Source organism: Schistocerca cancellata, chromosome 2 (genome assembly GCF_023864275.1).
Source record: "Schistocerca cancellata isolate TAMUIC-IGC-003103 chromosome 2, iqSchCanc2.1, whole genome shotgun sequence".
Taxonomy (NCBI): Eukaryota; Metazoa; Arthropoda; class Insecta; order Orthoptera; family Acrididae; genus Schistocerca; species Schistocerca cancellata.
In genome coordinates this window covers 551109937-551182025 of record NC_064627.1, presented here as the reverse complement: position 1 = coordinate 551182025, position 72089 = coordinate 551109937, and the positions used below count along the sequence as shown (strand labels likewise).

Here is a 72089-nt window from a genome sequence, read left to right as displayed (position 1 = left end):
CACAATGGGGGCTAGTTATCCTTCTTCCCATAATGCCACACCATACATTAACCAGCCAAGGTCGCTGATGTTCCACTTGTCGCAGCCATCGTGGATTTTCCGTTGCCCAATAGTGCATATTATACCGGTTTACGTTACCGCTCCTGCTGAATGACGCTTCGTCGGTAAATACAACGCGTGCAAAAAATCTGCCATCATCGCGTAATTTCTCTTGTGCCCAGTGGCAGAAATGTGCACAACGTTCAAAGTCGTCGCCATGCAATTCCTGGTGCATAGAAATATGGTACGGGTGCAATCGATGTTGATGTAGCGATCTCAACACCGACGTTTTTGAGATTCCCGATTCTCACGCAATTTGGCTGCTACTGATATGGGGATTCGCCGCTACAGCAGCTAAAACACCTACTTGGGAATTATCATTTGTTGCAGGTCGTGATTGACGTTTCACATGTGGCTGAACACTTCCTGTTTTCTTAAATAACGTAACTATCCGGTGAACGGTCCGGACACTTGGATGATGTCGTCCAGGATACCGAGCAGCATAAATAGCACACGCCCGTTGGGCATTTTGATCACAATAGCCATACATCAACACGATATCGACCTTTTCCGCAATTGGTAACGGTCCATTTTAACACGGGTAATGTACCACGAAGCTAATACCGTCCGCACTGTCGGAATGTTACGTGATACCACGTACTTATACGTTTGTGACTATTACAGCGCCATCTATCACAAAGCGAAAAAAGTGGTCCAACTAAAATATTCATATTTCTTTACGTACTACACGGATATGTAATAAAAAATGGGGGTTCCTATTTTTAAAAAAACGCAGTTGATATCCGTTTGACCTACGGCAGCGCCATCTAGCGGGCCAACCATAGCGTCATCTGGTTTCCCCCTTCAAGCTAGACGAGTTTCGTTCTTTGTAGTTTTTTCGTTTGATGCTTATTTCGTGATATGTTTGGCCCTGTCACTATCAATGGTCCACCCTGTATATTTGAATAAAATAATGTGCTGTAAACCGTCGGGCTTGGCGCTATCAAGCGAAGCAACACAATATTTAGTAGCACAACATGGAACTTTAAATTTCTGTGTGGTCACAGGAAAGAATTAAAAGGAGAAGAACAGTAATTTTGGTAAACAAAAGGAAAACATGGTGAATAAATGAGCGTACAGCAACACGGGACAAAGCTGAATCCAATGACTGTCCAGGGAACAAAATAACAGCATTTGGCTTTCGTGCTGTGTCTCAATCACGTTCTTAATTGAAGTACGTCACGTAATCTTCTAAGAAATTGCAGCTACAGGCGATGCTACCAGCCCTGTTGTTGACAACGGCTCCAGGCGTGTCTAATCGAGTAACGACCGACAGAGAGAACAGATAAACAAGCAAGAGCCGGTACTAATGAACGTTCATTCACTGCCAGTCTATGATTGTCGTTGTATTTTCGCAGAGCATATAATATCCTGCGCAGTGTATCTCGAGTTCCCGAATGTGCCAGACCAGAATCAGTCGGAGCGAAAGAGTTGTTTAATGAAGTTTTTTCACCTTCATGTGATTTCAACATCTGAGAGCAAGTTTATTCTTTGTATGAAATTATTGTCGTCTGTAATGGCACTATTTCAGAAGTGAACTGTGGCTGGGAAAACGACCAGTCCCACAAGAACCCCCAACCATTGTAAATGTACTAGTTTCACTTTTCTTACTTTTATTGAGTCACTAGGTGAGTACGCGGCGTTACCAGTTATGCATCTATTCCATTGTTCTATTAGTCCATTTTCTTCTTCCCCCTGTCCCTATCCATTTCCTCTATCACCCCCTCCCTGTCCATCTCTTTCTCCCCTTCTCTCACACCAATCGGAGGCTGGTCGTTTTAATCCCGGCAGTATTTCTTTCCAGATTGCAACTAATACTGTATATGTACCAAATTTGATTGAAACCTTTCCAGGAGTTTAGTCTTAGCATTTTACCTGTGACTTTGCCCGCGTACGCACATTTCAAATACAGTTCACGTTTATGTAACATATTTCACACGTATTGGTACACATATTTACTTGTATCTGTAGCGAATTTCACCGTGCAGTTTCATTTTCATGCAACTCAAAATTTATGATAACTTATCCCCTGAAATATGTGTCATACAATGAAATATTTTTCCAGGTAAATTCAGCGGCATATGTTGACACTGTCTGCGAAATGTGCTGCGAATAGATTTACTAGCTACGAAGTAATAAATTTAAAGGTTTTGTATGATTCAATATTTTTTCACTCATATCAATGTTTATGATGTCACATCTTCTGAACTATGTGTCGTACAGCGACATAATTTTTGTGGTACACTCGATGATATATTTGAATAGTGTCTGTAAAACGTGTCGCGAAAACAGTGAATGGTAAAGAAGTAATAAATTAAAACGTCATATTTCAGGCGGCAGTTTTATTTCATGACCAGCGAAAATGTGTTCTGCGACAAATTTTTCATTTCATCATTTTGTGTGGGTTTTCAGCAAAAATAGTTCTGTAAAGGTTTGAAATTATGTGTAAAGTTTTTTGAAAGTCACTGAGTGCTCTAATTGTGAAATACCGGACGAGTAAAGTGTGGGTAGTTGCTCGTCGAACGCTATACAATGTTTTTTCGCCCCCATTTCCCATACCTTCCTTAAGTAGGTGGTTCTCACTCCAGCGGCCTTTTTTTTTTTTCAGACAGTAACTGATATGTGAACTAAGTCTGGTTCACATCGGTATAGTGGTTTACAGTGGTTTATTTGATGTGGAACATATATTCACTTTTGTAGTATGTATGGATGGATACAGAGGCATTGTGCAAAATCTGTTTACGAGGGCTAGAAATACAGTGTAGCCAAATTGCCTCGAAAATTGAGTTATGGCGTCGGTCCCTCTCTGCTTATTCGGCTTTCCATGCATTTTTTTCCAACGACTGGTCACTTGGCTGGGAACATGATTTTATATGTGTGAATCTGGATTGGTCAGCTGTTCCATCTCAATAGTCACCTCGTCATCATTCTGAAAACTTTGATAGCTGAAAGAAGCAGCATGAGCGATTGTCTCCTTTGCCGAGTGATTAGGGGCCTTGTCCTGTACGAAAATCTTCCTCTTGGAAAAGTTCTTGCCACACTTCACCATGACAGCCTCCCATAACCTCGTCAAGTGATTTCGGTAGTATAGTGCGTTTTATGTAAGTTGCAACTTTTTATCTTTGACTCACCGGAGGGGTAGCGACGACGTTGCCCAGGTAACGCCAGTGACGAGCCGGCTTTCCTACCACGTCGCCTACGGTTCGGCTGGTAAAGCGCCCCGTTGCCACGCAGTGGATAAAATAACGCGTGATGTCACATGTTAAATCCATCGTGAACGTCAGCTCTCTTTGAGAATTGGCAATTTTTAGTGTCGAAGTGTTATGTAGTCATAAGGTGCTGTGAACGAGTGTTTTTTGTTGGGGTAGCATTAATAACAACAGCGCAGCATGTCTGAACAAGAGATTAAAATAAAAGTGGTCGTTCAAGGTCACATTCATCGGCTGCGAAGATATCGAACATTGGAAGGGGAATTCCGCTCCGTGGTCAAGGCTGCGAATTTGTGTGGTTGTCTTGTACACAGTTATTTTGAACCTAAGGGCAATAGTGGAAGTCCGATGATAGATGTTACAAGAGTAGTGAACAGAACTGCTGTGAAATGGGAAGGAAAAGGAAAGAAGGTTATCCACTAGAAACTCCAGGTAAGAAAATAAGTTTCAACAGATGAGCAATCAAGAGGGACGTATTCCAGCACGATGCAATGATCAGACATTTATATCCTTATTATCAATGCAAGGGATCCCTCACTTTCAGTAAACCTCTTTTCAGTCTCTAAGAAGGGGAGCTTTAATAGGAGTAAATCGTCACTACAAAATTATCTTCACATGCTTCGTTTCCGGTACGAAAAATTTTCGTCTCGGACGTTTATCACTGAGAGATGTGACATAGTGGCCCGCAGATGCCATATATACGAGCCGTGACGGCATTTGGTTCAAAGAAATTGTGTAGTTGGACGAGACTGGATTCATGCGTTCACACGTCGACACTTGGATGGACGAAGCGCACAGCAGGAAGGACGGCAAAAGCATCGTTAAACAATGGTGAAATCGAACATGGCACGAATAAGATGGTGTTAAAGTAACGCTGTACAAGACAAAAACTCTGCGCTACCTGGTCTACAAACTGCCTAATGCTAATGGGCACAGTGCAGTCAGGCATCCTCCATGTCACGCTCATCTGAATCCGATTGAGTATATATGGGCCCAGGTAAATGCTAATGAGGCAAGAAACAACAAGAAGTTTACCCCCCAGCGCGGTTGAAAGGATGTTAAAGCAAGGCGCTGCAAATTTTACCCCACACGACTGCTCTCGATTTGTCACCCATACCAAGAATGTACTTTAGAGACATGGATTCATGAAGGACTGCTGAAGTAATGGTCATTTCAGTCAGCTCCCGTAAGCTCCAGTACCAGTCTAGTCCTGAGGAAGATGACTGTCGATTCTTCATTTGGTGTCGCTCCATTTACACTATGATTATGAGTATGTATACAATATTCATTGACGTAATTGCTCTGCTCAGTATTGTCGTCTCCCAAGAATGTTTGCCTGGCGACCTGCTAGCAGCAGCGACCTAAGGTAGGCATGGTGTTATCGCTGCCTGCTGGCCTGCTCCATAAACGCTGGCAACTACACTTCCCTGCACTCTCTCCGTAGTGCACTGCCGAAAGTCGCAACTTAATTTAAACGCACTACAGCCTCGGTTTGTCCCTTACGAGTATACCTTGTTGGCACCACGCGATGGCAATCCAAAAAGAAAAACCACAAGCATCACCTTGCTAGATGACGGCTGGGTCTTTGCCTCCTTCAGTGGTGGTGTACCAACACATTTCCACTGCTTGCCCTTCTCCTTCGTCTTCGTCACGCAGCATTCATCCATGGTGATTAGGCGACTGAAGAAGTCATCTGGATTGGCCTGACGCAGATGCGACATTACCTGTGATACGTCGGTTTGGTGGGCTTTTTGGACGGCTGTGGCTAGTGGCACAACCCAGACAGAGGCAACCTTCGTCATGCCCAAAATGTCATACAGGTTTCCCACTTTCGCCTTGATAGCGGTACGCCAGTCTTCGGGTACCAGGACCTCTACCTGAGATTCCTGGTTCTTCACAGAGTGATCATCTGTCACTTTGTTGTTCGTCATTAAGATGTACTCGTTATATTGTTCATTACATTCGGCATATCATGTAATTCTTTCAATCAGGATAGCAATGTCATCAGCCAATCGTATCATTGGTATCCTTTCACCTTGAATTTTTATTTTGCTCCTGAACCTTTCTTTAATTTCCATCATTGCTTCTTCGATGTACAGATTTAACAGAAGGGGCGAAAGAATATATCACTGTCTTACACCTCTTTTAATCCGAGAACTTCGTTCTTGGTCGTCCACTCTTATTATTCCCTCTTGGCTCTTCTACATATTGTATATTACCCGTCTCTCTCTATACCTTACCCCTATTTTTCTCAGAATTTCTAACATATAGCACCATTTCACATAGTCAGACGCTTTTTCCAGGTCGACATATCCTATGAACATGTCTTGATTTTTTTTAGTCGTGCTTCTATCATCAACTGCTACATCAGATTTGCCTCTCTCTTGCCTTTACCTTTTCTAAAGCCAAACTGATCGTCATCTAGCACATCCTCAGTTATATTTCCCATTCTCCTCGCTATTATTTTTGCGAGCAACTTGGGACCATGAGCTGCTAAACTGGCTCTGTGATAATTCTCGCACTTGTAAGCTCTTACAGTCTTCGGAATTGTGTGAACGATATTTTTCAGAAAGTCAGATGGTATGTCGCCAGACACATACATTCTACACACCAACGTGAATAGTCGATTTGTTGCCACTTCCTCCAGTGAGTTTATAAATTATGATGGAATGTTATCTATCCCTTCTCCTTATTTGGTCTTAAGTCCTCTAAAGCTCTTTTAAATTCTGATTCTAATACTGGATCTCTTCTAATACTGGATCTCTTCTAAATAGACTCCTGTTCCTTCTTCTATCACATCAGACAAGGCCTTCAATGTTCTCTTTCCACCTATCCGTTCTCTCCGCTGCATTTAACAAATGAATTCCTATTGCACTCTTAATGTTACCACCCCTTATTTTAATATCTCCGAAGGTTGTTTTGACTTTCCTGTGCGCTAAGTCTGTCCTTCCGACAATCATTTTTTTTCGGTTTCTTCACATTTTTCATGCAATTATTTCTTCTTAGCTTCCCTGCACTTCCTATTTATGTCATTCCTAGGCGACTTGTGTTTCTGTATATACTGCCCACTGAGCTATCCCTTATTGCTATATCTATAGCCTTAGAGAACTTCAAGCGCATCTCGTCATTCCTAGTACTTCCGTATCCCACTTCTTTGCGTGTTGATTCTTCCTGATTAATCACTCAAACTTCAGCCTACTCTTCATCACCACTACACTGTGATCTGAGTCTATATCTGCACTTGGATATGCCTTACAATCTCTGACTGGCCATGATGTAATCTAACTGAAATCTTCCCGTATCACCCGGCCTTTTCAAAGTTTACCTTCTCCTCTTGTGTTTCGTGAACATAGTATTCGCTATTACTAGCTGAAATTTATTACAGATCTCAACTAGTCTTTCTCCTCTGTCATTTCATGTCCCTAGCCCATATTCTCCTGCAACCTTCTCTTCCACTCCTTCCCCTACGACTACATTCCAGTGCCCTATGACTATTAGATTTTCATCGCTATTTACGTATCGTTACTCTCTCAATATCTTCATACACCAGCTCTTCATCTTCATCTTGAGACGTTGGTTTTCGGTGTTGGTTTTCTGTCGATTCTGAGAACTGTTCACAGTAATACACTCTCTGCCCTACCTTCCTATAAATAACGAATCCTATTCCCGTTATACCATTTTCTGCTGCTGTTTCTGTTACCCTATACTTATCTGATCAGAAATCCTTGTCAGCGAACGTAGCGGTCGCGCGGTTCCAGACTGTAGCGCCGATAACCGCTCGGCCACCACGGCCGGCTGCTGATTATTAATAGCAGCTTTAGCAGTGGAGGGTTTCAAACATGTGACCGAGGACGTTTTGATTACTAATCGTAAACGCTATCCCTACACCTCTCGCAGTAGTTACTGTACGATACCTCGAATTGCCATCAGGCCCCGCGCTGATTTAGGTTGATGTTGACCACCTTATATCTACTACGGCAAATGTCAGGATCAGTCCTTTGAAAGGTCACAGACAACTTCCTACATCATCCTTCCCACAGAGATTCTGCTTCGCCTCTAATCTCGTTTTCGACGAGTTGTACTGTAATCGTCCTTCCTTTCTTTTAATCTTAATATGACTACTGAGGGTAAGTGTCCCACAGAGGATAACTGGTAGTCACACTTGCCAGTTATCGGATACATTGTCGTTGACAATGGTAGTAAACTGCAGAAACGTCCTTCGTCAATGACTGTTTGTTTTCCTGAATGTAGTGGTTCATTTATCTCAAAGCTATCGTACTTGAAACGATACAACTTGACTTTCTCGGTAGCATTCATTGCACATAGGATGCAGATGGTTCGAATTGCCTCTATTTCTTTCACCCTTTTAGTAAACACAGACTGAACACAACGTCACAAATGTTAGACTTTACTCCGTTTCTGCGAACGACCACATTCATAACGTCACAAATGAAAATATTCAAGTTGTCAAGGCACAAGCTACACTACAAAATAAAATAAGTCCATAGTTAAATACACTTACAGCAACTAACCATACAAAACCGCCACGGAACGTGTTAAAACATACTATTATATAATACGCAACGTTACATAATGTCCATTCGCAACTGACTGAAACAGAGTTTGATTATTTTTTACTATCAGGGGCGGAAGTCTATGCTTGCACAAACTCAGTTTCTAGCACTCTTTCTTACACTGGTAATGTTATTTTAGTTAGTTGAAAATATTGGCACTGGAGTGGGATTCCATCTCTGAGTCCAGTTTTTCAGTGGATTTGAACCCTTGGAGATGACGCTATTGCATTATTTCGTTGCTTCCTCACGATGCCAATCTCCTCCAGATCTCTACTCGTATGAATGGCGCGATCCTAACTACTAGTGAAAGGGAATTTGATAGTTGACACCTCTTCGTGTGGGGTCAGCAACGCCAGTAGGGTTGCAGTCCTAGGAGCACAGAACTATTTGTTGCGTTACCTTTAGTCGAACATATGCACATCTCGCTGCTGGTTAAGAAACAACAATTATTTCATACCTATTCGTAGTTATAACACAATATCGAAAGGTGGCGGATTCGAGTCCCTGCCAAGCAAAAATCATTTGTATCATCATTTCACATTCGAATATCACATTATTGTTGAACGTATTTAATATATGACATCTGATTGTGCTCCGTCACCACAACTTTACTTCATGGCGTTTCACACTTACGCATTGTACTTCATTAGATACCTTTCGTAGTTACTTCTCAGGGGAAATGTTAGCTTCATGGGTACCTGGTGCAGTGGTAAACTTATCGTCATTTATTTCCCGGTTCTAATTTTCAGTCTTGTAAGTTGATACTAGTGAACACTTTAATACACTCCTGGAAATGGAAAAAAGAACACATTGACACCGGTGTGTCAGACCCACCATACTTGCTCCGGACACTGCGAGAGGGCTGTACAAGCAATGATCACACGCACGGCACAGCGGACACACCAGGAACCGCTGTGTTGGCCGTCGAATGGCGCTAGCTGCGCAGCATTTGTGCACCGCCGCCGTCAGTGTCAGCCAGTTTGCCGTGGCATACGGAGCTCCATCGCAGTCTTTAACACTGGTAGCATGCCGCGACAGCGTGGACGTGAACCGTATGTGCAGTTGACGGACTTTGAGCGAGGGCGTATAGTGGGCATGCGGGAGGCCGGGTGGACGTACCGCCGAATTGCTCAACACGTGGGGCGTGAGGTCTCCACAGTACATCGATGTTGTCGCCAGTGGTCGGCGGAAGGTGCACGTGCCCGTCGACCTGGGACCGGACCGCAGCGACGCACGGATGCACGCCAAGACCGTAGGATCCTACGCAGTGCCGTAGGGGACCGCACCGCCACTTCCCAGCAAATTAGGGACACTGTTGCTCCTGGGGTATCGGCGAGGACCATTCGCAACCGTCTCCATGAAGCTGGGCTACGGTCCCGCACACCGTTAGGCCGTCTTCCGCTCACGCCCCAACATCGTGCAGCCCGCCTCCAGTGGTGTCGCGACAGGCGTGAATGGAGGGACGAATGGAGACGTGTCGTCTTCAGCGATGAGAGTCGCTTCTGCCTTGGTGCCAATGATGGTCGTATGCGTGTTTGGCGCCGTGCAGGTGAGCGCCACAATCAGGACTGCATACGACCGAGGCACACAGGGCCAACACCCGGCATCATGGTGTGGGGAGCGATCTCCTACACTGGCCGTACACCACTGGTGATCGTCGAGGGGACACTGAATAGTGCACGGTACATCCAAACCGTCATCGAACCCATCGTTCTACCATTCCTAGACCGGCAAGGGAACTTGCTGTTCCAACAGGACAATGCACGTCCGCATGTATCCCGTGCCACCCAACGTGCTCTAGAAGGTGTAAGTCAACTACCCTGGCCAGCAAGATCTCCGGATCTGTCCCCCATTGAGCATGTTTGGGACTGGATGAAGCGTCGTCTCACGCGGTCTGCACGTCCAGCACGAACGCTGGTCCAACTGAGGCGCCAGGTGGAAATGGCATGGCAAGCCGTTCCACAGGACTACATCCAGCATCTCTACGATCGTCTCCATGGGAGAATAGCAGCCTGCATTGCTGCGAAAGGTGGATATACACTGTACTAGTGCCGACATTGTGCATGCTCTGTTGCCTGTGTCTATGTGCCTGTGGTTCTGTCAGTGTGATCATGTGATGTATCTGACCCCAGGAATGTGTCAATAAAGTTTCCCCTTCCTGGGACAATGAATTCACGGTGTTCTTATTTCAATTTCCAGGAGTGTATTTTACGTTTCTTTATCACTAGATGAGTCTCGATCAGACACACAAGCTTCGTTTGCTTAACAGTGGGTTAAAATGCGGATCACAAACAACAACTTGTCATGTCATTTAATGAATGTAATACGACTTACTGTAATGAAGTTTAATTTACAAGTGTTAAGGACTGTCTCATTTCTAATAATGTGTTTTCTAATACTTGTTGCATGACAGTATTCGTTTACAATTGGACTGACTGCGTTAATGAGCTGTACCATTCCGTCAAACTGAAGCGAAAAAAGAACTTGACATATTAAGACAGGTCGCCCTTGCAAATGATTATGACCCAGATATAGTTAACTCCATACATAGCAAAATTAAAAAGAACATAAAGCCCGCATCTCGTGGTCGTGCGGTAGCGTTCTCGCTTCCCACGCCCGGGTTCCCGGGTTCGATTCCCGGCGGGGTCAGGGATTTTCTCTGCCTCGTGATGGCTGGGTGTTGTGTGATGTCCTTAGGTTAGTTAGGTTTAAGTAGTTCTAAGTTCTAGGGGACTGATGACCATAGATGTTAAGTCCCATAGTGCTCAGAGCCAAGAACATAAAAAGGAGCGAGAAACGGTAGGTAAAACCGACATCCGAAAAGGATAAGTACGCCACTATGAAATATATAGGCAAAACATCAGATAAAATCGAACATATATTCCGAAGAAACGGGTTAAAATTGCATTTAGGACTTACGATAATTTAAAAAGACTAGTGCGTCATAACTTGCCACGGAAAAGTAATAAATATAGTAAATCGGGGATCTACAAAATGTCATGTCATGAATGCGAAATAAGCTGTATCGGACAGACAGACAGGTCCTTTGATGTAAGGTTTAAAGAACACACGCTAGTCTTACATATGCAAGAGAAGGGTGGTAATAATGGTAACATCGACGAACAGCTCCAAATTCTACATGAAGTTACAAAAACTAAACGATTGGATATTTTAGAACAACTGGAGATTTATGTTACGAGACGCAGAGAACCTGACAAACTCCTCAATGAACAGAATGAATTTGCAACAGACGCATTCTTCAATATTTACGACGATCTGTTCACTCGAGCGAATCCTGTTTACTACATACGTGCTTCAGCTGAGGATGGAGCCTTCCGGCGGTCGACTATTGCACTGTGTAGTGCGGGCCGCAGCAAATGTCAACGACCTCTGAGGTGGAAGAGCGTGCCAGCCACCTGCAGCAGAGCACTTCACTCGTCGTCCTGCCCGTGTAGTCCCTGCCGTACCTATGGACAACGGCATAAACAGTCAATAGCCGGAAATACAGCGCAATCGGGCGTCAGAAATACACTCTACAAGTGCTACTACTATTTTCATCTACAGTAATGTTTTCTCCTTGTTCTGAAATGTTATTTTACTGATTTAACTATCTATTCTGTAATTTTAAATTTTATGTACATTTAACCTAATATTAATAGTAGATTTGTATATTTTAGGCTTTTGAAAAATTAAGACTATCTTATAGAGGAAGAGCGCATCTAGCGCAAAGAGGGTGAACAAAATCTAACAAAATTTTTATATCTATATACGACCGCTGTTTTACATTTTAAAGCTAGTTTGACAACACATAAACCTGCGTTCAGTGTATGCCGCCTTTAGGTATGAACTATATGTATTTCGCATAAATTCAGTTGGATTACTAATAAGCGTGGTTAAATATTGCACTAATTTTTAGGTTTTAATATAAATTTTCTTTTATATTGTTTTAGAATCTGAAGATGGTCATTGTATGGCCGAAACCGGCATGACTGTGTCATAAACATGTGATTGCGTCTACAAATAAACAAAAAAATTTTTACAAAAGAATCAGTCACGCACTCCATAGACAAAATGTCTCTTTTTCCAAAAACACTCACTGATCTCATGTGTTACGTACTCATACTACTCTGCAAGCAACATTTCTTGCAATAATTATGTGGCATGAATATTATATCATATTCAGTGTTTCGTATTCTCTGTATAGCCCAAGAAGTGAACAGAGATTCCGAAATTTAATGGATTGCTTTGGATATAAGAGACGCATACGGACAATATTAACAGCGCTGCCAACTCGGGGTGGGATGTGCACAAAGATTCTAAGATGTTCAGCATGCGCACAGCATGAGAAGAGGAAAAGGATGAAATTTCACGGGTTGAGAGGGTACGCGATGTTATTTGAGATATGACAACATCAACTCCCATCTACAAAAAACTTGGCAGCATTAGGTGCCGTATGCTGACGCTGGGGACGAGTTGACGTCCGAGTTGATCGAGTACATGTTCTATAGGGCACAGACGGCCATCCTGCTGGTCTCGGGAGTACTTCAACATCATGCAGACAGTTCATAGGGAAACATGCCAGGTGTGGACGATCATACGTATGTAAACAAACTGGTGTAATTTATAACCATAAAGCAAACCAACTGCTCACTTGCATTCTTAATATGTTTATTTAGGATGCAATTAACGACCCATAATTGTCATTTTAAGTACCGTAATTTGTGATCCAACATGGCCACTAAGTAATCTACTTGCGCACACATCAGTGAGTGTATTAGGAGCGAAGTAAGAAAATATTCTTGTTTCTTAAGGGCAATAAATTTTCGCGTGAATCTCTCGCATCAAGATCCTTTAGGTGTCTCGGCTGACATGAAACTGACCGACCAAAATTTGATTTGCTAAAATAAGATTGCAACATGAATTTCAGAATGACCTCAGTTTCAGGAACGTTAAGAGTACTGTAGCTGAAGTCAGGGCAACATGTAATTAAGCTAACCCTACAAAGTACGAAGACAATTTAATAAGAATTAACACCAAAATAATTTCAGACAAGTAAATGCAAGGTAAGTATCGAAGTTCAGAGGAAGAAAGGACAAGCATTTTTATGATTAAATAAGAAGCAACAATTCTATGGCTTTAAAAGCAAATGAAGATACCACTGCCGTTATCGTTTTTGAACAGTAATTTGTCCAAAAAACGACAGAGTTCGGTAGTAATAATGATACTGGAGGCTATAAAAGATCATTTCAAGAAGTTTTGTGCTCACACACAAAACATGATATGTGTAGATGCGTCATGTTTCTTGTTCGAGCCAGCTGATAGATGAACACTTAAAGAAAAGAATCCACAAATACTGACAGGAGGAGCGCAGATAAAGTTTCACTAAGAAAACAGACCAAAGTGCCTTGTTGGAAGTATCGGAGGGGTGAACCAGGAAATTAATAAATCGCTCGATAGCAAGTTGAAGAAGGTATCTGCTTACAAAGAGTCACACAATATTAAAAACATTACTGTTTTCGCTCATAGTATTAAAGACAGCAAATTTTCGTCAGTAGCTGTTTTGCCGTTAATCGATGTGGTCCATTAACTTAGGAACGTGCCAATAGACGAGACAGTCTATCTTATTGGATATAATCTGCTTAAGCGTAACACCATGAGCATAAGGGTAGATTACTCAGGTAATGGAGACGGTAGAGTTGTCATATTGTGTTACTTCAGTTTTAAGACCAAGATTTAGCAACAAAAGGAGGTCTCTGTCGTGCATAATGGCTGTAAATATTATGAATGATTTGGACAGTAACGATCTCCAGCCAACACCAAGAGATTAAGGAAAAAATGAGCTCCTACTGTGTAATAGTTAAGTCGACGTTAATCATATTGCAAGATGTTAGTGTAGAGAAATTAATGGAGGCTACTGAGAAGTTGAATACACTTCACCCTATAATCTAATTTACGTCAGAAAGAGAGAAAGAACAAAATATTAATTTCTTAGATTTCTTAGACGCGAACAAGATAATAGCGTAGCTTCATGGCCCACCCTCGGGCGACTCTTCAGATGCTATCAATAATGAGGAGTCTTATGTATCCACCGGAATATAAGTGGGAATATTTATGCTGCAAGGTACACAGATTAGACAGTATAGCCCAAGAACGGGACCAGTACAGTGACGAACTTGATACATTAAAACAGGTAGCAATGACTAATGGATATAAAGCAAATTACGTCACTGACATGTATAAGAAATTAATTAAGAAGTGGACAAATAATGTAAAAGATAAACTCGGAACCCAGAAAGCAACCAGTCGTCATCTATCGTATGTCTAGTGTATGCCCAGCTTACCTGTGCCAGTTGATTGTTGGTTGTTCACTAATTTTCACTTGTCTCGCAATCTACAGGGTGGTAGTAACTAAACTTTTTCTACTTCGTCACTTAAGAGGATACCCAAGGTAAACGAGTGATCGTAGGGCAATATAACCTTGTGGTATTACTTTTTTACTTTCTTCTTTTTATTTTTTATGTTTTTTAAAGAAATTTTCAGTATTTGACTGTTAAGTGCGTAAACTTTTCTAAGCATATGCATAAGCATATGCAGATGAGAAATAGCGAATAAACCTTTGAAAGAAATACGTTTTAATTTCTTCATGTGAGGGTAACATTTGTTAACTGCACATTACGTTTATGAACTAGATCAGAAAAGTTTATCAGTATGACGACAATCTGCATCCACGCCAGCCTGGAATCGCACTAGAGACTTGCGTCACTTCCACCTAAAACATCCCAGGTGGGATGTCGGGCCACTGAGTGTTCAGCTGCCGTCACACAGCTCGTGCAATGCTTGAATATCGCGTACTGCGTCCAGCATCCTCAGCCGTGGCAATAATAACTACTTCGACCATTTTTGGCACTGCTGGTCGGCGGCCTCTGCCAGAAGCAATTCCCAAATCGCCAGTTACTTCGCCCCTCCGAATCGTGTTCTTCAATCCCGGTGCGGAAACGGGACCTCTCAGTGTTCTTTTAATGTGCCGATACTCGCGAAGAGGAATGGCACTATTCCCTTTGGTTCGATAAAACAACTGTAAGTGAAAAGTCCTGCTGACCTTGGTCGGACGCATGTTAGCTGTCTACAACTGTAATGCACAATGATGTGTGTGTTTCAACCCTATGTCGCCGTACCAGTACTGGAGTCTAACGGCAAGTCAAGTCACTAACACTGTTAACAAAGCAAATTCTGCAATGCACGGTCTGAACATAATTTCTATGAAGCTGTGTACCTATGTGCTAAACAGCTTTGCGTCTACATTGAGTCAAATGCCTACAATTTAATTATAACTGTCCTGTATTCATATTGTGAATAATTTTCAATCTTGTATTTGCAAAGTAAGAGTTGCCTGCTTAATACTGCCACGTAATTTATTGTGGTCTTTAAGTTTCAACTATACGAGTACATATGTTATGTTGTTCTGTTGATGTGTTACTATGTAACTCATTGAAGTTCATATACTTGTGTATGCAAGTTGTATTAATTTGTTTCTAAGTTTTCCACTATTTTAGTCTCTCACTTTCCTTTCTTCATCTGATGATGGTTTGCTAAAAATTTAAAAATAGGTAAGATATTATTTATGTAACTTGAGTCAAATACAAAATAAACGAATTTCGTCCCCCTTAAGCAGTGTGGCTAGTGTGTGTAAACTAATAGAGCTTGGCCACCATGGCGAAAGAATTATTTGCTATTGTGCCTACTATTACGACCAGTCCATCACACGTCAACGACAAATTTGCGCTCTACACTGTCGTGCCACCACTTTGCCCGTATTTTAATTGTCGTGAGTCGAAATGTGTTCAGCGTAGCTGCATTCCTTTGATATTAGTAGTGACCTCCACACAACCGAGTACTCAGAGTTAAGTGTTCGGAGCAGGGCCACCGATTTTTCATTTGCCAGGGTAGCTGACAGTGGTAGTCCTGCGAAGCACCCCATTGCCTGCACACACTTACTATACAGCCGCCATGACATAGTGCATTGTCCAGTGCTAAAAAGAAAAAAACAATGTTTCAGCACGACACAGTTACCCACGGAAATCACTTATGGAAGGGATATCTGAGCTTTCGCAGTGAAATAATCTGTTACCGATTTCTTGTTTGTGTTATCTTGTGAAATTAGTTCAACGTTTTGTTTGTCTAAACTCGCAATGTTAGTCATTCTAGTTTTTCTACACTGATAATGTTACGCATGAGCATCTTTTGTCAGACAGTTGAAAGTTTTGTTTTAGAGTCGTTCCTGTTTAGTTTCCACGTTAGTCGGTGCAGATACTGAGTACAGAAAAATCTGTTATACTATTATTTACTCCACTGTAAACTATAATTAAATAGTTGTCAGAAGGCGGAGAATATAGCCTGTAGAGAACAGTGAAATAATATGGAAGTGAGCACAACACAGAAGTTCGAGCTGAAATTAGCTCACCAAGCCGTGCGAGAACGTGCATATTGGAGAGATGTTACCTGATATAACTGGTGAGAAATTCTGAGCTGCCAGTTATCAGTGCGACAACAGAAGCTATGTTTTTAATGTCAGTGTGTTTTCTCATTAAAAAAAAAAACACTGCGGTGTCAGATTGTTAAAGGAGGCGAGCGCGGATGGTTTGGAACCACGTCTTTATGACGTGTCTAATATTAACCACGACGCTACTGCGAGGCTATTAATATTGCGATAATTTGTTCAGCGGGCTAGCGAGAGGCTGTAACGCCGCAAATAATTTGTATAGTGATTCTTATAAATCGACGAGAACTGTACGCGCTACCTTGTGTTCCAAGCTGCAAACATAAAAAGAGAATCTTCACAGATATAACATGCCGTCGGCTGCGCATCATAGCAAGGTAGGATCCAGAAACATGTACCTTATACGACTCTATCCTGTGTACTGCTAACGGTAGGTGATTGTGATAATTCAGTCAGTCTATGTCTCATCATTAAATGTTTAATGTGTTGTAAGTAACTATGATAGTGAATGTCATTTTTATCAGTTCTATATCCTCAGAATTCGGTTCAAGAAGATTTTCCATCCAGTTACGTAATGGTAATGGCTGATGTGATGCCATTTCTTGGTGCGCATTTTGAATTGCATTCTTTTTTGGCACTATTTGTAATTACATTTTCGTTGATTTCGAAAGAAATTATATTTTTAATATTTGCTGTGTTTCAGAAACAAAATACTACCTCTTCTGTTTTGCAGGGAATTAATTTAGTCAATTTATCAATACTTTTATTTATAATAAATACTTTTTTAAAACACATACTGTTTATGGGTGTCCCCATATATTTTTTACAGTACTCGATTCGTATTCTTTCCGATGTATAGTTAAAGGTATTGTGTAATAACCGTTTGTATCTACTACTGATGCACACATACATATATTCTTAATCATGTATCGTAAGTCTCTCTTGAATTATACAGCTAAAGTGTACTTATTTATGATAAAAACAAATATTTCTTTTCACTCTTACTGTGAATGGCTGTAGAGCTCCTTTTATGGTAGTCGATTGGGCTTTTTTCCGACATATTCCTTTTTGTCAAACCCTTTTGCAGTCAAGTATTGAAAAGTAAATATTTCAGAAAGCTTATTTTCAGTTACTACCTTAGACTTACGACAGTTCCCTTTTTGATTGGTTACTGTGTCTTGTGAAGCCGTTACAACTGCAGAAAATGTTTCTACGATACTTGATTTGTTTTCTTTCCGAGAAACGCCCCTCCAAATCCCTGAAGTTTCTTCACAACACTGAGAAACTACATGGAAATACGTCTCGCAGTCGATTATGTATCCCACAATCATTAAATATAGTTGATATGCGGGTGCTATGGATTTGTATTTAGTGATCATAAATGGCATACGCTTGCACATATTCGATTGATTAGCTTCATAACAGCGTACCGAAGCTTAAACATCAGTCCACAGCTATGCGAGGCCACCCCTCTGCTTGATAGGAAACGATTTCTAGTTGACACAAATTGTTTCTGTCCATAGGGGGTAAGTATTTTGTACTGTGATCCCGTACAGAAGCTTAAACATCAGACCAGAGCCATGCTTGATAGGAAACTAGAAATCGAGTTGACACAAATTGTTTCTGTCCATAGGGAGTAAGTATATTGTCCTGTGATCCGCCATTATTAGTGTCCAAACTATGATGATACATAGTGTCCGTTTTTTAGGAACGTCTTAGGGTTGCACTGTACAGTATTTATTTTGTTAAAATATCTGGATATATTCCATATTTTTACTTATGAACGGTTATCTTACTGTCATTCCAGCAATACATACTATAGATCATTAAAACTATCTCTCCGTTATTGCGTAAAATCTCGTAGAAAACTATTGCTGAATATAATTTTATAAATGCGTGTTGATGTTTTTTAGTGTATTCATGAATACAGTGACAAATATTTTTTTTTAAATATTTCCGTCGATATTTTATTTCACTTCTTATACAGCTTGCGATATACCCATACAAGGAAGTAGCAGTGTGTCAAGATTATAATATTTTAGTGATTCGAAATGTACTGTAGAAAACGTTGTCTTGATTCCCCGGTAACCGGCCGGAGTAGCCGAGCGGTTCTAAGGCCCTTCAGTCTGGAACCGCGCAACCGCTACGGTCGTAGGTTCGAATCCTGCCTCGGGCATCGATGTGTGTGATGTCCTTAGGTTAGTTAGGTTTAAGTAGTTCTACGTTCTAGGGGACTGATGACCACAGGTGTTAAGTCCCATAGTGCTCAGAGCCATTTGAACCATTTTTTGATTCCCCAGTACTTAAGAAATCTTGATTAGAGCCACTGAGTTTCATCTAGAATATATTATGCGAAAACAAGAGAAGACTGGTTACTACTTCAATGATAAATATCCCAGTTGGAAGTACTAAAATGAAACAAAGCTATGTCTAACTGGTCATAGTTACTTACAGAAAATGGAATTATGTGACTGTTGTTGTTGTTGTGGTCATCCGTCCTGAGACTGGTTTGATGCAGCTCTCTATGCTACTCTATCCTGTGACTATTCTTTCATTAATTGTTCCACTCATCGGATATGTAGATACAGCGCTTTGCTGTAGAACGTTTCATTTTTAATTCGTTTAAATACATACCTTAATTTAAATGTTGTTTCCTTATTGTTATCAAACAATACGTTACAAATGCCGTTTTGGCATTATCAAATCGCTGAAAGCTTATTGTCATTATGTGACTGCATTTCACTTTACGACGCTACTTAACGTACAGGGTGTACCAAAAAGAATCATTCGATGTGGCACATCTATATTTCTGAAACTAATGAATGTATACAATGAACTTTGTTTTTTGATGACCAGGAAACTCAACAACAATTTTTTTCATGCCCCTTCATAGGTGTTCAATATGCTCCCTTGAGATTCACAGCATATGTCAGTGCATTATTCAAACTGTTCTGACACTGCAGGGAACATGTCTTGAGTTATGGCTTCCACAGCTGCTGTTACGCGATGTTTCAGTTCATTCATTTTTGTTGCTAAAGGAGGCACATAAACAGTCTTTTATAAACCCCTACAAGAAATAATCACATACAATCAAGTCTGGTGACCTTGGAGGCCAGTCGTGTAAGACTCAATCATTTGGTACAGTGCGACCGATCCATCATTCAGTAATCTTTTGATTTAAAAATTCTCTCACCTCCAGACGCCAGTGTGGCGGTGCCCCATCCTGTTGGTTCAAACCAGTGTCCAACTGTGTAAAAACAACGTTCTCAAGCATATCGAGATATCTGCTTCCTGTAATAGTATTCGTGGCAAAGAAATATGGACCATACACCTTTACCCTGATTGCACAAAACGCAACAAATTTTGGAGAGTCCCTCTCATGTTGCAGAACTTCATGTGGTAGTTCTGTGCCTCATATTATCACATTATGACGGTTCACCTTTCCATTTAAATGGAATGTTCCCTCGTTACTAAATACTAAGCGTGGAAGAAAACTGTCATCCTCCATTTTCCCAAGAACGAAGTTACAGAACTCTTCACGTTGTTGTTTGTCACCTTCACGAGCACCTTGCAGTAGCTGACTTTTGCTTGGTTTCATGTGTAAACGTCGACGAAACACACGCTAGACGCACATCGGGCGCATGCTGAGCTGTCGAACTGCACGGCAAAGGGATTTCTGCGGTTCTGCGGACTCCTTGATGAACTATGGCGGATACATTCGAAGTCTGTGTCTGGGATTTGCCGTTACACAAACAACACGTTTCTCGAAATTGTTCATGATATCATTTAATGCTCTGCTGGTGGAGAATCCACACCACACCTAGTATGAAAGTCACGTTGAACGGTTATTACTGACCAGAACTGCGCAAAACGTAGACAACAAAATGCTTTTTGTTGTCCCGACACCAGTCTTGCTAGAACTGAAGTGTGCGCACACTGCTGGTACCTAGCTGGAACTGTGTAAGTTTGCTCTTTCCAACAGTACATTGTACTTGTACTTATCCCAAATAACATAATAGTTATGATTTTCTTAAATTATGTGATTCATTTTCATACACCCTGTATATCGGGAGTGCAAGCTGTGAGAAACATGGCGGACTATTCTCCAGTCTTTCTATATAGACTCTCCAGTGTCACTGCCTGAACATCAGAATACGCATTAAGAAGAAGAAACAGGGAAGTAAGAAGCGAGCTGTAGTGCCGTTGTAAAATGCCACTTCTTTCTTCAATGAGTCATTGGTTAAACGTAGTGTTCATTCCGTTTATCTTGTTTTTTTTCAGCAATTTTCCCCACCTTATTATTTTTCCTTCCAGAAAGAGATAATATTGGCTGACGGATCTCGACATTCAGTACCTTGTGTCAGATGGTTGAATTTACTTGCTGAAGAGACTTCAACAGTTCGATCGAGTTATTTGAGAATTTTCATTTGCTCTTGAAATAACTGTGATGAGAGACCACACTGTCAGCAGATCATTACGTTACAGTCTATCTACACACGATTTTACAGTTGCTCGCAGATGAGGTACCGCGTCGATTGTGTAGGAATCATTACTAACATTTTATTACAGTTAACACACAGGTGTAATAAACACCTGTCTAGACATTTTATTTCAGTACCTTTAGGTACTCCTCTGTTATGTTTTTCAGTGTTATATTGAATATGACAGCAATGTTTTGAAATGATGATGTGATGTAGGCACCTGTGTCATATATATGAATGGAGATTACTATGTACAATACTGACATTTGCTATGTAAGTTGATTTTGCGCTGCCATGAAATGGAAGGAAATTTACTATAGAATAATAATCAATGTCAGAGTTCTGCATTACTCAGACAGCATAATACATATACTATGTTTCCAACTTTTCCTGTTAGTTTGCACTACCATCTCAGATGCTAATGTTCATAGCCATGGTCTAGTTTCTTTCCGCTAAATGTCCTGGTTAGCAGAGTAATATTACTGTAGAGTCGCGAATTCTGTCGCTCAGAACAGTAGTTATGTGAAAATATGTACATCGTCATTGTTTTTGTCTTATTTCTCTGTTGTTGTGTGAATGAATCCTGTAACGTGGGATAGTGCTGTTTGAACTTCTTTTCTTCAACAGACTTTTTACGTTGAGAAAATATGAGATTGAGGAAATATAAACGAAAAATATGTACAAAAGACGACGCTCACAATGTGGAAAGCATCGCTTTCATTACGAAAACATAGATAACCCCAAACGACAAGAATCTATTACAGTAAAGGAAGATGAAGAAGGTGAACAGTATATCTGTTCGGAGTTTTTGCTATTCGGTATGTTCTTTTCCATATCGGAGTCAGGTGATTTTTCATTTATAGGTTCACACACAGAAGAAACTCTGCAGTAGGTTCGTTGGCTTCTGAGGCCTAGACTGCTTCAACAAAATTCTTCTGAGTTACTAACTCATTTTGCCCTGATTAAGGAACGTGTAGTGATAGGCCAACGACCCAAAATAATTTTATTGAAACAGCAGTAGTATCCATTTATGTGGAACATTCCAATACTCGATACCCTATGCGTACTGTAAAGTAGATACTTATTTACGTGAACTTTAACACTTGGTTTTATCAGTGCTACAACCTCTCAAAACATTTAAAGTTACTGCACTGTATTTCTTAGTTGTACAGGTGGAGACATCTTTTTATTGAAATCCAGTTGCATATTTGGTTTACAACGTTTCAGCCTGTTGTAGGCAGAACTTCTGCGGCTGAATGCATTACAAATCAAACACGTGACAATGCTAGGCGAACTCACATGACGCCAAATTACACATTCTGTTGTTCATTTATGCCTGTATATTCCTGTTTTAAACAATTTGTAAATCACACGAGAAACTATGATACATCTTGGATTAAATATGTCACAGGACTTCATGGTAAAGAAGGAGTTAGATTTGTGATAGTACCGATAGATTTTTGTTAGCATATGAGAAAAGTTCCTACGCAGTTTTGCCATTATTCATCAGTATTATACACGTTTGGTGGGCTATGATTGGTAGTGAAAATCGACATTCTTCGTTCCTGGAGTACTATACATCCTGACATACTTTCTCTTGATTCTTACAATGTGAGCCTGAAATTGGAGTCATTTTATAACACTAGGAAAATGTATAGACGACTGTTTTTGGCACAGATAAGCTGATTATGTGCTTACTATGAGGGTAGAAGTTGGCTTTCAATATTATTTACATTTTGCATGTCGAGATGATAGCTATGAACATTAGACTGCTTTCGAAAAAGGAATAAAATATTCTTTGTTTAACTAACGGAATAAAGTCATTAGACCATTTATATTTTATGCTGGAATGTAACTGTGCCGTAAAATCTTAATGGGCGGGAAATTATTACCATTAGAGTGCTATCATGAGGTCAACGTCGAAATTAATCTTCTTTATCCGTGGTTACACACAGGGGGAGAGAGGGGGGGGGGGGAGGGAGAGAGAGAGGGAATAAGAGACTCATTAATGGAAGGAATTACGTCGAAAATCCAGTGGACATAGTGATACGGACGAGGATAAATGAAGAGACGACAGTGACTCGAGTAGTGAAAACTATGGTTCTTGTCGGAAAGAATAGCAGCAGGACGAAAGACTTAGAAATCTTGTTCTACAGCAGAATGAATGGAAGCGAAAATCAGCGAATGAACATTTGCAGACTACTCGCTAGTGTTCACTACCGTTCACTTGCTTCTGTGAACAAGCTTTTAGACTAGAGGAAACGTAGAGAAAAGAAGGTAACGAACAAACGCTGCTTTATTCTTTCTGGACGCTAATATTCTTCACAAAGAGCACTGTTTTCGATGAAGTAAGCAAATGAGCACAGGAAAAGAATAATTTTTGGTGTCATAAATTCTATGTAAGCGTCAAATGCGTGGGAGTAGTGCACTTAACACTGAACTGCAGTTCCAGCTTTCTCTAACTCTGTTCCACAACTTTGCGCGTAGGTCACTTGTCGCTTTTCGCTGGCTTCTCATTACAACTGAGGAGAAAATTTAGAAGCAGAACACTGATTGCCGACAGCTTGCATAATCTGAAGAAAGGCTAATATTTTTATTCTGGGTGTTAGCAATTGGAGACGTTTATATCAGTGAAGGTTTCGCATGTGAGAAGCTGCTGTATCTCAGACAGTTTCTGATATCTGCACTACGGAAACGACAGATTTGAAGCACTACTTTTATTAATGTATGAGTATGAAAGATAACGTCTATAAAATAATGAAATACTAAATATACTAGGGGTATCCAGAAAGAAACAGACGTTCTGAAGTAAAAAATTAACAACATGGAAAAATCTAAGATTTTTATGTACATTTTAAAGTTACACTCTGAAGCTATTTTTCTACATAGTCGGCATACAAACTGAGGCACTTATCATACCGTGGCATAAGATTTTCAATACTGTCTCTGCAGATATCTGCCGCTTGCGATTGCGACCACAGATTTATACCGGTATGCAGTTCGACATCAGTATAAAAGCGTTGTGTAGCGAGCTATGTCTTCATTGCTGGGAAGAGGTGGTAGATGCTCTGCCACAAATCCGGGCTCTATGGCGGATGATCAGACACCTCCCATCCGAAACCCCGTAGTAGATCTCGGGTATGATTGACCGCAAGTAGTCGCGCGTTGTCGTGAAAAACGAAACTTTGGCGCTATATTTTCCCCGACACTTGTTCAGTATCGACTGCCTTAATTTCGTCAGTTTTTGACAATTCTCACCATGTTCAAGGCATCAGCAAGAATCACTCCCTTAGAGTCGCAAAACAGAGCAGCAAAGGCCTCTCTTCCTGACAGCATTTGCAAACATTTCCCTCTTTTCTTGAAAGAATTCGTGTGTCACCATTTCGTTGACTGCCATTTCTTTTCAAAACTGACATGCTTGACCCAAGTCTCGTCCCCAGTTACGATCGGACCGATAACTTTCTTACCATTTTTCTCGTAATCTTCGAGGAAGGCCGGTATTGCAGTCAGTCTAATTTTTTTATGGGCTTCCGTTAGCATTTTTGGGACCCACCTAGTAGAAAATTTGTGGTAACCAAGCTTCTCCGCCACAGTTTTATGCAAAAAACTCAGTGTGGTTTGGGGAAAATGTTGCGAAAGTTCCGTAATCGTGAAACGACGTTTTTCACGAATTTTGTCGTTGACTGTCGTCTCCAGTTCGTCAGTAACAAGGCTAGGTTTACCACTGCGGTCTTCATAGTGAATACTGGTACGACCATATTTAAATTCAATGAACCATGCATCACTCAGCTTTCACTCATTATTCCGTTTATGCACACATCACAAACGTCACGATCTATTTCCGTTAGTTTGCAGTTTTTTGCCAACAAAACCATAATCACAGAACGAACCTCACAGGTAGCGCCGGCCGGGGTGGCCGAGCGGTTCTAGGCGCTACAGTCCGGAACCGCGCGACCGCTATGGTCGCAGGTTCGAATCCTGCCTTGGGCATGGATGTGTGTGATGTCCTTAGGTTAGTTAGGTATAAGTAATTCTAAGTTCTAGGGGACTGATGACCTCAGCAGTTAAGACCCATAGTTCAAAAAATGGTTCAAATGGCTCTGAGCACTATGGGACTTAAGAGCTGAGCTCATCAGTCCCCTAGAACTTAGAACTACTTAAACCTAACTAACCTAAGGACATCACACACATCCATGCCCGAGGCAGGGTTCGAACCTGCGACCGTAGCGGTCCAGATTGTAGCGCCTAGAACCGCTCGGTCACTCCGGCTGGCTAAGTCCCATAGCGCTCAGAGCCTCACAGGTGGCGTGGTCTTCTATTGCAGCGTACATTTTAACACGTCACAGAAAACATTGTAGCTGAAACGCAGACCACACGCTATCACCGCTGCATGCATAAAGCATATAGGAACGATATGGCACCAAGATGGCGTCTCTAGCCACGCTCACAGCTTCGATAGACTAAATGCTCTGTTATTTTCTGGATAGCCCCTCGTACATATGACCTGTGAATGTTAAGCAAAGCAAGCTCCGTATTCTGGACCTGGAGGACTAATCGGGGCTGACTGACTGCCGTGTCATCCTATGTCAATGTCGTCATTGAATGCGGTTGGGGTCGACAGTCAGCATAACACTCGCCCAGCCGTTGCCGGCTTTATTGAGCTAGAAGCTGCTAATTCTCATTAAGCCACTCCTGAGCTGACATCAAGAGCTGAGTACACCCCGTACCAGTCCTCCCAACAAGGAAAAAACTCCTGGCAGTTGTGGGAATCGAACCCGAGGCCTCTCCATAGGAGTCAGACATGTTGACCACAGACCTACGGAGGCGGACACCTGTCACATGTACTTTATTTTTTATTTATTTAATGGGGGGTGGATGGGATGTCACAAATTTTAAAAAAATCGATTTTTCAAAAATATGCCCATTTTGTAGCCCACATCTTCATGAATAGTTTGATGTATAAAACATATATATTTGAGAGAGTATAAGGCACGTTGTTTGGTCCTATGCGTACCAAGATGCAGCGCCAGACCCCTCTGCACACCATTCTTCTGTCATTTGTAAGTGAGGAATATCATCACAAGAATTCTCTACCAACTGCTGTAAGGGAAGCCACCGAACCTACATTCAGGGACCTTGTAAATGAACTTATTGAAGAAATGAAAGTTCTAAGCAATGCGTATGCGAAAGATTGCCAAAAACGATTTTTGTGGGAAGAAACGCACTTGCTATTGGTGTTTATGATGCAGTTTCATATTTTAATGGTGATGTGCAAAGCAGAACATATGTTTTAGAGAAAATGGGAACTAAGCTTGGAATGAACTGCATCAAAGCTTTGTGTGCAAGAGACAGAGAGCGTGTAGTGAAAGCCGATAAATAATTTTGGAGGTGATAAAATCAAGAAGAATGCATCACAGGAATGTGAAAAGGAAGAAAACTGATCTATAAAATGAAAAAGAATCTGCTTATGGTGCTGGACAGTTCCAAATACAAGCAGAAACTTTAACGGCCACTTTCCGTAAAATACAAATTTTTATACTTAGGTCAATGTAACAGGCAAAATAAATATCCTATTTCTTTCAAACTTGGTATGCTTATCAAACACATACTCGTTAATGCAAAACTCTAGAATTTTCCAAATCAATTAAAACCCGCGATAGAAATTGAGATAATTAACTATAAAATTTGAGGTTTTTCTAAACTTGAAGTTTAAAATGTAACGGCTCATTCATTTTTTCATAAATTAAATACTAGAGTTTCACACACCTGTAAGTATGATTTGTATGTTGTGCAAAATTCATCGCAGAATCTCTCTTAGTTATGAAGGAAAGTGTGTCTATAGCAACAAATGCAGCCAATAGTAAGTGAAAAATTAATAAAATTTCCATTGCTGTGAGTGTGAATTCTGAATCCTTCCTATTTATGCTGACAAAGTTTTATGAATTTATTTCTAAAAGAACAGACAGTGGAAATTAAAATCTCCTGTGCTGCCTGTCCTTCTCCAAGTCGGCCCGTATGACAACCTACCCACTTCACCTGATAAAGGGCATCAGACCATCTGTTACATCGGACCGGGGTTTCACATATACAACACCTTTTTTGCATCACAGGTATCTAAGAAGTAACAATGTTAATACACTCCTGGAAATGGAAAAAAGAACACATTGACACCGGTGTGTCAGACCCACCATACTTGCTCCGGACACTGCGAGAGGGCTGTACAAGCAATGATCACACGCACGGCACAGCGGACACACCAGGAACCGCGGTGTTGGCCGTCGAATGGCGCTAGCTGCGCAGCATTTGTGCACCGCCGCCGTCAGTGTCAGCCAGTTTACCGTGGCATACGGAGCTCCATCGCAGTCTTTAACACTGGTAGCATGCCGCGACAGCGTGGACGTGAACCGTATGTGCAGTTGACGGACTTTGAGCGAGGGCGTATAGTGGGCATGCGGGAGGCCGGATGGACGTACCGCCGAATTGCTCAACACGTGGGGCGTGAGGTCTCCACAGTACATCGATGTTGTCGCCAGTGGTCGGCGGAAGGTGCACGTGCCCGTCGACCTGGGACCGGACCGCAGCGACGCACGGATGCACGCCAAGACCGTAGGATCCTACGCAGTGCCGTAGGGGACCGCACCGCCACTTCCCAGCAAATTAGGGACACTGTTGCTCCTGGGGTATCGGCGAGGACCATTCGCAACCGTCTCCATGAAGCTGGGCTACGGTCCCGCACACCGTTAGGCCGTCTTCCGCTCACGCCCCAACATCGTGCAGCCCGCCTCCAATGGTGTCGCGACAGGCGTGAATGGAGGGACGAATGGAGACGTGTCGTCTTCAGCGATGAGAGTCGCTTCTGCCTTGGTGCCAATGATGGTCGTATGCGTGTTTGGCGCCGTGCAGGTGAGCGCCACAATCAGGACTGCATACGACCGAGGCACACAGGGCCAACACCCGGCATCATGGTGTGGGGAGCGATCTCCTACACTGGCCGTACACCACTGGTGATCGTCGAGGGGACACTGAATAGTGCACGGTACATCCAAACCGTCATCGAACCCATCGTTCTACCATTCCTAGACCGGCAAGGGAACTTGCTGTTCCAACAGGACAATGCACGTCCGCATGTATCCCGTGCCACCCAACGTGCTCTAGAAGGTGTAAGTCAACTACCCTGGCCAGCAAGATCTCCGGATCTGTCCCCCATTGAGCATGTTTGGGACTGGATGAAGCGTCGTCTCACGCGGTCTGCACGTCCAGCACGAACGCTGGTCCAATTGAGGCGCCAGGTGAAAATGGCATGGCAAGCCGTTCCACAGGACTACATCCAGCATCTCTACGATCGTCTCCATGGGAGAATAGCAGCCTGCATTGCTGCGAAAGGTGGATATACACTGTACTAGTGCCGACATTGTGCATGCTCTGTTGCCTGTGTCTATGTGCCTGTGGTTCTGTCAGTGTGATCATGTGATGTATGTGACCCCAGGAATGTGTCAATAAAGTTTCCCCTTCCTGGGACAATGAATTCACGGTGTTCTTATTTCAATTTCCAGGAGTGTATGACAAACAGTATTAAAATTATTTAAGTGTCCATAGCGTAGTGTGAATAAGTATACTATGAATTAATGAAGTTAATACTGGCAGTATAGCAGGCCGTTGTGACCGAGCGGATCTAGGAGCTTCAGTCCGGAACCGCGCTGTTGCTACGGTCGCAGGTTCGAATCCTGCCTCGGGCATGGATGTGTGTGATGTCGTTAGGTTAGTTAGGTTTAAGTAGTTCTAAGTCTAACGGACTGATGACCTCAGATGTTAAGTTCCATAGTGCTCAGAGACATCTAAACCATTTTTGAACTGGCAGTACTTGTACTACTACTGCCACTAATAGTGGTAATACTAATAATGACAACAAAATAATAACAATAATGATAGTGGCAGATATAATGAGAATTTATAGGTATACAAAATAGATGTTTTCCGACATACGACGTTCTGGGGAAAGGATATTTAAGACTGCACCAGCTAAGAATAAAGGAGGGAAATCTGGTTTGAAACAAGGATGAACAACAGTAAAGAGTATGTACAGGAACAATGGTAATCTTTATTGTTGCTTTAGTAGGTATATCATTAACTGTCTTCTGAAGCTGGAGATGTTGTTCAGTTTATTCCGAAGTCAGGTTCTTGCTAATGAGAAGGACTTCGAGAAAGTAGCTGAAGACGCAGTTAAAAAGGATTTTTCTCTGATGAGAACTGTTGTTTCTGCCATGTTGTTCATACAAGAGCGTTAAGGTCGAGGAGAGATATGAGGGACAGTGTTCGTCCATAAGACAGAAGGTATGGAAATCTTTGCCCTTGTCTGCATGCAACAAGATTAGCTGTGCATATTGTGATGAAATGTGATCAAAGGGTCGAACATAAGTAGTCATAATCAATTCCAGGCGGCGTGGGCTTCCCTGAGAAAATCTTTGCAGGATAGCATGGCTTTAATCATTAATTTCAAGTATAAATGTCTGTACAAGTTTCTTTTTCAGCTCAAGAGGGAAGAGCCTTTAATATTTTTGTAGCGCATGGAGAGATGCTTATGCTTTCTTGGACATTGTAATTACGTGCCCAGTCCAATTTAGATTTTCAACTTTTATTACTTCTACAATCCGCAGCTCGTGGTCTCGAAATAGCTTTCTCGCTTTCCGATCACGGGGTCCCGGGTTTGATTCACGACGGGGTCAGGTATTTTCACCTGCCCCGAGATGACTGGGTGTTGTTGTGTCGTCTTCATCATCATCATTCATCCCCATTACGGTCGGAGGAAGGCAACAGCAAACCACCTCCATTAGAACCTTGCCTAGTACGGCGGTGCGGGTCTCCCGCATCGTTCTCCTACGCTCTGTCAAGAAGCATGGAACTTCATTTCTATTACTTCTAGCTTTGCTGAATGCCAGTACTTGATATTTGTTCCATTTAGGGTTGAAGATGGTAGGGATTCCCGATAATTTGGGCTAATGAGCCTAGAATGGCCAACCAGTACGTTTTAGGTTCAGTATGGGTCGAACTTTAATACTACGGGCTACTTGATAAAATGTGGTATATAGTTTGGTAGAGAGAACGTACAGTATTCTTACGTAAACCATATCTGTTCATCACCATAAATCTCTAATGAAACAATCACATATCAGCCATTCAATTACAGCTATCATCAACATAAAGAAGAGAATGATCAAATCTTTCTTAATTTTTAATTTATTTTTAATTTGAAATAGCATACTTGATACAAAATTAGCACTTGTTTACTTTCAAGAAAGTTTATTACATTTCTTCTCTTTGATAAAAAGAGCTACAAAGGTAGTGCTCATTCACTCCGTTCCCACCATATTCAGGTATTGACAAATTTACAGTCATTTTTCACTCCCCTCTTGCATCTTTGAGTGCCTCGGAAATTTTGTACCAGCCATATTTATTTTCCTTGGGCATTCGTGCTGTGGATCATTTGGGTTCCAGAAGCTCCCAAGATATCTATACTTTTCTATCAGGAAGGTCATGTTTTCTTCGTACCAATCCATCGCTCACGCAACTGATGTAAACAACAAAAGTAGACAAGATACCAGACGAAAATCTTCTATACTGCTAGCTCCGAAACAAAGAATAGGCGAACTTCCTTTGATGGTTCGCTATAAGACAAGCAACCAGCGGAACACGGCCGAATTCCAATGAATGCGAACCGAACACGACCGAATGCAGTTCTCTCGCGTTAGCTTACCATTTAAAGTTAAGAGAAGTCTGGTTCAGTGATGCTTGCTCGCTTTTGTTTGCCCCCGTGTAAGACAGGCGTAAACTGTCTTCCTGCCATTAAGAGGAAATGGCTGAATTGGACACTCGGTTTTGCGACGACACCACAGGTAGGCAAAATCAACCACTTTTAACCTGGACACAGCTTATCCGAAACTGGCTAAAACTATTCATGGATTTTAATTTAAAACAGAAGTTCTGTTCCGTATTGTTCCGGCTTCGTTACTTGGTGGCAGTGAATGTTGTGCCTGCTAAGCAATAGGGGACAGTGTTGCGCGTTGCAACATTTCCAGCCTTTCGCCTCCAGTCACCCCTGTAATAGAGGTTTGATGTATTTTCTTATTCCATTATGAAATAATAGCATTCAGTTTATATGTCCTGCATTTAATCTGAAATTAAAAATAATTACTCCGGAAAAATAACTTTTGTTTAAACATAAAACACTGTTCCAAGGTACAACATGGTGTAGTATCCAAGGACCAAATATTCTATTCAAATTTAAAAGTGTTTCAGTCGGGAAGGTCTTGTCAATACTGTTTTCAATAGTCTTTATGTTACACTATTTCTCTACTTCACATCAATAATCTGTAACTGAAATCAAATTAAGAAGTATTAGTAGGAACTAGTTATAATTTAATAATATGTTGAAACAGAAGCTATTGACAGCGAACATAGATTTCCATTTTCAAGAGAGTGAAGATTGATAAGACACGATACGAACTCCATTCATTTACAAATACCACTTTTCCATGATAGAAGATCTTATTACGTTTCAAGGTACAAGATGGTGCACGACCTACTATGTACGGCTTCACTGTCCACACGTTACATGACTGGTTTTGAAAATATACAGAATTTTACTAAGTGTAGAACTCTGTTAACGAATTAACAATAGCCATTAAATAGCTTTAATATAATTCGCCCACAAATATGTAGAATTCTTAATATTTATAAACGCTGCATACAGAGCACAATCTCATGTCTCACGATAACAAGAACAGTGGAAAATGCCGGAAACATTTATGACGGTTTCTAGTGCACAGTCCTTCGGTTTCTAAACTCAGTCACTAGATTAAACCGCCGACCAGGATGTGTTCTTAGATACACTATCCTCCAGGTATAAGACTCTCCCTAACTTTCGCTTTGAATGATTGACGTACAACATGAGATTTATTCTGTTACTCTGTATACGATTACTGTTGTACCAGTGCTCACCAGCATAAGAAATGGCGACTATATCTTTTCGACAACCGTTGAAGGATTGCAACGTTTGTAATTATTTCATCCAGAACTCTCTCGATATCAGTATATTCAAAAATAACCCATGGAATAAAAAAGATACCAAGCATATTTTAAAGGGATTTTGGAGCACAAGAGTTGTCCTACTACTTATATACAAATCCTCAAGAAATAAATGCGAATTAATCACGTAACACAGTAGGCACGCCTCTGCAAGACATCATATCCACTTACTCATAGCCTACAGTGAGATAGAAGAACGTCTAAGACAGAAATTTACAAACTGTTAGATTATTTGAATCTTAATAGCTATACGTGCTACAAATTGTCATAAAATTCCTTTACTGTCAAAAATTGGCGTCAGGTATTTCATGTAAGATAACGAATAAGGATTCTTGAAGATCTTAGCGAGAGCTTCGTCGGCGTGCTTTGGGTCGTTGAATGCCTTTACGTATTCTGCACCGTACTTTTCAGAAGTCAGAGCAAAGCCGCTCATGCAGCTGAAGAGAAATCCCATAACTAGACAGCGGTCCATGTCCCGTTTCAGCTCCTCTAAAGTGAAGACCTCAGCTTCCTGCTGCATACCCAGGCACCGAAGGATGCCCGACAGCGTGTTGTGGTACTCGCACAGAAGGTCATCCATGTGGTGGCGATGGACCCCCTCACTGGCGTTCGCGTACAAGAAGTACTGCAGGTCCGAGGCCGGGCTGGTCACGTATGACACCTGCAAACATTCCCATTAACGCTCGTTCAAAGTACATATGCTAAAATGTAACTACACTGATGGAAAAAAATCACACAACCAAAAAATACAATAGTGTAGGCAACATGTTTAACGGGGGTAGGACGTCAAACGGGCCGACTTGGAGCAGGAGAGGCACCACAGGACATTTTATTTTCTACTGCCCATACTTTTACAAATAAATTCAAAAAACTTTGTCAGCATGACCAGGAAGAATTCAGGATTCACACTCATAGCAGTGGAAGTGCAAAAACATAACAAAATAATTTTTTTTAGATCTGAAATTTCATCTTTTTTTCACTTACTGTTCGTTGCATTTGTTGCTATAGGTACATTTTTCTTCACAAGTAAGAGAGATTCTCTGATGAATTTTGCACAGCATACAAACCATACTTACAGGTGTATGAAACTCTAGAATTTTCCAAATCTATTACAAACTGTGGTAAAAATTGAGATAATTAACTACAAAATTTGATTTTTTTCTAAACATAAAGTTTATAACGTAACAGCTCATTCATTTTTTAATAAATTAAATAGATTCTAGAGTTTCAGACACCTGTAAGTATGGTTTGTATGATGTGCAAAATTCATCGAACAGTCTCTCTTACTTACGAAGAAAAGTCTACCTATAGCAACAAATGCAGCCAATAGTAAGCGAAAAAATGATGAAATTTCACATGTAAAAAAAATTTTGTTATGTTTTTTAACTTCCGCTGCTACGAGTGTGAATCCTGAATCCTTCCTGGTCATGCTGACAAAATTTTATGAATTTACTTGTAAAAGTATAGACAGTGGAAATTAAAATGTCCTGTGGTGCCTCTCTTGCTCCAAATCGGCACGTTTGACGTCCTACCCCCCTTAAGCGATTAACGTTACTAGATCAGAGGTTAATACAAACACGAGATAAGCCATTCCAAAGGTGAATTGACGGTTCTGTAACAAACAGTGTAACCGCCAGAATGCTGAATGCAAGCACGCATATTGCGTACATTGTGTCGTGCAGGTCCCGGTTGTCGATTTGTGGAATGGAATTCCTTGCCTGTAGCATTTGGCGGTCAATACAGGAACGCTTAATGCTGGTTGTGGATGACGCTGGAGTCGTCCTCCAATGACGTCCCATATGTGCTCGTTTGGAGACAGATTTGGTGATCGAACAGGACAAAGCAAATCTTTAGAGAATGTTGGGTTACAACAGCAGCGTTATCCCATTGTAAAACAAACCCTGGAAAGCTGTTCATGAACGGCAGCACAACCTGTCGAATCAGCGAACTGATGTACAAATTACCAGTCATGGTGCGTTATTTATGCATATTTATACATTCCACGTATGATTTATACGATTCATCTTAGTGATGTGGAATGAGTCATTTTGCACTCTTATTACACATTCCTATATACTTGTAAATATGGCTGCGTACTAACCATTTACAAATTGTTTCTTCCTATAATGCGGAAGTGAATTACTAATTTCCAACACACCGTCTTTCACGTACTAAATAAACAGAAATTCTTCAGCGGAATACAAAATGTCAAGGACAAACTTTTTCATTTTGTTTTCTAATTTAATTTTGCTGTCTGTAAGAAGCTTTATATCGTGGGTAAGTGAGCAAAAATTATATTAATGGAATTATGCACCTCTTTTGGTGCTAGCGAAAATACACTACTGGCCATTAAAATTGCTACACCACGAAGATGACGTGCTACAGACGCGAAATTTAACCGACAGGATACGATGCTGTGATATGCAAATTATTAGCTTTTCAGAGCATTCACATAACTTGCTGACATGTTTTCAACCGATTTCTCATACACAAACAGCAGTTGACCGGCATTGCCTGGTGAAACGTTGTTCTGATGCCTCGTGTAAGGAAGAGAAATGCGTACCATCACGTTTCCGACTTTGATAAAGATCGGATTGTAGCCTATCGCGATTGCGGTTTATCTTATCGCAACATTTCTGCTCGCGTTGGTCGAGATCCAATGACTGTTAGCAGAATGTGGAATCGGTGGGTTCAGGAGGGTAATACGGAACGCCGTGCTGGATCCCAACGGCCTCATATCACTAGCAGTTGAGATGACAGGCATCTTATCTGCATGGCTGTAACGGATCGTGCAGCCACGTCTCGATCCCTGAGTCAACAAATGTGGGCATTTGCAAGACAACAACCATCTGCACGAACAGTTCGACGACGTTTCTAGCAGCATGGACTATCAGCTCGGAGACCATGGCTGCGGTTACCCTTGACGCTGCATCACAGACAGGAGCGCCTGCGATGGTGTACTCAACGACGAACCTGGGTGCACGAATGGCGAAACGTCATTTTTTCGGATGAATCCAGGTTCTGTTTACAGCATCATGATGGTCGCATCCGTGTTTGGCGACATCGCGGTGAACGCAGACTGGAAGCGTGTATTCGTCATCGCCATACTGGCGTATCACTCGGTGTGATGATATGGGGTGCCAATGGTTACACGTCTCGGTCACCTCTTGTTCGCATTGACTGCACTTTGAACAGTGGACGTTACATTTCAGACGTGTTACGACCCGTGGCTCTACCCTTCATTCGATCCCAGCGAAACCCTACGTTTCAGCAGGATAATGCACGACCGAATGTTGCTGGTCCTGTACGGGCCTTTCTGGATAATGTTCGACTGCTGCCCTGCCCAGCACTTTCTCCAGATCTATCACCAATTGAAAACGTCTGGTCAATGTTGGCCGAGCAGCTGGCTCATCACAATACGCCAGTCACTATTCTTGATGAACTGTGGTATCGTGTTGAAGCTGCATAGGCAGCGGTACCTGTACACGCCATCCAAGCTCTGTTTGACTCAATGCCCAGGTGTATCAAGGCCGTTATTACGGCCAGAGGTGGTTGTTCTGGCTACTGATTTCTCAGGACCTATGCACCCAAATTGCGTGAAACTGTAATCACATGTCAGTTCTAGTATAATATATTTGTCCACTGAATATCCGTTTATCATCTGCATTTCTTCTTGGTGTAGCAGTTTTAATGGCCAGTAGTGTATTAATATGAAATAATGAATACTACTTCTTCTTCTTCCGACATTGTAACTCTAAATACCATCGTTCTTAGTGAAGTGTAATGGGTTACTTACAACAAACTTAATGAGGGAACAGAAATACAGTGATGCAGTAGTAAAAAGATGTAGCCCCAAGAGCAGATGCCTAAAACATAATCATGAGCGAGTGTCACATATTATCCTTACAGCGCGTGAGTTGTGAAAACTTTCCTTCTTAAAGATGAGCTATCCCATGACATTATTCCACTGGACATTATTGAATGGATGTATGCTAGATACGTCAACTCATCGATTTGTCTCTCCCCAAGATTTGCAATGTTTGTTAGTGCAAACGTGGCAGAACTGAGCTGTTTATGACGTTAAATTTGTTTTCAGTTTAAATTGTCATCAATTAACTTTGAAATTTCAAACCTTTTTTTGAATTTACCGTTGGTGTAGTATCTATAAAAGTGAATATGCCGTCTTTTAGAAATTTATCATAAGACCTTTTATAGAATACCATTCAATAATGCGCTTAAAAAAGTATCTACCAATTCTTCTTTTTCCCTAAGTATCCCGGGTTCGATTCCCGGCGGGGTCAGGGATTTTCTCTGCCTCGTGATGGCTGGGTGTTGTGTGATGTCCTTAGGTTAGTTAGGTTTAAGTAGTTGTAAGTTCTAGGGGACTGATGACCTAAGATGTTAAGTCCCATAGTGCTCAGAGCCATTTGAACCATTCCCTAAGTATCTTTAGATTGATTAACATGCAAATGTCTTCTGCAAAAAGAACGAATTCTGCTTGTTACGTATTAGGTGGGAGTAATATGTAGTTTTATTAATGACATTAATCAAATAACACACAAACAGAATACCTCATTCGTCTTCAGATTGATGTCTACTGGCCACAACTCATTTTTGACAACGTTTTATATAGTTGCTGGACATAGCCAGAGAAGGTTTATTTTTCAATTATTGGTGAATGTCAATCAAAATTTGATGCAGACGACTGTGCACTGTGTTTGTCTGCAGTGATCTGTTTTGAACTGAATATAATTAGCCAAAACTCGTTATTCTTAGTTAATTAACAGTGGAGGGATATCTCCTGCGCCCACAATGAAAGCAATTACAGAGCTACCTCGAATCTAAGAACCACTCAGGTGTTCATTGATCAGGTCTCCCTTTCCTACGTAGGTGGTGCTGGATCAGGCAACAGTGTTGTGATTGCTTAGGCATATATGGTCTTTCGCCTATATGAGTAGGGGGAAGGGATTTAAAATGGTAAAAATAACTTTCTCCGTGACTTGGGGAATTATCCTGTTAACAAAATGAAATTAAAAAGGACGAGGAGTAATTTTGTACTTCGCTCTAGTATCCCGACCTGGTGACTTTCAAAGCCTGCTGGAGAGCATGGATTTGGATCTCTGGCACAAGACGGAGCTGTTACAGCTATGAGCGCTATCATCGCTTTCCCGCAGCGCCACACACGATTCCGCTGGCCGATATTGTAGCTCGCGACCGCTCTGTAAGTTACCGCGTTTCAGCGACACGGGGCTTACAAGACAACGTTCCCAAGTGTAAATAAACGATCTTGATGCCACTTGCGGATATGTAGAGCGGTCAAATTAATGCAGTACGTTGTTATTCGTTTCTGTCAAATATGGCTTTTAAGGGATATAACGCTACCTGAAAGATAGTTTACCATTCAAGGATTAGAGGAAATATCTTCGAAATCATGAAATATGAATAAAAGTCGTTCATATAAAGGCTGCAATGTAATTATCGTTCTTTATAAGAAAAAAGTCGTTCATATAAAGGCTTAATTGTAATTATCGTTCTTTATAACTGTGTAACTGTAATTTTGCGAAATATCCCACCACTATTAATTAATTTTCAAAAATTATTATATTTTTTTTTTTTTTTTTGCAACATAAATCAAAGAAGCTTTCACAGCATATCCATCCACCTGTAATAAAACTGGTTTCTTAATTTAGTTTTACGTTTCAAATTGTTATTTTACGTTTTAAATTTACATTTTTGTTTCTTATTTTATCATTTCACAAATATGTGTTTTGTTAGTTGAATATAATAAGTAACTCATTATTATGATACAAAATCATTAAAGTAATGTTAATCTGTAAATAAATGCTTAAAACATAACGCTTCCTTCACACCACAAAAATAAAATGAACGAAACTTCTTCACGTAATACACACGATGGACTACACAATATAAAACAAAATTCAGCAGAATTCCCAAGTAATTGTGGGCAATCCTCAAAGCACCCTGATTTGTTTCAGTACGTCGGAAAACCTTGGCGGCGAAAATTTATTATGTACCAGTGACAATAGTTAGCATATAATGTTTCTCAAGTCGAGACTGATCTCATAACATTCAGTGGAACCAGATCAAAAATTTTTCTCACAAAGTTGTTCCAATATCGAAAGCAGTATACATCCCGTAGCTATATGTGTTCTGTCAGGCCATTGGGTATCACCAGATGAACAGCTTCCCCGTTCTCAGGTATGAAGCTCAAATCGGTTTCCTCTCACTGACCACATCCTTTCTCATAATTTTAAAAGAATCTAATGGTGAATTCGGGCTAAGAATACGAGGATCTTTCTTTGAAGCCCCAAATGAACTTGTGATTGCACCGAAGTCTAATAAACTAACGTCTGACCACGTCAAAAGATATTTGACAGAAGTTTTCTTCCCCAGTCCGGGAGAAAAATCTGTATTATTGTTAAATTCTAGTGGTGGTCAGTTTTGAGCATCTCACCCGAGGACAAGGAACTTGTTCATTTAATGATCACAAAGCGTTCGACGGCGCTTGCACAGCCGTGCGACATATAAGGCTTCAGTGTTGGAAGAAATTTCTGAGAAGATTTTGAGATATAGTTTTGTTTAATGATTATGCAGTCAGTCTCTGGTTGATAAACAATATACTCTAGCTGAAGTCACTAGCATATAACCATTCCTCGTAGCACGGGTTTACCAACATATTGAAATATGCCTAATACAAATCAGAATATTTAGAGTACCACCCAAGACAATTTGAAATCCTACTGAATTTTTTATCATATTCTATTCTCCGTCGTGTATATTATGTACGGAAATTTCGTTTATTTTATATGCCAGATATAAAAAACTTTATGTTTTAACCATTTATCGACAGATTATCATTATTTTACTGATTTTCTAACATGATAACGAGTTAGTAATTGTTTCAATTAACAAAATATACATTTGTAAAACGGCACACTAACAAACAAAAAAAAAGAGTAGAACATAACATAAGAGTTTAAATCATAAAACAAGAATAAATAAAACAAGTAATTGGCATAATAATGAGGTTTCAGTTAGGTATTTTACTGATTTTCTAACATGATAACGAATTAGTAATTGTTTCAATTAACAAAATATACATTTGTGAAACGGCACACTAACAAACAAAAAAAAGAGTAGAACATAACATAACAGTTTAAAATGTAAAACAAGAATAAATAAAACAAGTAATTAGCATAATAATGAGGTTTCAGTTAGGTATGTCGAAAATACTCCGACAGTACATTGTGCACAGATTATTTTCAAAAACCTTTATTTCAGAAACCAGCTTCGTTACACATGGATGGATGTGACAAGAAAGCTTCTTTCATTTATATTATAACAAAATGTTTTTATTTTTCAGTATTAATTGATTATGATGGGATATTTTGTGAAATTTCGGATTATTAAAGTAGTTGGTTACACAGTTAACAAGAAAGTAAACTACGTTTTAGTTTTTATTAATTTTTTTATATTTCATGGTTTTTAAGATATTCAGTCTTAACACAATATTCCAAATTACCTTTGGGGATGTCTTTTATGCCTTAAAAGCGAAATCTGGTAGAAACGAAAAAATATATATCATTATGTTGACCCCTCTACATACCCGCTAAGTTTCATCGAGGTCATTATTTTTACACCTGGGAAAGTTTCCTTATCAGCGGTGTATGCGCTTCGCGATCATCTCTTTATCGTAATATCCTTTTTGTTCTTGGTCTCCGCTTTCGCTTTGCCATAGGTGGTCTTTCCCCTTCCAAGTGCAGCGACAAAAATTTCAAGGCATATTAGCACCGCCAGTGCCAAACACAATTCGTGGTTTCAAGTGGCCATACTCAGGTCGTCCACTAAAAATCAAAAAGCGATGGCCATCAGCTACAACAGTTGACGCACAGTGGGCTTTTCCCGCGATTATTTGTATCTACACACGCTGCAAGCACTGTAAAGTGCATGGCAGAGGGAACTTAGCATGGTATCAAAGGCTAGACTGTGTGTTTCAAGTCCAAAAACTTAAGGCATTTACTTGCTAAAACGTTGTAATCGGGTCACCAACAGAGCGAAACATGTTAAAAACTGATACATCATTCTGGCATATTACAGTGCGTCATAAGGTAAACATTCTGAGGCCTCAACATCAAACGAACAATTATTTGCAGCAGAACACAATTTTTATTTTTGGCAATGCGTGAGTATGCACGGCGAGGCAGCTCGGACAGACCATCACAGACATATTCAGAATGAATAAATAAATAAATCGATCTAAGTTAAAGCGGGCAAAACGGCGAATTTTCTGACGCATGTAAGTAATTTTAGCTGTCGTGGGGACTTTTAATTTCTTTTAATTGTACGCTTTTTCTGTGGCTTTGGAAAAGCCTAAAAAGATGACGCCAGTGACATATTGCATGGAAATTGACATTAAGAAGAGAACAACGCCACAAACTATCGTCTTGTCGTCAAGAGAAGGGGTTTCATAAACGTCGGCCCTACTGCCTCAATGCGTGAACACACGCAGCTCAGGCACGGTTCGCGAGTTTAGTACTGTGACTGTCAAATGAAGTTCTCATAATGTTGACTTTTTGCGCTGTTAGATGGCTTAAAGCGATTCGAGGGATTCATTACTGCACATTGAATTACATCTGGAATTTGCTTAGGTCCGCATTGTATGGCATTTTTTATCTTCGGGGGAGGTCGCTGTTCCCTTGTAATCAACTTATTAAATGTACCCCACAGGTAAAAGTCAAGAACTGTTAACGCTGGGAGACGTACAGGCCATTTTGTATGTGCCGACCGACGTCTCCAACTATCCGTCTAAATAATCTATTTTATTAGAGACATGGTACAAAAAATGTTCAGATGTATGTGAAATCTTATGGGACTTAACTGCTAAGGTCATCAGTCCCTAAGCTTACACTCTACTTAACCTAAATTATCCTAAGGACAAACACACACACCCATGCCCGAGGGAGGACTCCAACCTCCGCCGGGACCAGCCACACAGGAGGCGTGGTACGTCTATTCATACAGTTACTGGAAAAAGAGTTAAGCTTCATGAAGAAAGAACGTGTAACAAAAGTTTTGAGGTATTCTAACCTGAAAGTCAACAAGTCTGACATCTGACAGTGCTCCCTCCACGTACTTAAACATCACGTTGTTCTTCCAGCAGTCACCATGGACCATTACAAGTAGCTTGGTCTCCTCCTTCATTCGCTCAAATAATTCGAATATGCTGTCAGCATATCGGTCTATAAATCCCCGGAATTTTTCAGAATACTTTTCATACCCTGGACACTTATTCAGTTCATCTGCCAGTGCAGACATGATCTTAGACCCTATTGATCTGAAATAGTCCTGAGTACGCTTGTCTGTGAACGTACTACTAGCGAACACGCTCTTGTAATGTGGCTGTTTGTCGAGTAGAAACGCCGAGGCGGCGTGTAATCTGGCGTATGCTCGGAGGACCATCTTGCAGTGCTGGTAGTCCAGAGGCCGACCTCCCTCAGCCATCCTGAAGCCGGCTGTTGACAGGTCCTCCAACACAAGGAAGTCTGCCGGCTGCTGACCCCAGTCGTAGCAGCGAGCTGTCAGAGGCTGGAAGTCCTCACCCTCCAACGACGCCAATATTTTGTGGATCTGCGGCAGCACCTCATGCAGCATCTGCGTCTCTATTCTGAACACCTGACAATTTTCCATCAGTTCCTTCATCGGACCAAAATCAAGAACTGTTTTGACTAGTAGTGATTCCTTTTTCGCCTCTTCTTCGTTGTCTTCCCCCTTCAGAAGGACAGTTACTCTGAACAGCAAACTTGTATAGCCAACTCCTTCCGGACAAGCGTACTGTACTTTAATTGAATCTACAGATACTTCTTTTCCAGTTTTATTTATCATTGCAGATTCTATGAATTTTTGATTGATCCAGGAAGGAGGCGGTGGTCGAGCTTCGTTGGGCGATTCCATACTGTTGTGTACCCTTCACCTGAAAAAATAACAAACGATTCCAGAATAGTAGTCAACATACTGAGAGCTAACTTAAGTACATTTAATATCAGGCAGTTAAACAGAGTGAAGCACGTAACTATTTCATCTCAAACAATGTTTAATGAGATATTCAAGCTTTTTTTATCATTAATAAGTAAGGTTGTCCAAGGCTAACTGGATCCAAATACCGTTCCTCTTATTCAATATAGATGCTTTGGTTTCTTAAAGTTCGTAAACTGGAGTTACAATCCTTATCAGTGAGATCTAACAGAGGAAGTCTGACCTATGCAATTTACCTCACTCACGCACTGGTTCTGGCGAGAAGTGGTTGCAACCTAACTTCGTGGTTAGCTTACCAAGATATAACAATCTCAGAAGTCAGGAATGGTAGAAAGGCATCGTCCTGTTTATCGATGAAATTGTATCATGACAGTAATTAATAGCACTGCGTAAGCTACGGTCACTACTTCAGTTCATGGCGCCATGTATAGAACTACCAGATACTTCACTTACAGTCATGTCTCTTAAATTTCTACAGATATCAATTACATCAGATCTTCACAGATCAAGCTGAGTTATTTAATTTCTGTATTTCACATGCTATGGCGGTTGAGGAGACAGGCCGTAATGTCAAAGTTATTATTTCACAAGTAGAAGAGCAACTATAATTATTACGAATTATCACGTCATTCGCCGTGAACCACGTTTCTGAAGACGCACAACTCAACGAATGAGTGGTATTCATCACATGGAGCAGGCTTCCTCTGTTACATCTCACTAATCATGTATTCGATAGGAGATTTTAAGCCCCGTTCAAAACTCAGCACTTCAAACGTAGTACAGGAAATTAATAATACTCCCAGACCCCTGAGCGCAACTTCTGCAAAGAAGCAAGTATGCACACAGTACGTCAAGGAAGCAGATGCATTTCTCAGGTTCTTCCTTTTTTTGTTTGACTTTTGGCCTGTGGGCGATACAGTCATCTTTTAGTGTACTAGGTTTTTCTCAGGAGTTACAGGGCAAGGATATGCATCTTTAAAAACTGTACTATACTTATGAAATAGCACATCACGTTTATGGAGGATTGCCACATCAGTGTCTAGTGGTTAATAAAATCTGATCAACTAGTGTAAGAATTTCATTAGCTGGTTCGCATACAGCCTAATTGCGAAGAAAATATGATTTATGTCTGATATAGCTGCTCTGAGTAAGATCTGTTTGCGTTCCTCGTAGCACTGGAACGAATTCCGAGATGTGTATGAAGCTGGCGTATAATTTTGGTTTTTGGGTGGCATATATTTTACTTCCATCAACTTTCTCATTCGAGTGACTGTGTTATCGGGTGCTTAATTGCGGTTATAATTGAATTTTCGTTACTTGAACCACGTAGACTGTAAAGACAGTAAACTGTTTGCCGTAGGGGTACCCAGTTTTGTAGGAATGACGTTCAGACGGTGCGCTGCAGGATTTTAGTTGTTAACAGAGTTAGTTATATGACTTGCCATTATGCGCCGATGGTACCGGTACGACGACGTGGGACTGGAACACCAGCGTCAGTGTGCATTAAAGTTGCAGACAGTCAACATGAGTCTGGACAAGGTGAACTGGACTTTATTCGTAAAGTTGTTTTACCAAAACAACAGCAACAATGCTATCGCTATTCGCGAGGATCGACCGCTAAAGGAATTCGGAGAGGTCCTCTTTCCGCAGCGGGATAGAAGAACATGATTAGGAGGTTCCAATTAACGGCGATAAATTGGTAAAGGAGTTAACGGCTAAGAATGTTGGACACAATGTTCGATCTGAGCAGAGTATCAGCTGTGTCACAACAGAACATTCCATGGTCCATTGTTGTTCCGGACAGAAGCAGAACAATCTCTAGTGCGGTTCCAGGCTGTCATGGATACAGAGAGTCGTCACGTTAAGGAACGTTCCTAACGCGAATCGTAAATATTGTACGCAATTAACAAATGTTAATAACTCATGTGTAAATGAAAATATGTTTCTTTCAATAGTGTACTCGTTATTTCTCTTCCGCATGTCCTTACAAATGTATCCATTATGTTTCACTGTCCCACGATCAGTAGTTTGTCATTGGAGCCCTCTCAAATAGTGAAAGTTTAGTTACAACGGTCTCTTACATTTTTAGAGAAATACGTCTGACATTAATTTGACAAGACATTTCTACAGCCTTCATAAGCACGGCATTTGTTCGAGTGCAACACAGTGCTCTTATGCAAATCCTGGGACCACGAATCTGCATGTTTATAGTTTCGAAATATCTTGACTGTTGCCTCTGCAGAGGTTCTTGCAATCACAATCAGTTCCATCCAGACGTTTAGGGCTCCTGTAGATTAGAAGCAAAATATTAGGACACATTTGTAACCAAGAGCGTTACACTAAAACAAGGGCTTATCTGTAATATGACATGAGCGATGATAAATACCAGTCTGCCTATCGTAAACACCATAACACGATCACTGCAGTAATTAAGGTAACAGATGACCTAAAATATGTAATGACAACAGTGATGACACTATATTTACGCTACTAGACTTCAGGAAAACACATATTTGAGGCCGTCCATTCTGACATACTGTTTCGAAAAAACTGACAGGTAGGAGTTTCCAAAATAATGTGCTTAAGTGGTTCGAAAGCTATTTGAGGAACAGTGAGCAGTGTATTGTCTGTGGAAACGAAAAGTCTTCCTAGAAGCACGCTATCTTAGGAGTGCTACAGGGGTCAGTCATGGACCCACTCTTGTTCCTCTTGTCTGTCAATGGTATTTTGTAATTTCTGTGCGCCTGTAAACATACTCTATCTACATGCCGACTACCTCCAATTTAAGTGCCTTACCTGAAGGTGTCTTACTACTATCATTCGGAGGAATGACAATCTGTCGTCAGTCGTGAGATGTGCGCAATACCCAGAACTAAAATTAAATATAATGGGGTTACAAATGACACTAGTATCCCAGTAAAAATAATTTTATCTGACTTCTGCCAATAATTATCTCCTACTGATCTCGATTGCACCCAATGGGTCATGCCAGTTCAACGTAGACTAGTAAAGCAACATTTTCAACCTGACCATCTCAGATTCCTTTCAAATTTGGTGGATTCAATGACCCCGATAAGAGATGGAAAAATACCAATTTGCAAGTGTGTGTTACAACTGTGAAGAAAGTTATACGTCTGTAAAGTTTGGAATAAGTGCGAAATTTACGTGCGTCCGTCACAACATAACTGACTGAAATTCTGGTTCTCATTCAGTTACAGCAATGAAAATGGTACCATCGGAAAGCTAACGAATAGGCCTTTACATTGATATGCTACATGGCAAGTTCCTGAGGATTTTTCATACTTAAGTTCATTTACCTTGACCTTTGCCCTTGAATATCTCAAAATACCCCATCATCAATTTTTTTTGAAAAAATATATTAAATGCTCCAATATGTTACTATAAATATGGGAAATATCAAGGTGGCACACCAAAGGCATCAAGCACAAAAATTATTTTGTCAGGATGAATACACTATCGAAATGAAGAAGGCAACATACATATATGAAACACAAATTATGATAAATACAATCCACAAGTCTTATTGTACAAAAATATGGTTTACATTATTATAGCAGTATTATGAATTATTTACATTACATTATTTACATTACAGTTGTAATGAAAAGGCAATGAAAAGTTATTAGATCTCTCATCACAACTCTCCAACTAAATTGTTAATGTTTTCCAAATCTTATGCATGGAGATTGTATGTCCTTCCAGTTGGTATCATTGGATCCATCCTTGTGATAATGTCACGTTTTCTGATGACACAAGTGTCTGGTTTGGCAGAAAACACAAATGACGGACATGGTCCATGTAGATGCAAGAAGTTGACCTTTACTTCATCTGTTTCTTCACATTTTTGTAAGACATATGCACCCCATATGCACCCCACCATATGTCGTACATACAGGCAACAAATCCATGTATATTTGTTAACAGCATTTCATTCACCATAGCAATCACTGACTCTTCTCTACTCACTAAAGAAGCAGAATAGGTCTTTGTTTTTACTAAACCTTTGTTAACAGGTATTACACAATGAAACTTATGGGTACCTGGAATCGTCGTTGTATTTTTGAAACGTTGTTTCATCTTGGCTGTATCTTTATCATGATGGGAAACCGATGTATAATGGAAGATACATGAAAGAATATTTTCCTTGCACCACTCAAACAACTGTCGTGAAGTCAAAATATGATTTTCGTAAGGTCGCTTGAGGCTGGCAAGTCTTGCTAATCTCTTTACAGTCCCTGCTACCCCCATCACAAGGTCCTTTACCATGCGCTGTAGCAAAAAAAAAAAATGCCATTCTGCTGTATCATCAAAATCTTCCTGATGGTAGGACAGATTCATAAAGCTCTTTCTGTTTTTATATTGGGTAGCATATCCATCCGAAAAGTAATGAATGTGCTTTGGATTTTAAAACTGACATTTTAAGAAATTGATGAAATTTGTCTGGAAAGAATAAACACACACTGTTTTATGCCGAAGGCAGTCAGATATTTCCACGTATGGTACATGTCGTATTTAATTAGTGCTTGAGTCTCTTTAGTAAGCTACAAATGGGCGACTTGTAGCCTGTGAATTATTCCAGTGGAATCCTTGTACCTCATCCTGACTGGTGAAGGAGTAATTTTCTGCAAAATCACAAAGAACAAGAAACTCATTTACTTTTAGACATTCTTTAATGATTTTACAGAAATGTGACTGCTGCTGGGAGATAAATGAGTGCAGTAGGAGCTGTTGTAACCATGATGCTGACACCTCAATAAAATCACCTGTTGATTTTGTTATAGCCTCTAGAACTACCGTGCCTCTAATTAAACAACATTTATATGCAATTTCATAAATGCAGTTCTTACCAAACAGACCATACAGATAATCAGTCTTGTCACGCCTGGAAAATAGGGATATGAACCTAAGAAACATGCTGGTAGTGCAAGATTACATGTAACAAATGGTACACAGTGCTTGTATGATGATAATATGTATTCTTCACTTATTTGTTAGTGCTGTAAGTTTACAACCTTCCATTATTAACTTGAAATTTTGGTGCAAGACACACACAAAAAGCATGAGTTCACTGTTTAAGGAACCAGTTGCACTCGAGCAGAGACGATATTTAAGTTACTTAACTTAGATTATATGTATCGATTTTTTAAGACAAGAGGAAACAAAATAAATGAATTAACACCGCTCTCTTGTCTCAGCCAGTAGGCATCTACACTCTTATGTCCATCTACACTCGTTGTCCAAGAACGTAATATATTGTGTGGCTCCCCAGTTAGCCATATTGATACTTATTTGCAGAAAAGAGGCGCAGAATTAATAAGTCGCTCTCATTTGTGATTTATCTGTACTTATTTACCTATAATTTTACGTAAGTGACATTCATATCGTAATGTATATGTTGTAATGAATATATGTTTTATTTAATCGTATGCTTTTCTCTGTTTTAGTAGTTTTAGTCACTCCATTGTCATGATTGAAGCTGAGGTCAGATATCAGACTTTGTCTACAAAAAATATATAATGAGCCCTGGCTACGTTCCGTACATCTTCGGACGTGCGAGGCTCGATAAACTCACGGCGTAAATTTTAATCTCTCAGTTACTTATCCAAACAAACCACAATAATTATTATTATTACAAATTTTTATTATATGTTATTATCTTATTTTTATTTGTTAAAACTGGCATTGGCAAATACACAGTGCTTTGGTCGAAACTCACAAAATTTGAAGAATCCAATATTTATATCTAGGTATTTATCTTTTAAATATGCATACAGGTCCTTAAGGTTGGCCGGCCGCTGTGGCTGAGCGATTCTAGGCGCTTCAGTCGGGAACCGCGCGGCTGCTACGGTCGCAGGTTCAAATCCTACCTCGGGCATAGATGTGTGTGATGTCCTTGGATTAGTTAAGTTTACTTAGTTCTAAGTCTTGGGGACCGATGACCTCAGATGTTAAGTCCCATAGTGTTTAGAGCCATTTGAAACTTAAGGTTGTGCAACGCTAGCTGCTTTTGTTTATGTACTGTAATTCCGTTTTCTTTCACAGACACAAAGTCTTTTCTTCCTGGCATCATACGGCTCACGTCACGATCACAGTAAAAGTCACGTACACACTGAACAGCTTTCTCACATAATGTCTTAACTGGCTTTGGATTTGGTGTCACTAATATACGATATTCGGCTACCGCTTTGCTCTCCATACCATGCAATCTGAAGCAGAAAATCTTTCATAGTTTTCTTTATACTCCAACTCTTTGGCAGTACAGTTAGAATTTGTGTTTTATCGCATACACGGTCTGAATTGTGAAACTTATCTTTCAGCTGGGTGATAATTTCACTTTCTCCATTTTCACTCTCTTCTTTTTCCGGTTGTGCCACATAAGTACGTTTCAACACAGAGGCTATTTTTTCTGTTTTTGCTTTGGGTACTTTGTCTCACGCTGAAGCCTCTTTTTCTTCACAGGAAATTCACCTAAATATTGAAGGCTACTATTTAAAGCATCGAGTGCCAGATCTCATGCTACTTCATCTTCACTTAAATCTTCTCTGGAAGTATCTGGCACAACTGAAGCAACATCAGCACTGACTGTTGGGTTTTCCGAGATTTTTTTCTACATTTACTGCAAATTTTTCCATCTAACAATACTTTAGGATATTTGTTTATCGTCCACTCCTGAACATCCCTTAAATTCTTCTGCAATCTTGCATAACCTTCTTGCCTTAACGGACTTGAAATCCATTTTTTACTAAATATTACTTTACGACACACTGAAACGTCCCCTTAGAACAACTTATACAAAACTGTGCTTAACCTGATACACAATATTATTTTAGCGCAACGCAATCTGACTATCAAAAATCCCTGCAAAAGAATGGCCCTGAGTAACAGTAAACTATACCTTTTAGAAATCACTTACCTCACAAAACTCTTCGTTGCTCGAACTACTGCAATACAGCGAGTGCCACTACTGCCAGCTAAATAAAAGATACAAACTACGGAAGGCACTAACTACTGATAGTCTTAGCAAATGAAAGATTCTAATAGAGAACAAACAATGTATTTACCTCAAGATTCATAATATATACAGCAGTTCATGACATTTTTCAAAACTCCGCCATCTCTCTCCCCACATCCACCACTGCTGGCGGCTCACCTCCAACTGCGAAACGCTACGCGCTGTTAACATCCAGCTGCCCCTCTACAATGGCAGACAACAATGCAAACTAGCCACAGACTGCACACAGCACAGCCAGTGATTTTCATATAGAGCGCTACGTAACTTTGCCAATAAGAAAATATAAACAGCCTACTTACATAGCCCCCATGCTCCCCACAAAAAATTTTACAAATTTTTTTTGGCCAGTGGCCAATAATGATTTGATAAAATTTTTCATAATTACACTAACAAAGATATCCAAGGCACACACTTATTGATACAATGTTGGTCAAAAGCTAAAATTTTCTCACAGTCCATAAAGACAGTCCTGATCATTCATCATAATAGTAATTACAGTTTTTTTTCACAAAGTCTCATTAGTAAAAAAATTGCACACAGAAGTAGTGGATTTCCATGCAGTCTTGAAGAAGTAGTGGTGTCCTTCCAATGGAAAGACAGTGCTGACTCTTGACATGCTGACAGGTAATGGGCCACAATGGAGCAAACCCACAGCAGAGTCATTCGAAGTTCTGACGAATATTGGTAGGTAGGTCATCACAGAGCAGACCCACTGCAGTCCTGGTAGAGAGTATTGATGGGCCACCAGAGATGCAGACCCACTGTAGTCCTTGTAGAAATTGTGGACAGGCCCACTGTAGTCCTGGTAGAAAGTATGGTATTGGTGGGCCACCAGAGGTGCAGACCCACTGCAGTCCTTGTAGAAATAATGGTATTGGTGGGTCATCAAAGATGCAGACCCACTGTAGTCCTTGTGGAGACGGCCAGCAGCCATCTGTTGCGACTGTGCAGGTGCACATTCACCATCGAAGAGTCTTGCGGAGAATATAGCAAGTCCATAAACCACCACTTGTCCACTCACAAAGTTTTTTTTTTTTCTAATTGTCCTTAGAACCAGCAATGCTGTTATCCAGTCCCTTGCTGAATTATTAACACACGTGCAAACACTATCAGTCCCTACTTCTCATATATTGTCCATATACTATGACCAACAGAAATGTGTGCAGTGAAATGAATGCTTACAAGTTACTTAATTTGATTAACTGGCGTCAATTACAATTATATAACATAAGAATACAATTACAAAGGTACAAAATACATCATTAAAAACATAACAATACAGATAACATTTGTAGTAATAGGGGCTTTACAAAAGAATAGAAATAAACATATACATCAGTGTTACAGGAATGATGACATGAGTACAAAAATAAAAGATCAGAATCACTTTTGAAACGCAACTTCACACATGAGCATTAAAACAAAACAGAATACATAATGTCTAAACATCTTTACAAAGAAAATTTTAAATTGTCACGCATTAGCAGCGTCGTGATAAAATCGTGTAGCTGTCACATAAACTAACCACTGTGTCATCTGGCATTTCACAGAAAGCACCTCAAATCCAGAATCCACTCTCAAGCAAACAAAAATGTTGCATGAAAATTTCATTAACAGTGCTGGTATATATTCTAAGTATGTAAGCCGTATATTCGTTACGTAATCGTGCAACTAACAAGGAGGAATGTATAAATAACAACACTGTGTCGTCTGTTCGCAATAACAATGCATTCGCAATTACTTGTCTAAGTTACCTATGTTCTTGACTGGATGGTTAGTTAGCTTTAAAACATAGTTGCATGTTAACAGTTTCTCAGTGTGACAAATTGTACAAGTAGCGTGAAGTGAAAATTGCAAAGACTAAGTTAAAAAGCAGATTATCTGTCAATAAATGGTTTTACATGAGAAATGTGGTGTAAACCTTTACTCTTCCTAGTACGCAGAGTTTCAACTTCAACGCAATTATCATGTGGTATACGTCGGATTCTGAAAGGTCCATTGTAAACTAGAAAGAATTTGTGACTCAAGTGTTTCTTCTTATGTGACAATGAATGAGCTTTAATGAGAACTTTCTGACCAATATATAATTTCTTTGCATTTGCTTTACCGTGTAGTTTTCTCCTTTTGTCTGCTGCAGATTTTATATTTTTAAGAGCCAAATCAATTATGTCTTTGTGTCGAAGTTTACGTGTATTCGGGAAAGGTACAAGCTCTCTGATTCTGTTCGGAGGTTCTACATTCTTCAGTACAAGATTAGGTGGTAAAGCAGTGGAATCATGCGGCATTTCATTCAGCACATTTTGAAATAAGTGTAAATATCTGTCCCAATGCTGATGCTTTCTGTGACAATAAAGTCTGCAAAGCTTATTGATTTCTTTCATAATCCGTTCAGACGGGTTACAATGTGGTGAATACAATGAAATAAAAACAGGTTTGATTTTATGATTCCGAAGCATGCGTGACCAAACAGCAGATCTGAATTGCGGTCCGTTATCTGAAATGACTTTACTAACGTGTCCAACTTCACGTAAGAAATTTTTAACAAAGGCGTTGGATACAGACTGTCCAGTGGCTTTACGTAACGGAGTGAAAGAAACAAATTTTGAAGTAAGTTCAACAGCGACTAGAACGTACGAAAATCCATTCGATGTCCTGACAAGGGGTCCCAAAAGATCAACAGCAGCAAATTCTTTTAATTTAGAAGGAATAATTGGAAACAACGGAGCACGATGTGAGATAGTAGGCGGTTTCGCCTTTTGACAAAGTTTACAAATAGACAAGACTCTTAGAATTCGCTTTTCAATATTGTTAAAATAACAAGTCGTTCGAAGAATATGATAACATTTTCGTGAGCCAAAATGTGCGTAGCTGAAATGAATGTACCAAATGAGTTTATTAACAAAATCGTCTGGAATGCAAAGTACCCATAGCTTGTCATCAACAGTGCAGCGTTTGAAGAGTATGTTGTTTCTAACCAGGTAATTATGCCGAATCTGAGTGTGTGTCTTTTCATGCCATTTACTTTTGATGTCTTTCCAAATCGGATCTTTATCTTGTTCATGAGCAATGTCCTTTAAAGATGTGGTGATGAAGTTTTCAAAGGCGATTTTCTGAATGTAAAGAATACTGAAATTTTTCTCGAGGTTGCCTTCTGTGTTACTTTTCTCAAGCCCAGCCGGTGCGCGTGACAGCGCGTCCGCAACAATGTTCTCCTTGCCGCGAATGTAGACTATTGTGAAGCGGAATTCTTGCAGAAACAGTGCCCAACGTTTTAACCTATCATGATTTAATTTTGAAGACATAAGAAATTGTAGTGCACGATGATCACTGTATACTTTTACGTGCTTACCAGAAAGAAAGAAACGGAATTTGTTAAATGCCCAAACGATAGCTAAAGCTTCTAATTCAGTAACGGAATAATTTTTTTCAGACTTTGTTAGCACTCGGCTAGCAAAAGCAATGGTTTTCTGAACAGTAGTGTCATTTTCTATGGCTTCTTGAAATAAGTGGGCACCAAGACCGACTTTAGAAGAATCCGTGCTAAGGCAGAAACCTTGTGACAGATCTGGATGAGCTAGTATTGGCGCGTGAAGTAACGCTTCTTTCAAAGAATTGAATTCCAACTGTGCTTGTTCGTCCCAGTTCCAAATAGTATTTTTTCCAGTGAGAGAACAAAGTTTTGGTGTAACTAGAATTTGCATATTCAGAAAACGACGGTAAAAATTTACGAGACCTAGAAAACTACGGACTTGTTTTTTTGTGGATGGAACTGGAATGGCTCTGATTGATTCTAACTTTTCAGGATCCGGCTGAATGCCTTCAGAAGAAATAATATGTCCCAAAAACTTCACCTTGTCCTACCGAATTCAGACTTTTCCAAGTTAACTGTAATTCCAGATTCTGCAAAAATACGTAACAAACTGTTGAGGATGCCGTTATGTTGTTCCCATGAAGCTTCTGCTATTAGAATATCGTCCACATATAAGGTGATGTGACGTTTTAAGAACTCAGGTAATATGGAATTTAACCCACGAATGAATGCTGCCGAAGAAATGTTCAAACCAAAAGGAAGTTTCCGAAACTGATAACAAACGCCGAAACAAAGGAAAGCTGTGTATTTTCTGCATTTTGGATGAAGTTCGATCTGATAAAAGCTGGATCTGAGATCAATGGAAGACAACACTTTTACACCATTAAAATTTTGAAGAAGTTCTTCCATCGTCTGCGGCCTGTCTGTTTCAGGAATAATGATAGAATTGATTTGTCTCGAATCTAAGACAAGTCTGATCGATCCATTTTTCTTCTCATCAACATGTAACGGATTGTTGTATGAGCTTACTGCAGGCTCAATAATGCCCTCGTCAAGCATAGATTGTATTTCTGTTCTAACACGGTCCCTATAATGTGCTGGAATTACGTATGGTCTAACACAAAATTTAGTATGCTCGCGAACACGAAATTGGTATTGAAATCCCTTGATTGTTCCTGTTTTGTGAGTAAAAACTGTGGAATGTGCTTGTAAAATCTCAAAAAGGTCCTGCCTATCAGTGTCATTACAATTCTCAATTGTTTGAATTTTATTCTGAATTAACTCATTAATTTCAAATATGCCGTCGATGTCATCCCTGTCAGTACTTGCAGAGTGATTGTTAGTGTCTAGTTCCGTAGAAAATTCCGAACTGTTATCTGACAGAAGGTAAAGCCGATTAATTTCCTCATCATGGTTTGAGAGCCAGTCTTCAAATTTCAAAGCTATTGACTTACCTTCTTTCTCTAAACTTATTTCAGCATCGTGAAAGCTTAAGATTGCTTTGTATTCATTCAAAAAGTCTACTCCCAGTATAATTTCCGACGACAATAATGGAACAATAAGAAAGTTCATAGAGAAGCTGTGCCTTTGGCAAAAGAATTCTAAATTGGTTTGTTGGCGTACATCTAGACTTTTTCCAAAGATTGCACCTTGTAATTTAATCTTACGTAACGGAAGTGTGGGGCAATCGTTCGATTTGTTGCATTTGCTAAAAGCTGTTTCACTAATTACTGAAATGGGACTGCCAGAGTCAAGTACTGCCGTAAATTTTACGTCATTTACAGTAATGTGAATCACAGGATATGCAATGTTGTTATGTTTTACGTCGTGTTCCTGGAGTAAGATGTCCCTAATGTCTTCCATTTTTACGTAATTACTAGCTACGGCAGCTGCGTCGTCAGTTTCATAAGTAAGTATTGTGGCTGCCAGCGGAGTAAGTCACTGCCTATTGTCTCTTTGTTGGCACGCGTTGTTATTGGGATTTGGAGACCTAACTCCTACAAATTCATCGTGACGAGAGTGCTCTGCTCTGTTTAAATCTCGCCAGTTCTGATGCAATTCAGGTCTGTCGTTACGATCATATCATCTGTCGTCATGTCGGTAGATTCCATAGTTTCTTTCTTGTCGGTCACGTGGTGGAGAATTTCTCCCTGAATCGTAACTACGCGCTGGACCGTTGCGTCTAAAGTTATTCTGTCTCCCTTGATAATAGTTATTTTGGTTCCCATATTGTCTGTTTCTCTGATTATGTCTGTCATAGTCATTACTGCGGAGAGGTGATCTTTCCCTGTAATTATTACTACTCTGCCAACGGTTGTCATACGGGTGGTGTCTATTTTGGTCACGATTTGTGTGGTGAGAATAGCCTTGTCGCGTCCAGTTATTGTTTCTGTCGTCACGGAATTGTGACGGATGTGACCTGTAGTGATTGTTTTCCTGTTTTCGCATCCCGCGACTGTCTGTGTCAATTTCTAATTCTTGTAACAGTCCCTGAAAAGCTTCAATGTCGTCTTTGCAACGTCCTGCCAAAATAATATGCCGTAAATGTTCAGGTAATTTGATTAAGCAAATGCGGATGAGTTCTGAGGGGCTGTATGGGTTTGACAGGTACTGATTCTTGTGCAACATGTCTTCAAAATATTTGACAAGACTGGAAAATTCAGATTGTTCAAAGTGTTTCATCATCATGATGCTATGTTTTACCCAGTCTTGTGTGGCTTGAGACCAATATGCTGAGAGGAAGGCATGGTAAAATTCTCCTTCACTGTGGTAATCGTGAATGACCGATCGCATTCTTACAGCTGGTTCATTCTCTAAGTAGCCACACATAAATTCTAACCTGTGCTCCAATGACCAGTTGGGAGGGAAACAATGAGAGAATTGATGGAGCCACACTTGTGGATGAATGTCGTTGGCAGAATTCTTAAACGTTTTGAATTTACGTGTCGTAATGAACAGCTTATAATCAAAATCATCGTGTCGGCGAGTAGCATATCGGTCATTGTTACGTCGTGTCGGCGGTTCCATCTCAAAATTCGGTGTACCTTGCCAATTTCTTTCATAATTACCGAAATGCCCTGTGTTATTATTTTGTGGCTTTTCCGTATTTCTATGTCCCTCTTCCCGTGTTGGAGCGCGAGTGTCCTCTGAAATACGTAATTCTTGTATTACCTGTGTCAGCTGATCTTGTACTTCCCGGATTTCTCTTTGGTGTTGCATATTAATTTGATTCTGATTTTGTTTGAATTTCCTAATTTGTTCGCACTCTTCTGTGTCATTAAAGACTACTGGTTTTGTGTCATTCAGATTATCATCTACCTTCGTAGATAAGTTAGTGACCTGATCCAAAAGTTCGGCTACTTTCTCTGATAATGAACTAATTTCCTCCATGTGTCTTTCTGAACCAATTTTCAGAGTATCTACTGTGTCCTTTAAGTTTTCCTGAGTTTTTGCAAGTTGCGTAACCGAATCTGTAGATGCAACTGAGTCCATTTTAGCTTGCAAGGTCTCATGATTTTCATGAACAATAGTTTGCAGTTCTTTTATGGCTCCTTCGTGATTCTGTAATGCATTTTCATGACGCGAAAAAATAGGTTGGAAATGCTCACAAATTTGTGTTTTTACGTCATTACAGATTTTTCGACATTTCGATTCGATGTTATGTAACTCAGTAGTTAAATCTTCACGTGTTTGTTCAAGTGTGGTGTCTAACTTTTGAAGATTTTGTTCCATTGTGTCTAACTTTTTAAGATTTTGTTCCACTGTGTCTAACTTTTGCTGTGTTTGTCTCTGGTATTGTTCCATTGTGTCTAACTTTTGAAGCTTTTGCTGTGTTTGTCTCTGATTTTGTTCCATTGTGTCTAACTTTTGAAGCTTTTGCTGTGTTTGTCTCTGATTTTGTTCCATTGTGTCTAACTTTTGAAGATTTTGTCCCATTTGTTTCTGATTTTGTTCAAGCGTTGTGTCTAACTTTTGTAGCCTTTGTCCCATTTGTTGCATTAACTGTAATAACAATGCACTGGTGTCTGAAACATGTTCCTCAGTGCTTTTCGGCAGTGAATTTGCACCGGCAACATTCACATTTTGGCAAGCGGAAAATGTGTCTTGACTCATTTGAGAAAACGGTGAGGACGCAAAACCTGAATCTACAGTATTTGCAAAATTGTGTCCTATCATTTCGGATTCCTGAGGCGAGCTGTTGCCGACCGATCGATCGATAATGCTTCCCTGTTCACTACCTGTTTCACTGCCTACGCCATTGTTTGACGCCCGCTCCATTTCCCTATGCACAGTTACCAAATTACTACTTTGAATATTAGTTAATTCATTACATGGTGGGGCCAACACACTGCTTTCGTCTTCACTGTCATTTCTCAGCTTACTTTGGAGCCGAGTGTTACGTTTTTCACACGCCATTATTGTCACAATATTTCACACGATAACACAGAAAAGCACAATTTGAATAGCAAAAATAAGAGAACACATTAACATAGCACTGAAAATAATATGTAGTTAATTACAAGCGCAGCTGCGAAATACTTGGTGCAAATCTACATGCATGCCACAACTGTTTTACAGTACAACAATGAAAGACTGCAACTACAAAGGAGATTCTCTCTACAATTACGCGCTAGCAATAAACAAAAGCTACACTAAATACACAAACTACAAGAAAAAATCAGAAGATTCCAGTGAGGTATCCTCGGCTAAGGGTCGACATATGAAACGTCCCCTTAGAAAAATGTATACAAAACTGTGCTTAACCTGGCACACAATAATTTTAGCGCAACGCAATCTGACTATCAAAAATCCCTGCAAAAGAATGGCCCTGAGTAACATTAAACTATACCTTTCAGAAATCACTTACCTCACAAAAATCTTCGTTGCTCGAACTACTGCAATACAGCGAGTGCCACTACTGCCAGCTAAATAAAAGATACAAACTACGGAAGGCACTAACTACTGATAGTCTTAGCAAATGAAAGATTCTAATAGAGAACAAACAATGTATTTACCTCAAGATTCATAATATATACAGCAGTTCATGACATTTTTCAAAACTCCGCCATCTCTCTCCCCACATCCACCACTGCTGGCGGCTCACCTCCAACTGCGCAACGCTACGCGCTGTTAACATCCAGCTGCCCCTCTACAATGGCAGACAACAATGCAAACTAGCCACAGACTGCACACAGCACAGCCAGTGATTTTCATATAGAGCGCTACGTAACTTTGCCAATAAGAAAATATAAACAGCCTACTTACAACACTTACACTGCACTTTGTTAAACAAGCCACAGCCATAAAACACACGAAACAAAATTTGCATAATATAGAGATCAGTGGACTAATGGTGACTAGTTTAAATAAGAGTCTCTCTGATTGGCTATTCACTAAAAGAAGTTACTGTTTACTGGTTGAAATAAAAGTGTCTCTCATTGACTGTTCACTAAAACAGGCTAATGTTGATTGTTTGAAATAAAAGTCTCTCTGATAGGCTGTTCACTAAAACAGACTAATGTTGTTTGGTTGAAATAAAAGTGTCTCTCATTATCTGTTCACAGCTAGGAATGTTAAAGAACTGGTCTGAAGAAAAGTAACTGCTATTTGCTGGTGCTATAGAAAAAACTGGATACATATCTGCTTACTGCATATTGATGGTGTAGTTAAGTTAACAAAATAATTTTTTTGCGCATGATGCCTTTGCTGTTCCCTCTTGATATGTACCATATTTATAGTAACATAGTGGAGCAATTAAATATATTTTTTTCAAAAAACAATTGAAGATTGGATGTTTTGAGATATTCAAGATCAAAGGTAAAGGTCAATGACCTATAGTATGAAAATTCTCTGAAATCTGCCATGTGGCATATCAATGTAAAGGTCTATTCGTTAGCTTTCCAATGGTACCATTTTCATTACTGTAACAGAATTAGAACATGAATTATAGTCACTTATGTTGTGACATACGCATGTAAATTTCGCACTAATTCCAAACTTTGCAGACCTGTAACTTTCTTCACACTTGTAATACACATCTGGAAATTGGTATTTTTTCATCTCTTATCTGGGTCACTGAATGCAGCAAAATTTGAAAGAAATCCGAGAGGGTCAGGTTGAGAGGTGCGTTGAATTGGCATGGAATGAGCCCAATTTCACATCAGAAAACGGTGGATGAGCACGTCCATCCGGACAGAAAATACTGTCGCTAGATGGAGGAAAATTTCAGCTTGTCTCTCAGGCCTCCAGAAATTTCGGAATACATTTCCACAGGAAGTGAAAGTACACTTGCGCATTCACTCGTTCTACCGAACTTCACTATTCCCCATATCAACGGTCAGGTACCTTCCATCTCATCATAGTCTTAACACAAGGTATCACTTATGCAGTACCCTAGTTCAGCCCGTCCAAGTTACAAAACCATTCGCAAACTACTGCTTTGCTGTTATTGTCCGCCTTTCGTTCAAGCTATCTTGAACTCCGCGCGCAGTGGAAAGTCTTGTGTCACACAACAAAAAGCTGGAGGATGCACAAAAGCTTATTTTCTCTCTGCCAAACAGTAAAACGAGTGCCTTCATTTTATTCCAGTTAACCTTCTTTCTCTTTACACTTCTCAATCGTCCCCACCACTTTCTTTTTCCTTCTCTTCTTCTTTCTCACCCTTTCGCTGACGTTTATTGGCTTCAGAGACGTCACTTTAAACTTTTCGTGACCGTGTGTAAATGCTTCTTTTCTGCTGCAACTACTACTGTTATCCACCATTTAGGTTATGTTACCTCTAAGTCTTTATGCCATACAAAGTCATCTTACGATATCCGTTTCGTCCTGTCGACATAATATAAAATATTTAAAATGCTTAGTTAAAGTAAAAGGGGACAGGTATGTACTTTTATTTATTTTGAAACTATAAATAGTAGCGTAGCTAGTATTATCTATCGATTTACTAAACTGAATGAGCGCGACACCATTGATGAAGTTTCAACCTCGAAAGAAGTTTATTAATAACAATTAGCTGAAATAAAAAAAACTCATCCAATTCAGAAGTCACTCACAGTTAGAGTAATTGGTTTCTGATGTGCGTGTAGTGGTCATTGATACTTAAAAGATCGTTTCAGTAATTCTATCCCTGTCCGTTTATGAGTTGCTAAGCAACGTATCAACAAGCTGACTATGCAATGATTAATATTTGTCGTATCCCGACAGTAAATCACTTCTCGTTTGCTTTAAGCATCAAGACGATTACCATGCCAATCATATACCCCTTGGTTGTTATTATCAAGCTAATGTCCGTAAATTGCGATTAATGTTACTGAATCCTACACACGACGATAACGCCCGATGTCCAGCGGCGTGTCTTAAACTCCGCGCCGATATTTGAGAATTCGCGCGCGATTTGTTTGCACCAAAGTCGGGCCGTGGTTCCCTAGAATAATTTTTAAATCAACTCCGGTTGTAAATTAATAATTCTATGCCCAGTCATGAAAGTTACAGAAGATCCTCACTCGACTTGAATATTGTTCATAATTAAATTCTTTACTTTGCAAATAACCAATAAAATTTAGAAATGAATTACATGTATAAAAAAATCTCAAGTTGATATGACGTCATGGGTTACTACTTGTTTCGACTCCCCTACATTCACGTGACGCAAAGTAGATCCGACTATATTGGACATACTCATGTAATGCTACACTGTCTTCATTCTGAGCGAGTTCCTATTGCTGCCTCTACGTTACTGGAGCTTTTGAAGCAAGTGCCGCACTTTTAACTGACGGAGTACAGCAACGAAAAACCATTACTCGCCGGAACTGCTTGAAACACTCAGAAGCGTTATTCTGAGCCTGATAATGAAACCACACATAGAAATCAAACGCGTGTATTTCCTGACGGCCAATACCTTTGATAATTATTTTTTATGGGTGTACACAGTGCACTGAGTAAACTTTAGTGTCATGTCACAACAGAAAAAGTAAGAAGAAAATATAAGATAGCTCTCGCTGAAACATAACGGTGTGATAACAGCCGCGTAGTACTCTGACTTTAAAACTGTATGCTTAGTTTCCTCAAACTCCTACTTTTACTTTGCACTTAGCCATTGAGGGCCTTTTTGTGCTCGTACAAGTAGTGTTACAGACTTAATTATTAAACAAGTCACAAATATCAGTAAACCTTTTTAACTCATTTGTGTGACTTTATTACTAATTTGTTGGATTATTGTAGAACCTTCGCTCTCCTAACCCGTTACCTGATCCTGGGGAATAGCTGTGTAATTGTGGCAGGAAGAAATTGTCTTAGCTGTGTACTGAACCAGAAACCGTGTCACGAACTCACTAACTCGGCCGGCCAGGGTGGCCGAGCGGTTCTAGGCGCTACAGTCTAGAACCGCGCGACCACTACGGTCGCAGGTTCGAATCCTGCCTCGGGAACGGGTGTGTGTGATGTCCCTAGGGTAGTTAGGTTAAAGTAATTCCAAGTTCTAGGGGACTGATGACCTCAGAAGTTCCAGTGCTCAGAGCCATCACTAACTCAGCCTACCGTAACAATAGTGGCCACTCGGTCTCCACAGCAGTGGCGACGAGGCCTTTACAAAACTGGCGAAGAGGTTTTACAAAAGAGACAGATTGTGCAACAGTTCTGCTGTCCTCATTATGACTCGTGTAGCGATCTTGATAACGATATGGGGAAAGAGCCGGGTGCTTAAACAGGCACTAAGTTACTTTACTGTCGCTTCAGACAAGACACGAAAAGAGTACGACAAGGGTAATCTAACGTTGATTTGATTTACCCTATGCCTTGCGCTGTATAATGGCTTGGGGACTATTTGTCTATATGACGATATATGAAGGCAACAGAGGTGACCAGTATGACCCTGAAAAAATTCAGACACTGTGCGACAATACAGCACCTTCCTCTAGTGTTACCGCGCAGACATTGCCTATAGTTTGAAAGAGATGAGAGGAAAGAACTTGTTGTTCAGAACGGACATGAGTTTCCCATTTTTCTGTTATAACTGGACAATGTACTTAACGGCAAAAGAAACAGAAGTTAGTCAGTCTCTAAAAATCTGTAAAGCAGTCATTTCACTCAAGATATTTATTCGTATGAACTGACCCGCATATAGCACCAACTGTTTGATATTTAAGCGTCATACTGTGTATTAAGACAATGGTGCAGCCAAGTTGCAATCACTGAGCAACGTACTGTCACACATTTGTGCGAAAAATGTAGAGTACAGCTGGATTACCGGTGTTGGTGACCAAGATAAAATGTACAGTCATCCAATTGAATTCTTAAATTTGTTAACCTGTGCCTGTAAATATATGCCATAGTCAAAGTGTCACTTACTTCTCTACGAAATGTGAGAGCACCAAACTGCTCAACGGTACGTCATAAAGCTGCAGCTCTGCCGTACAACACAATAGGCAATTACTAGATCATTTTTAAGGACTTACTTCAGCGTCTGTTTCGCTTGGTCCGTTGGTAAATTCAGTGGTGGGAGAGTGTATGTCAGGGTCAGCAGCTTCTTAATTGACCTTTGCTACAAGGTTTCCTCACGAATCAACTCTTTTCGCCTAGATCCCAAGAGACTCAGCATTTTAAATTTGTCACAGAGAGGGTTTATATCGAAGTTTTACCTTGTATTCAACTTTAATAAAAGACGCTTCTATTTATGTGTAAAAATGTTCTGGCCCACACAAAATAAGTTAAATAATATTGCAGTTATATCCATTATGTTAACGTAACTCAATTGTCCTTCAACAATTTTTTTCTCACTAAATGGTCGATGCTTTAGAATTACTTGAAACGAAAGAGGAAATAAAAGTATGGTTTTTAAGAAGAAGAAACACCCGGCGAGCACAGGAACCTCGTTTTGCCTTTTGCAGGCGTGGTTGAAGGCGTTCAAGAAGACGCTGGCTACATAGTGTAATTTTACGTGAGATTAAACTGTAAGATTGAACGACGAGCCTATTGTATTGTAGCGTAATATATTCTACAGTTGTATGAACGATTGTAAATATTCCCAGCTATCTTTCAACCAGAACACTTTACCATTCGCTCCATGGTCTTGACTCGCTATTTTACGGGATTCAAGGTGAAGTAAGCCCGACTCCTCTCAAACCTACATTAGGAAAAAGTAGAAGCTTATGACAAATACGTTTGGCAAATTACCCGGGAATAGTATGAGCGAAGCAGGTAAATGTTATCTGTGATGTTTTCCAAGCAAAAAACAATAATTGTCATTTACAAAACCTGGTATTTCTACTGTTACGGTTATAAAAGTATCTACATTTAGAGGTTTTTAAGCACGTCAAATATCCAAAAATAGCTCTGTTACTTTCCCAATGCTTTGTTCAACGCATACGGACAAAGAAAATTGTCATTCAAAATGTGCAGCAGACCTTCAAACTTTTGGGAGGAAAATGTTTAGTCTTGAGAGCTTTATTCATGGACTATAATTCTATAATGTCTTCCTATTCAAATTCTAAATTAGACCTCACTTTCTTCTGTTTAGGAGATATTCCAGCCACCATGAGATTGCAAATGCAGTTCTTAGTTAACTATTTCTGAGGTCTGCTTTGATTCCAGTTCCGATCTTTTGACAACTGGCAAAATTTCAAGAATCAAATTACATGCTTGTTCGGAAACGTGAAGGTTGCAAATGGTAAGAAATTTGAGATCCAAAATAAGGAAATAGAAAGTGATGACGTCTAAGGTACAACCTTGAAAAAGTGATGATTTTCTCTGTACGCTGGGAAAATCAGAAGAATCACTGTCAGCTCTTGCCTGACACTTTATCTACAACTAATTTTAACCGAAAGAGATAGGCATACCTTTTTTTCTGAGGAAAGAACCTTAGCAACGGGTCTGTGACATCCGGAATAAGCGATGTTCGAATTTATAGCGAGTCTATTCAGCGTTCCGTTTCAATCTGCAGTCGCGTGTTAGCAATCGGCACTTCGTTCTTGCGTAATACATCCGTTGGATTTGCTTTTAAATTCGTTGTAAGAAACGGCAGATCCGGATATTCTGCTTGTGACAGCCACTATTGATTCGCTACACTTCTTTATTTGAGAAGCACCTACCAATGCAACGTCGCATATCAGTATTACAGGGTGCAAACGACTATGATGAGCGCAATAAGAAACAGATACCAAACAAACATCATACTTCACTTGCTAGGTACCAGCAAGGTGCTATGATCAGAGATGCTTCTCATACCTCAGGCTGTGCAGGTTTTCCTCCAGAGATGAGACGACGCAAACATTGGGCGTTGCCAGGCGCGCAGCAGCCAACACTAGCAGCGTTTGTGGTAAGCAGGACGGAAGTCAGCTGACCTCGAGGCAATGGAAGCCGCGTTTGAAGGCCGCCACTTCATCCGCGCCATCTAGACCCACGGACATCTAACAAGCGTTCATACGTCAGCCTCCGAATCATGTTTCTGCTTCTTTTTCTACTCGCCTCCACCTCCAGACATTCTCGGTTGTTATTTTTCGCGCAAACCGCCATAGTTCGCATTGTTTAGGTATACAATTTTTAATTTTACTGCAAAGGACTAGAAGTTCGATGACGGTAAGGAAGCACGTAGCATATTAAGCTCCTAAAATGAGAGCCATTACATGGAATTCATTGGTAGGTAGGTGAGGCGACTTCAAAATCGCGGACACAAATATTTAACGATATAAAATTTCAGGGACAACACAAGGAGTAGGTCAACATGAACAATACACAAAAAGGTACAGTCAACACGAACTAATGGGTGCATTGTATTGTACTGTGGCCGGCCGGTGTGGCCGAGCGTTTCTAGGCGCTGCAGTCTGGAACCGCGCGACCGCTACGGTCGCAGGTTCGAATCCTGCCTCGGGCATCGATGTGTGTGATGTTCTTAGGTTAGTTAGGTTTAAGTAGTTCTGAGTTCTAGGGGACTGATGACCTTAGATGTTAGGTCCCATAGTGCTCAGAGCCATTTAAACCATTTTTTTTTTTTTGTATTGTACTGTATAGAACCGGGGACCTAGAAACGAAGAAGAGGCTTCGTCCTCGCCGTAGCCCTCAGGGGTTCACAACCCCACAACAGGCTACAGCAGTCCACTCACCCCACCGCCGCCCCACACCAAACCCAGGGTTATTGTGCCGTTCGGCCCACAGTGGATCCCCCTGGGAATGTCTCACACCAGACGAGTGTAACCCCAAATGTTTGCGGTTTGCGTGGTAGAGTAATTATGGTGTACGCGTACATGGAGACAGTGTTTGGCAGCAATCGCTGACATAGTGTAACTGAGGCGGAATAAGGGAAACCATCCCGCATTCGCCGAGGCAGATGGAAAACCGCCTTAAAAACCATCCACAGCCTGGCTGGCACACCGGACCTCGACACAAATCCACCTGACGGATTCGTGCGGGCCCGCTCAAAAACTAATAGATGACAGCTAACGTCTACATCACCCGTCCCTCTTCTTGTTCGTATTTCTATGTCGATGTAGCTAATGGCTTAGAGTTAAAAAGAAAGAATACTCATGTCATTTAAGTGAGATACACGACGCAGGTGATAACGTTTAGGCGTGGTAAAGAAATAACGATGACCAGGAGCGTACACGGGAACTGAGCTAGACGGGGTAGCTTAAATTAGTTACGTTGAAGCAGGAGAGGTAGAGGAAAAGATACATCGTTTCTTATAGAATAAATCTCAAAACTATTGATGAACTGTGTTGACTGATCACCAAACAGAGTAGTGCTACCACTATGTAATGTGTCGTTGCTATCTACAGTCGATACAAGCAGGTTGAAACTTTTGGTACTTCATTCGTATGGACCATAGAGTGAACTGTTCAATAATAACCTAAATTTACCAGAACTTTCCCCTCATTTAATTATCCTCACAACTAACCTAGACAGGGTCCTTTCCAAATGTTGTGCAATCCGAGTGTCCCGAAATGAAAAATTAAATTTTGTGTTAATAATAATTACTTGCAGACCTAGTTATGTTAGAAAGATGTTTAAAGAACTGTTTTGTTAATGGACCAGTAAATGAATAACGAAGATCTAACGAAGTTGAAAGATAACTTTAATATTGATATAGTAATGAAGTTTAATTATTTCGAGACAGATATAAAGGTATTTAAATGAACAGTAAAAAAAAAACAGAGTAGTAACTCATATACTGGAACTCTTGAACGCATAATAATTTCCATAATCAATTTTTTTATACTGTTTCAGAGTCCCTCCCACACCCCCTTTTATTCATTTGAATTTTGAAGTGTTCTAAATTGGTTTGACCAGCAAAAGTTAAAGTCAATATAAAAGCTAAAATTTATCAGTGTTTTATCTTGATTAAAATTGACATTTTGTGTGTGGCTCGAAAGTACTATTTCTAGGGTAACCTATGCCCGATTTTAATCAGATCCGTAGAAAACGAAGTTTTATAGTATACTTTATAGTGTAGTGTTATGTATCCATGGTTTTTCCATATCAGTACAGAACGTGAAACTACCAGTTCAATAGATTTTCTGGTTCTAAAATTTTACTATATTATGCAGTGTTACTATGTGTTGTTTTGCATGAATATACACCAACGTGTAAGGGAAGAAACGCAGTTAATGCCTAATTAGGCTGGCGACCGTATTATTATCAAATTGGTAGCATCTTCAGTGTTACTTTTGGTCCATCTTGACGTGTAATTGCATTTGGAACTTACTTGACGGAACATTGTATTTACAGAGTGGGTGTAAGTCTGATTAGCCACCATTCAGGTACACGCGGTCGATATCGATAGAAAAATTCTCTCTCATAAGGTGAACCCCGTTCACTTACCATAGTACAGGCTATAACGAGTATTGTGTGCCTCACGCGCACGTTACAAAGTGTCACTAAATCACAGTTCATACAAAAGATTCTATACAACTATAGATTATGATGGAAACAGTTATCTTCAGCAAAATGATCATTAAAACCACCGAATATCAGCCGCGCACAACACTGACATATGTTACCTGAAACAATAATCTTCGCAACTCGTGCGTAATTAATTTCGGCTCCATACATCAGCTAGAAAAGTTTGTTATAACGATCGTTCTATGAGCACTGTTTTTAAAGAACCAATCTGATTCGAATTATTTTCATTAAAATGAGTTCGGAACCACCGGTGCACATTTATTTTTACACATTTGTATTACGTTCAGCATTTATGTCTGCAGAGTTGCGTAATTTTAATTTGCCACTGTGATAATTGTTAAGATGGCGGCAGACAATTGATAGAGACTTTCTATTGTTAGAGCAAATAAGTAAATATTTAAAATGTTTATTAAACGCTATAAACTATACTTTCATATTGTGCAGTATTTATACCTCATCAAGCAAACATTTGATTTGTTTCTAAGGAAAACACAGACAAAAACGCGATACAAATGGCTATCATCAATGGCTGCGCTCGTTGCAGCGGAAAGAAATAATTGACACAGAAAATGCTTACTGAGAGAGGAATTAAAGTTACAAATAATTATTCACTCATATTTATAATAATAATGAACTCTATTTTCAAGTAATAATTAACAAATAATTATAATTTCTTAACAGACCTCAGTTTAATATGCGTCCGCAACTTACAAAAGCCAACCAACAAAAGGTAAAAACAAAGGAAGACCAACGCAGATCATAAAAGGAATTTACAATTATCAATGTCTTTGTATGATACACATCGATATGTCCAATTATATCATAGAATATTATATAAATAATTAATATTTATAAGTTTTCACTGTTTTTTTAAACGTCTAATAGATACTGTTTGTAACTTTTAGAGGCATAATTTCCTCTTGTCGCACCGTAGCCAAAAATTTATCACGTGGATGTTACAATGCCCCTTGAACTGAGAAAAAAATTAGTTTATCTATTGTATATTTTTTTTTATCAGTGCATGTAATCCACATAGATTTGCTACTCTCAAGATGCATATGTTTAGTTTCAATGTTGTTTTAGACATGATAAAATTATAGTTGAATCGAGTACTTTAAATGACTTCAGTGACTGTATTATCTCGGAAATTGCTGCGGAACTTCCCGGATTAACTTATCCCCCCCCCCCCCCCATTTGGGTTCACTGGACTCGAAAAACCGGGAGTAAAACCGTCCAAGGGGCTTCAAGAAAATACAGACACCTACTTTTAACAGTCAGGCTTGACATGAATGTAATAAAATATGCTGGAAATGCAAATTTATGACTCTGTTGTAAACATATGAGATAACGAATGTTTTCTCATGGTGGTATATCATAAAATTTCCAAAGTCACTCATTTATCGAATGTCATAAGAATTTGCTGCTGACGTCGTAAGACCGCCACCGTGTCGAGCCGTTGGACCGCAGACAGGGAGTGGCTGCTGCTGGACCGCCCCTGGCCGAGTCGGTGGGGCGTCTGCTGCCGTCGGCTGCATCGAGGTTTGGATCTGCTGCTGGCTAGAAGTCGCGCTGCAGCAGGTCTTGTTTCTCCTTTCCCACGTCCCTCAGTTTAAGGCTGGTACATGAAAATCAAAATATAAGCATCAGTGACAAGATAATTACTATTCTCATCCTGTGGAAAAGTTTATTAGTGTCCATTTCACTTGCATTCACACGGATGGAATTAGACTGTTTTTGGAGTATGTTCCGTATTTTGACACTGTTCAACACATTGTAGTGATTCACATGTACGTTTATCACAATATGCACATTTTGTACACTGCACCGTTAATCATACAAGTGTCCGTAGTGTGCTTCGTTTACTTAAGTGGAATGTAAATGTTTTCGCGACGCGCTGCGTAGCCAACGTTGCATTATTGTTTTGCCGCGCGGCTGGCTGTACAGTCTGTCACATTAAATTTGGCACGCGGAGACGCTTCATGTCAAACTACTAAAGGTCATCAGTTCAAATTAATTATTAATACAGTCAACAGTACTCAACGTTCATAGCTTTGCTGCTAACTTTGACACTCCAAGAGCGTTCATAAGGTTACGTGATCACAGTTTTTATCACTGTTCATCATTATTCACAATGTAAATCACAGTTCTTCACGCGTCCACTAGTTCCTGCGAAACACGTTTCACTGTTCTGATTGCTGTCAGTAGTTTTCCACAGTACTTAACAATCTATATTTAAATGACACTTTTCAAGTAATGAGGTCTGGTACACTTGCACATAAGTTCAAAATTTAAAATTTTACACTGTCACATGAACATGAGACAATATAAAACTTTCAGAATCTGCTACATTATCTTGACCATGAGATCATTACTGAACTGTCCAGATAACAGTACATTTCCGTTTTTATTACAGATACATATATTTATATATTTCTATTTTTTACTTTTTTTATTGGGATTGTTATTTACCATGTTTTTGGGATAGATGTCCATGTTCGGTTTATCTAACCGGAATGTTGCTCATAAGAGCATTTTAAATGACTTTGTAATGAACCCGTGTACGTAAATCAGTACACATTCAGATTTCGCTTCACTAGTGGTGAAAGCAGTTTATTTTATTTTTTATTTATTTATTTTTTTCAGTCACACGGCTCACACACCACCAACACTCGCTACGTGTGTGGGACTACATGACTCAATCTTATGAAAATATTTTTGTTATATCCATTCTTACACACGAACAAATATATTATTTAAGCATTTTAATTATTTCTAGCCTACGTATAGAAAGGTAATATTCCTCACATCTAATGCAACAACACTCAAGTGTTTATCAAGTTATTTTTCCCTTTTAAAGTAAAAATACATTTATTATGGGGATTCTCTACTCCTTGTTCAAATAATTCAACAACATTGCAGTGTAATACTTGACATAAAAGCTTATAAACTAATACATACATAATATTATCAAATTATTACTGCTAATTATTTTACCATAAACATTATATTTAGAGTTATGGAGTAGTGCACTTGCACTTCTGATTGGTCCTTTGTATATTCACTTCGTTTTTCTTAGTCCAGGGGACCGAGTAAGATGCTCTGCAATAGGTCTTATGCGGATACACTTTTATATTATACTGGTAATCTTTTATGATCCCAGGACGTTCAGTGAATACTTCGAGGTATCCGGATAATAATTCTGTTAATTGTCTAGCCTCTGAAGCACTAATGCAAGTTGCCTCCTGTACCTTCTCTTCTATTGTTGTGACGATGTCACTCACGTTGCTGGGTGCATCGTTATTTCGATTTTTGTGACACATCTGTGGGTGCTTATGATGCAACACTAACAGCTTCTGTTTGCTGACAGAAAGATTCATTTTTCTCATCAGCGGAAGGTTCTCACCGAATTCCCGATTCAGCATTAATGTTATGGGTCGCTGTTGGTGCTTACGTGCATATGTCCCACGGGCGAGATCAATTACAGCTTCCCTTTCCCGAAGGAACTCAAGACCCAGAAGCACCGGTAATGACAAGTTATCCTTTAGTAGGAACGTGCATAATAAGCGATCATTTCCCAAGGAAACTTCCTCCTGTGTCTGGTATTTTATACTCTGTGCCTTTTTTCCCAATGCCCCTATAACCTTACAATTTGCAACCGGCAAAATCGGCAAACACTGTATCTCCGATATCTTCTTGAAAAACTGCGTGCTCATAACTGATACATTAGCACCTGTGTCAAGCAGAATAGTAGTTGTTACACCATTTACTGCTCCGGTGACGCTTGCTTGGATATTTTTCCTTTGTGGCTTATCAGAGACTGCAGGTTCCTGATATAGCTCATCTTCGATCCTGTTGCCATCCTGATACCGTATCATGTTTATTTTTTGTTCTGTCAACCTATTGCCTTCATTGTTGGCCTCGGTCACCTGGCGAAGGCCTACAGGGACCGAAATTAGTTTGTTGGCTTCTGAGTCTTTTGATTTGTTTCCGAAGGTACCTCCACTGTTCTAACATTTTGTGAGTTTCCAGTCGGAGTAGGCCTGCTTGGATCCCACCACGGTGGATATTGATTGCTTGGTATAGGTATAGCCTGTACATAATTTATTGGCTGACCTGAATTGATAGAATTTTGCTGCGGCTGCCAATGACTTGGCCCTGGCTGTCGCCAATATTCACTGTCACCCCGCGTATTTTTAGGCTTGTCTTTATATGGACTGTCTGACCTGTTGTCATTTCGTCTCTTTCGGTTGCTATTGTTATTGTTTGGGTTTTCATTGTGGTACGGCCTCTGATTACCATTCGGTTGTTTGTGTTATTCGGCCTTTTGATAATTACTGTTATTATTATTAGGATAACCAAAATTTTGGTTGTAGGGATCCCTACTACTATTATTATTATTGTATTTTCCGTTACTATAAGCTTTACTTTTATTTTTCTTTGGACTACCTTCGCCCCTCTTTCCATTATTTCCATTCCATGAATTTTTTCTATTAGGACTATTATTATTGCTGATCACGTCAGAATTTTTTCTGGCGTCTACTTGCACTAGATCCAGAGAATCAAGTACAGACAGAAATTCTTTCAGATCGGTGTCTGTAACATTAAATAATTTTTCTCTAATATGTATGGGTAATCTACATTTTTAACACTCGCAATAAGTCTCTGGTGTTTACTGGCTCATCCCAGTACCGTGTCATGTTAATATATTTTTCAAAGTACTTTCTTAAGGAACCTGACTTCGGATTGTACATTTCTGCATCGTAAACAATTTTACGGAGTCGCTCTTGAGTAGACGCTGACCAGAATTGATCAAGGAACGCCTTCTCAAAGTCGTGGAAAGTCTTGCAAGTTTCTGCTGCATTTAATGCCCAGAGCGAAGCATCACCAGAAATATGTGAAATCACAAACTGTATTTTCTGTTCTTCCGACCATGATTTTGGAAGAACACTTTTGAAGTTTCGAATGAAAACTACTGGATGTATGTTTTTCTTGCTTTCTTCGTTAAATATTTGAAACTGTCTATGCTTAATTAGGCTTTGCTCATGCATCAAAGTAGTTAAGTGCATGGAATTGCTATCATTCGCAGGTGGTGTGGTTACTTTATTACAAGTACATTCTATTCCACTATTATTGTTCCTTGGTGTCACATATTGCTCTGGTAATATCGGTTGATTACCAAAATTTGGTCTTCCTTCTTCTGGTGCATTAAAATTCGCCGTTAGATTATCTGCGATCTTTTCCCTGTCAGTACCAGTGTTGTCATTACTGCATACTGTCAGATTTTCAAAGTTTTGATTTTCAGAGCTCAGTACCCTGGCTACTTCTGTTCGGACTTGCTTTCGGATTTCCGAGGGAATGTCCTCCTGCATTGTTTCCACAGCGGTAACCAAGGCTTTGAATTGGTTCTCTAGTCCATCTACTTCAGTCTGAAGACTATTGACCTGAACTGGAATGTTTGTTAACGGTTCAATAATGGTTTTTACTGCATCTATCTCCTGCTTAAAATGGGTAGTAATAGCATTATCACGTTCGACCAACACTTGATTTATCCTATGGACAGTTTCTTTATCTCTTCCCAGAAAAATATTGTTTATATTTTCCATAAATTTCTTTTCCTTTTCTTGGTCCCTGAGCTCCTGTTGCTGTTTTTCTATAAGCTTTTCCTGTCTACGTTTTTCCTTTTCCTGCTGACGTTGTCATTCACGCTCCTGCTCTTTAAGCTCGCGTTGTTTTTCATCATCCTGCTCTTTAATAGCAAACTTTTCAAATAATGCTGTTAGCATATCCTGTATGGACATACCTTGAGCATTGCTAACTTCTGCCCCCTGCCCAGAAGAAATATTGTCTTTAATTCCTAACTG

General features: G+C 40.0%; 1 protein-coding gene across 1 annotated transcript; it reads right to left on the bottom strand.

Moving 5' to 3' along the window:
• Window positions 1–31902: 31902 nt before the first annotated feature.
• On the bottom strand, window positions 31903–63687 carry LOC126162138 (uncharacterized). Its single transcript, XM_049918433.1, has 3 exons — window positions 63559–63687; window positions 41051–41933; window positions 31903–32603 (listed from the first exon to the last, which is right to left on the bottom strand). Exons 2-3 carry the CDS (start codon window positions 41912–41914, stop codon window positions 32208–32210), a joined length of 1260 nt encoding a protein of 419 aa, XP_049774390.1. The 5' UTR covers window positions 41915–41933; window positions 63559–63687; the 3' UTR covers window positions 31903–32207.
• Between the last annotated feature and the right edge of the window lie 8402 nt (window positions 63688–72089).

Bases quoted from the DNA above. Each gene is read 5' to 3' on its own strand.
- LOC126162138 (XM_049918433.1), bottom strand. From the start codon at position 41,914: ATGGAATCGCCCAACGAAGCTCGACCACCGCCTCCTTCCTGGATCAAT. The intron at 32,604-41,050 runs GTTAGAATACCT...GAATGTTTGCAG, and splicing joins TCAGACTTGTTGACTTTCAG to GTGTCATACGTGACCAGCCC.